General features: G+C 41.3%; 1 protein-coding gene and 1 long non-coding RNA gene across 2 annotated transcripts; one reads left to right on the forward strand and one right to left on the reverse strand.

Annotated features, from left to right (window-relative positions):
* Positions 1-14,612: 14,612 nt before the first annotated feature.
* LOC134211400 (uncharacterized) lies at positions 14,613-47,459 on the reverse strand. Its single transcript, XR_009979013.1, has 3 exons — positions 47,196-47,459; positions 31,900-31,984; positions 14,613-14,756 (listed from the first exon to the last, which is right to left on the reverse strand). It is a non-coding gene; the product is annotated as an uncharacterized LOC134211400 (long non-coding RNA).
* Positions 36,636-39,187, forward strand: LOC134215642 (GTP-binding protein 1-like). Its single transcript, XM_062694786.1, has 2 exons — positions 36,636-38,351; positions 38,630-39,187. The coding sequence occupies exons 1-2, from the start codon at positions 36,894-36,896 to the stop codon at positions 39,140-39,142; spliced, it is 1,971 nt and encodes a 656-aa protein (XP_062550770.1). The 5' UTR covers positions 36,636-36,893; the 3' UTR covers positions 39,143-39,187.
* Positions 47,460-72,089: the final 24,630 nt, after the last annotated feature.

The following is a 72,089-nucleotide window of genomic DNA, read 5'->3' on the forward strand; positions in this document are numbered from 1 at the left end:
CAGGAAAAAGTGTATTATCGCATACCCTAGAAGGAAGAAAGAAGAAAAAAGAAGGGAAAAAAAGAAGGAAGAAGAATGAAGGAAGAAATAAGAAGGAAGAAAGAAGAGGGAAGAAAAAAGAAAGGAGAAAAAGAAGGAAGAAGGAAGAAGGAAAAAGAAAGAAAAAATATTATCCCTTCTTTTTTCTTTCTTTTTCCTTTTTCCTTCTTCCTTAGAAATAAAAGAAGGAAGAAGAAATAAAATAAGGAAAAATGAAGAAGGGAGAAGGACAAAGGAAGAAGGAACAAGGTAATAGGAAGAAAAAAGAAGGAAGAAGAAAGAAGGAAGAAAAAAGATGGAACAAGGAAGTTAAAAGAAGGAAGAAAAAAGTAGGAAGAAGGGAGAAAGAAAAAGGAAGAAAGAAAACTCGCGATCCCGCTTTGAAAAATATTTGGCGAGATTTGCAAAATGATATTTAAAAATCCTGATAAATCCACCTAGCGGTGTTGGTGCCTTTCTCGTGCACAAAATACTAATAAAAATGTGAGTGAGTCTTTTATAGCGTGTTTTGAGCATAAGAAATAGTATTTTGACTATAACGCCTGATCTCATAGTCCGATTTAGCCAATTTTCAATAGCAAACAATGAGACTTGTTGCGAGAAATTCTGTAAATACTAAGCTCCAAAAGTGTGTCTACAAAGCAGCAGGGATTATGTCCAAGAGCTTGACGATCCCTCCCCAGGCCATCTGCGAGTTGTGGGGCTTGCCTAGGATGTGGTGGGGTTTGACAGTGGGCCCTGTTAAATTCCTATAAAAAGCTGCATGTACCCGCAAGTAGGCCCCGCCAAAGCGACCGTGTGCCGCTCAAAGCGCACAATCCCAAGTCCTGGTGTCAGGTGGGAGGTTAAACAGCCCTGACACAACGGCCCTCCGACGAGACAGGAGGTTTACGCAGGCCCAATAAGCCGCCTGGAAAACCAATCATTACGAACAATATAAGAGATAATGCGACTCGATATAATCGGCAAAGACCTAGGCGACGAATAAAGGATCACGATTGGAAGCTTGGAACATGGAACTGCAAGTCGTTAGACTTCGCAGGTTGCGACAGGATGATCTACGATGAATTACATCCCCGCAACTTCGACGTCGTGGCGCTGCAGGAGATTTGCTAGACAGGACAGAAAGTGTGGAAAAGCACGCATCGAGCGGCTACCTTCTACCAAAGCTGTGGCACCACCAACGAGCTGGGAACCGGCTTCATAGTGCTGGGTAAGATGCGCCAACGTGTGATTGGGTGGCAGCCAATTAACGCAAGGATGTGCAAGCTGAGGATAAAAGGCCGTTTCTTCAACTACAGCATCATCAACGTGCACTGCCCACACGAAGGGAGACCCGACGACGAGAAAGAAGCGTTCTACGCACAGCTGGCTTTTTTTACTTTGTAAATAAAGTAAAAATAAATTTTTTTAAAAAAATACATAGCTGGAGCAAACATATGATGGATGCCTACTACGGGACGTCAAAATCGTCATCGGTGACATGACACAGGTAGGAAGGGAGGAAATGTATAGACCGGTCGGTCCGATGACCGACTGCACATCGTATCGAATAACAACGGCCAAAGATGCATAAACTTCGCAACCTCCCGCGGAATGGTAGTCCGAAGCAATGGCGATATGGCAGACGAAGATGGTGGTATGATGATGGACCTGGGAGAACGCGCGCAGAACATAATTTTACCGGCTCCGGATCTCCAGGAAATCCAGGAGGAGATTTGCCGGCTGAAGAACAACAAAGCTCCTGGTGTTAACCAACTACCAGGAGAGCTATTTAAACACGGTGGTGAGGCACTGGCTAGAGCGCTGCACTGGGTCATTACCAAGATTTGGGAGGAGGAAGTTTTGCCGCAGGAGTGGATGGAAGGTGTCGTGTGTCCCATCTACAAAAAGGGCGATTAGCTGGATTGTAGCAACTACCGCGCAATCACATTGCTGAACGCCGCCTACAAGGTACTCTCCCAAATTTTATGCCGTTGACTAGCACCAATTGCAAGGGAGTTCGTGGGGCAGTACCAGGCGGGTTTTATGGGCGAACGCTCCACCACGGACCAGGTGTTCGCCAATCGCCAAGTACTGCAGAAATGCCGCGAATACAACGTCCCCACACATCATCTATTCATCGACTTCAAAGTCGCATATGATACAATCGATCGGGACCAGCTATGGCAGCTAATGCACGAACACGGATTTCCGGATAAACTGACACGGCATTCTCGAGTCCCTTCGAAACGCGCAGAGGGTTACGGCAAGGTGATGGTCTTTCGTGTCTGCTATTCAATATCGCTTTGGAAGGAGTAATACGAAGAGCAGGGATTAACACGAGTGGTACAATTTTTAATAAGTCCGTCCAGCTATTTGGCTTCGCCGACGACATAGATATTATGGCACGTAACTTTGAGAAGATGGAGGAAGCCTGCATCAGACTGAAGAGGGAAGCTAAGCGGATTGGACTAGTCATCAACACGTCGAAGACGAAGTACATGATATGAAGGGGCTCAAGAGAAGACAATGTGAGCCACCCACCTCGAGTTTGCATCGGTGGTGAAGAAAACGAGGTGGTAGAAGAATTTGTGTACTTGGGCTCACTGGTGACCACCGAAAATGATACCAGCAGAGAACTTCGGAGACGCATAGTGGCTGGAAATCGTACGTACGGATAGATCGAATAGAGTTCGCCGCCGTACGAAACTGACAATCTACAAAACGCTCATTAGACCGGTAGTCCTCTACGGACACGAGACCAGGACGATGCTCGTGGAGGACCAACGTGCACTTGGAGTTTTCGAAAGAAAAGTGCTGTGTACCATCTATGGTGGGGTATAGATGGCGGACGGTACGTGGAGGAAGCGAATGAACCACGAGTTGCATGAACTGCTGGGAGAACCACACACCGCGAAAATCGGACGACTACGGTGGGCCGGGCACGTAGCCAGAATGTCGGACAGTAACCCGATGAAAATGGTTCTCGACAACGATCCGACGGGCAGAAGAAGGCAAGGTGCGCAGCGGGCAAGATGGATCGATCATGTGGAAGATGACTTGCAGACCCTCAGTAGACTGCGTGGTTGGCAACTTGTAACCATGGACTGACCAGTATATACTGGACAGACCGCTTGGGCCTTAGTCTGAATAAATAAATAATATACAAAATTGTGTACAAAACACACACACATTACAGACATCAACTCAATTCGTCGAGCTGAGTCGATTGGTATATGACACTATGGGTTTCCGAGCCTTTACGTTTACTTAGTATACGAAAAAGGCAAAAACGTTTCGATATTCTGAATAATGTCTCAAAGTTGGATCCCAGCTCGAAACTCTTTTGGAAATAAACGATTTTTTTTAATTAAGCCTTGCTTAAGAGGGAAATACAATCTTATCTATTATCTACTAACAAATGGCGAAAAGGCTTAAAAATTTGCTCAGCAGTTTGAGAGTCCCCCTTAATTTTAGTCTAGGTCTAACTAGTCCTATTGAGGATCTGATTCGCGCTCAGGTTCGAAGACATTCTCAATCAACAATCAAGAGAATGTTTTTGGCTCCTCGTTTGGAACTAGTTTGGATGAAGTTTATCACTAAAAAAAATATGAAGAAGGCCCCATGGAAACGATGGTATTTTCTACATACTTATCAAAAATCTTCCGGAGAGCATTTTATCCTTTTTGATTAATTTATTTAACAAATGTTTTCAATTGGCATACTTGCCAAATAAATGGAAAAACGCTAAAGTTGTTCCAATTTGGAAACCGGGAGAAATCCAGCTTCTAATTATCGCCCATTCAGTTTGCTTTCTTCTATAAGCAAACTGTTTGGAAAGACTATTTTAAATTGAATGTTGGTTCATATTAATGACAATTCTATTTTTGCTGATGACCAATTTGGTTTTCGCCTTGGGCATTCAACCACTCATCAGTTATTAAAAGTTACGAACTTAATTCGGCTCAACAAATCTGAAGGATATTCAACTGGAGTTGCTCTTCTTGATATAGAGAAAGCATTTGACAGTATTTGGCATGAAAGTTTGAATGTAAAATTGATGAATTTTAATTCTCCTCTTTACATTATTAAACTGATCCAAAATTTTTAATCAGATCGTTCAATGCAGGTAAATTATCAGAATTCCAAATCTAATAGATTACCTGTAAGAGCGGGTGTTCCCCAAAGCAGCATACTGGGGCCCATATTGTATAACATTTTTACTTCTGACTTACCTGATTTCTTCTTCTTCTTCTTATTGGCATTACATCCCCACACTGGGACAGAGCCGCCTCGCAGCTTAGTGTTCATTAAGCACTTCCACAGTTATTAACCGCGAGGTTTCTAAGCCAGGTTACCATTTTTGCATTCGTATATCATGAGGCTAACACGATGATACTTTTATGCCCAGGGAAGTCGAGACAATTTCCAAACCGAAAATTGTCTAGACCGGCACCGGGAATCGAACCCAGCCACCCTCAGCATGGTCTTGCTTTGTAGCCGCGCGTCTTACCGCACGGCTAAGGAGGGCCCACAATTAAATGTGTCAAAAATCTTTGTTTGCAGATGACACGGGCCTTTCAGCCAAAGGGCGAAGCCTTCGTGTCATTTGTAGTAGATTGCAAAAAAGTTTGGATATTTCCTCCACTTATTTGCGAAAATGGAAAATTTCCCCGAATGTTTCCAAAACTCAGCTTATAATTTTTCCACATAAGCCGAGAGCTTCTAATTTTAAACCTTCTAGCAGACATACTGTCACTACACAGATAGAAAAAGTTGATGAAATTTACACGAAAGTAATGTACATAAAGGGAATGCTGCAAAGAGCGTAATTTTTAACGATATTTTCGCTTGAATGTATGCAATTTGTATTGCATTATGTCACTATTTATTCGATTAAGTGGCATAATGCTTTACAAATTGCATACATTTAGAGCGAAATTGATGGAAAAGACTCATGTATGCTCAGAATAGTGTAATTTTCCGCGTCTGTATTTTTTACGCGCTGATTAGTTTTCATTATTTTTTTCTGTGTATGAATGGGGCTCCAATTAATTGGTCTAGCGAAGCCAAATATTTAGGACTTCTGCTAGACCAAAAATTAACTTTTAAAAATCACAATGAAGGCATTCAAGCCAAATGTAACAAATATATTAAATGTCTAGTAGCCTAAAAAATTGTACTTATCGACGGGAGGGTATGGAGGGAGTGGTATTTTTAAGAAAATGAACCATTCGTTAAACCTTTGGACCGAATTCAACTAAGTTTGGTACACCGATTTGAAAAGATAGATAGAGAAAGTGACAGGGTCATTGCGAAAAGGGAGAGTGTGGGAAAAGAGATCTTCTATCTACAGAAGACGATTATAGAAGCGATGGAAAGGTCATTTGGAAAAGGGGAAGATCGGGGAAGTGATATTAAAAAAAAACGAACTATTCTGTGTTGCTTATAAGCCCCTAGACCGGTTTCAATAAAATTTGGACCACATATAACAATGAAGTATAGATAAAGGAGTTTTTGAACAAAACACGTTGAGTTTTTTAGTTTAATATCATTGAGGTGTAAAAAAGTAGACTGATTGAAAGCTGGCTATAAATAACGCATGAAAAAAGTTATTAGCAAATTGAAAGAAATGTTTGATAAATAGCATAAATCCATTTTACACAATTCCGAGAAACCAACAAATTACTGTTTTTGAACAAATTGGTACCGAATCTGCCAATTCCTCCGATACAGATTAATAGTTTTAGGAAAAACTCAAGGCCTCAAGTACTTCCAGTTCAGAAACGGCAAGCAAGGCTCCATAATAGCTCTTCGGAATGCGTGTACTGCATATGTAGTTTCTTAAACAAATGAAAATAGAAACTTCATACATTTCCAAACCAAATTGTTTCGAGTTTTTTTTGTCGTTTTTTTTTGGACGAGGATTCAGAATATATAAAAATCTCAATTTGGCCACATACCATATTTCTAAAAAAAACGAACAGTGGGTAATGTCTGTGACATAACCGCTAAGTGGACGTAGGACTTGACTTGACCATGCCTTTAAGATACATAATATGTCCAAATTTCTCACATCAACTATTTTGGATAAATAATCGGCGTTGCATACCATTCCTTGGCAAAATCTTCTCATCAAACCGACACAGAAATCAAATCTACCTCGAACAAGAATCATAAAAAAAAAATTCAGGAAGTATCTGTCCGGTCACGAAATATTAGCCTCGACAGTGGCAACCTTCCCACTGAAGGACTGCCTGAAATAAACCACAAGTTGGCTCAGCAGGGGATGTAGACTGTCTCAGCCCTTCCACTTAAGAGCCTTCTAATCCGTGCGATAGCGACTGAAGGAGAACATTATTTTTAACTCTTAGAGCCTTGAAAAAGGCTGTTTGCTTCGGCTAAGTGCAAAAAGTAAGAAAACGATCTTTTCAAATAACCGCGAATTTCTAGTGATGGTATAAAAAAGACTGAATGCTCTGCGAGCGAATGCACTTTTCTTTTATAGAGTAGAGTGGGGCAAGAGTACGCACTTAGTTTTCAATCGATCATGTGGCCCTTATGAAGCAAGCTTCTGTATATCAAATCAGTGTCGATGATTAATATACTCTTCATTTATGTTACCCAGTGGATAACATATTGAAATTATTGAGATTCGTTTTAGTAGAACCCTTATTGCAAGACAAGTGAAAAACGCACTCTTACCCCACCGGTGGGATAAAAGTGCGCATCATGTGCTTTAAGTAAATATTAACACAAATAAGAGTTAATAACATTTAATTGATGTTTAATGAGCATATATTAGGGAATGTTTAAAGATTACGTAACTCTTAAAGGAGGGGTCCTAAAATGTGCACTTTCATACGAAAACCATTGCTCTTTATAAATACAAAAACCTACAACGGTAAAAATATATATCAGGTTTCGCGTGGCGTATACAAAAGCATTTTCCTTAAAGAAAGTCCACCAGTCACGTGACGTAAAATTTGGCTATTTCATCACCCTTCCCCCCTATCTTACACAATTTGTATATTGCGCTTTTTGCACTTTATAAGAGTTCTGCGAGATTTTTTTCTCACAGTCATCTTTTTCTCACACTCAATACACTCAAAAAAGTTTGATTTTCCGTGTATAATATTTGAGTGTGAGTGCCCAATCTGAAAACAAATAGACGTCAAATCATGGCGGGAATCGATTTAGTGTACACGCTTACATGTGACTAACGAGTAATGGGTTATAATTGGGTAAATTTCAGTAACAAAAAACGATCAACCCGAAATGAGAGTGGGTGTGAGAAAAAGAAGCGGGCAAATCACAATCTACTCATAACTCTTCAAATTGGTGAAATCGGCAATAAATCCTCTAAAAATTATATGGATCGTCACACATCTTGCAACCCCTCCCAGCTAAACGTTGCGTAATTTATGAATGTTTCTTTTGATTAAATGAAATAATCATTTAGATGAAATTGTGTTTTCGTACTATGTTTAGGTGTACAACAAGTCCTAATACAATTTCATTATTTTGCTTCAGTGCTTTGTTCGCTAAGTCCTTTCTAACACCGAATTACTTCAACTTATCCTAAAAACTTGTGATAGTTTCAAATTATATCCCTTTTTTCTTAGTTGTGGATCTTTACGCTTTGGAAGAAGTCTAATATCGGCCGGAGATACGGGTTTGACATCAGAACTTGAAGATTCATATGCGTACTCTTGCCCCACCGGTTACTGCGTACTTTTACCCCACAGTCCCAAAAATCATTCAAGTAATGGTTTTGACTTCTTGGAAAACCAACCAGATTGGTGTTCTGTACCATAAAGTACTCTATACAATAGGTTATCGAAATGCTATAATGTTCACCTGATTGAACGTATATATGGTAATGAAATACTAGTTGCGGAAATCCAATTATTTTAAAAAAATGACCAAAAAGTAATCTAACTCCATATCTCCCTTGTTGTTTATTCAAATCGTTTACAATTACACATGATAATAGTTGGCCCGAATACCTGTCAAACTGATGCAGTGCTGCTAGTTTATCTTTTTTTATTACTTCAAAAAATCGAAAACGTACTCTTACCCCACGCGCACTCTTGCCCCACTCTACTCTACCTTATTTTGAATCTTCTCCAGTACTGAGATTTTCATTTTCATTGAGGGAGATCACGCGATTTTTACATTATATTCTCTCTTGCTTTCAAAGAAAACAAAAACAATTAAAGGAATGTCGCTAAATTTTCACGGATTTTTATGTCATGAAAGCGCATCAAACTATTGTAAATAAGCTGTTTCTTCTTCAAGAATGTTACTTCTAACTTGAAAACAAGGAACAATATAATCATTTTATCGACTAGTCATCGTTATTTGCACAGATCTATCAAAACTATTTAGAAATTTAGATTTCAAAACGAAGCCACATTCCCATCATGACTGCTTGTAATGTGACAGGTGACCGAGAACCCGCTACATTTTCATTTGGTCTCTTGAAAATGAAAATGCAACTGTTTTCGCTTTCACATGACGGTCACGAAAACTAGCAGTACTGATCTTCTCTGCTTCCCAATTGGTGGGCCAATCAGCTAGTGTCTTGTATCCCGCTTCTTTGTCAGCCAAAGCGTCATCATCATCAACGCGTTCAAGAAGGGCTTCTTCTTTTTTACGCTTGTTGCTCGCTGCTGGCGTCTATTTCCTAACGGGACTTTTCGCTAGATACAGGCCAATAAGCCGGGCAAGCGAGCTTAGAATTGCAGTTCAGGTGGGAAGTACGTGTTCTTTTCTGAGACAACATTGTTAGTAGTAGAAGGAAGGAAACACCCGGACATGGGATTTCGGGTGATAAGATTTAGAATCAGTCAGTATCAAACAATGTTTTTATACATATTTTTTTATCAATGCCAAAAATCCAACATTTGATGAAAAATCGATTGATAGTTTATTAATGTTTGAGCTGTTATCGGTGTTTTTTTATCCAAATAAGATTATGTGAGAGATTTGGACATCTTATGAATCTTTCAAGGCATGATTAAACGAAGTCCTTCGTCCACTTCGCGGTTAAATCAGAAAAATTATCCACTGTTAGTTTTGACGCAATTTATGGAAATCACGCATAAAATTTTATTTCTAGAATATTGGATTTGGCACCCAAGTACAATTACTATCCCGAAGGGTATTGCATTGATATTGATCTCTATTATTGGCTCTCTGAAAAACCGTTTGTTTTTTGGACATACATGCTGCATCATGTGGCTTTTCTTCAGCCTGTCTCGGCTAATCACCGATGCCGGCCGGTTCTCGGCTCGACTCTGCTGCTGCTGCCGGTATCTGCTCAGCATTGCTGCTTTGTCGGGTATGTAGGGTGGACTGCTGATGTACTGGCTAGGTTTCGGCTGATGATGGTCGCTTCGATGGTGTCGAGCCGAAACAGCGGTCGGTACAGACTTCATTCCCTGCTAAAAAGTGTGAGTGCTGTTCAATCGATGATGCGGTTGCTTCACTTGTCCCGGTCAGAATGAAAGGAAAAAATCGCGTTGCGCTATTTCATGGCTTCTCGGCAGACCCAGCGGCTGCTCATTCGCTGGTGTCTGCACCAATGAGAACGTGGTAATGGAATGATGCAAGAATTATGCGGTACCCATATTTATAGGTTCCCTTGATCTCAATGTTTTTCATTGAAAACAGTTTCATGCCTATTGAAACAAGTTTTTCGGGTCTTATCAAGCATGGACATGGAAGGCATACTTGAAATCTGTCGATTGAGGTTCGTCCACTGAGACGAACGCTATTAACGTTTAAAATCTTTCAACACAGCGTAACGCGGTCGATTTGAATATTTTGAAATGACACCCGGTATAGTAAAGAGAGACGTACGTCCTACGTCAAAAACGGTTCAAGTAGTATCATGACACCGAAATTACTTTTACACACGCAAAAAAAAGCCTTCCTAAACTCTTGAATTAACCCGTTTCGGCCCGGGCTACGATTTCAAATTATAAAATCCACCGTTCTCTTGTTTTTCGACCGATTTGCATGAAATTTGGAGGAAAGATGCATTAAACCCTATATTTTTGTGTAGATGTATTGATTTGGAGATTGGGTCCTTGGGGACGGTTTTACCGAGGGGGTCCCCTGGGTCAAATGGGGTCAAAAATAGGTCAACTTCCTTTTAATCGTAGATAATTAGTAGTAAATGCTCTCAATAATGATGCAATCGTTTTTATTCATCATTATGCAATAGTGGGAATGGAAACTGCACGTTTGGACCTCCAAAATCCGGTTACAGATGTTCCGGGAACCTGGTTCCCCCAGGGAAGTGGTCACCTTTTGATTGATTCTGAAACCCAGCTTGCGACACATCAAACTTCATGATTTTGCAACGCAAATACAATAGAAGACATTTGCAGAACATATGAGCGCATTGGCCACTTCAAGAGGTTCCCTGGGAACCTGGTGCCCTCAGGGAAGTGGACACTTTTTAAGTGGTTCTGAAACCCAGCTTGCGACACATCAAACTTCATGATTTTTCAACACAAATACAATAGAAGGCATTTGCAGAAAACCTGAGCGCATTGGCCACTTCCGTAGGTTCCCTGGGAACCTGATGCCCTCAGGGAAGTGGTCGCTTTTCGAGTGATTCTGAAACCCAGCTTGCGACACATCAATCTTCATGATTTTTCAACACAAATAAAATAGAAGACATTTACAGTGCATCTGAGCGCATTGGTCACTTTCGGAGGTTCCCTGGGAACCTGGTGCCCTAAGGGAAGTGGTCACTTTTTGAATAGTTCTGAAACCCAGCTTGCAACACACATTTCATAGAAGGCATTTGCAGAGCATCTGGGAACATTGGCCAATTGTGGAGGTTCCCTGGAAACTGCATTTCACAATGTTGGGTGGTTATGAAACCCAGCTTGCGACACATCGAACTTGATGATTTTGTAACATAAATCAGTAGAAGCACAGAGAACAGACATTGAGGCTCGAACAAAATTTCGAGCAAAACATGTGTAAAAAATCAAACCGAACCTCAACGCCATCGACGTCGACATTGCAACTCACAAACTCTGTTTCACATCATGATGGCGCTGGTGTACTCTTGTATGCAAAACGACACTAGCGCACAGCGGTATTTCTTGCTGATGCTAGCGCTGATTTTGCACGGGATAACGGCGACATTCCAAAGTTATTTCAAAATGAACAGTAAAAAATTATCACAACATAGCGAGTGCAGCTTCAACGTCTGTTCTCTGTGGTAGAAGGCATTTTCATATTTGCAGAGCATATTGCGACATTGGGCTCGTTCGCTAGAAACCTCCCCCCTATTTTTTTTTATTGGGGGGTAGAACCACTGCGTCCATTGAGTTGAACTTTTGTGGTATACCCCTATGTATTCGCATCTTGTAGGTTGATCACCATTTGTCAAGTAAACAACCTAAGACGCGTCTTTCCCAGTCCGGTATAATTGAGTTAATAAAACCCACTACCTTTCCAGGATTTGCAGTCCAAATATCTCCTGGTTGCATAAAGCCACTATTTAGAAATTTAGATCTACTCTTGTACAATGCATCAGAACTGCAAAGCAGATGTTCCGAGGTTTCTCGTTCCATGTTACTGAAACGACAGATATCATTCTGAATCTGGCCAATATTTTTCAAGTGATATCTGCTCGGGTAGTGTCCGGTTATTAGGCCAGTGAAGGTGCAAAGAGCTCTCTTGCTGAGCTCCAAGAGCTTTTCGGTTACTTTAACATTGGGAATTACAAATCTCTTTGATTGAGCACACTTTTCGGCAACCAACCAGTTGGTCATCAACCTTTGTGCTTTCCAGAATTTCAATTCCATTTTTATAGTACAGTATGATATAGCGCAGAAAGGTTCTGGGCCAATAAATTGTGTATTTGAACCTCGTTTCGCAAGCTCGTCTGCCTCTTCATTACCTCCAATGCCACAATGTCCTGGAACCCAGTACAGATTTACGGAGTTCTCTTGGCACACTTTTCGCAATGAAAGATCAATGCTTTGAGTGCCGCTTGACTATCTGTGAAGATACAAATATTTGCATATCTATATTTTATGGAACCGTCCTGAGCAGTGGGACCTCCGACTTCCCAGTCCATACGTGATGGCTCACGTGTGTGGAATGTCATCCACAGGTTTCATCCAGTCTCCACTCATATTCATCACTGGCCCATATTGAAAATTTTGTGAAATGCTCAAGTGGCCCACTAAATCGCCTGACTTGAATACCTTCAATCGTTTAAGTTTTTGCATATTCTTTTCCGCGTCTTACTGCACGAATTCATACAATGGTAGCAGATTTAGAATAGCATCCAACGATTTTGAAGGAGTGCTACGCATCGCTCCCGTTATAGCAATGGACACTAACCGTTGCAGTTTTGTCAGCTTCTTCTGTGCAGTAGCCTCTTTTGTTTTTGGCCACCATATCCCCTAGGGAAGCAGTCACCGTTTGAATAGTCCTGAAATCCAACTTGTCATGGCATCACTACATGAATAAAATAGACAACATTAGCAGAACAGAAAAACAAATTGAATACTTATTGAGCTTCGCGGAATGCCTGTGCAGCCAGAAAAGTGATCACTTTTTTATGGTACTCCGACTTGCGACATATCAAGTTCCTCCTGAAGCCACATTGTTTTGAAGGTGGTTTTGAAAGCTATATAGCAGTACATCAAATCACATGGTTTTGTAACACAGATTCAATGGAAGATACTTACGCAGCATCTCGATACATTGGCCACTAATTTTTATCGGTAAATATGCTATATGATATTTTGGGTCCTTCCTTAGCCGTGCGATAAGATGCGCGACTACAAAGCACGATCATGCTGAACAAAGCTGGGTTAGATTCCAGTCCGATGCAGGAAAGGATGTTTCGAAACACACACTACATTATTTGGAGGAAACAAAATCATTTAGGTTGAGGTATCGTAAACTGCATTTCAGAACCATTGGGTATCAGGTACCCAAGGAACCCCCGGAAATGGCCGATGTGAACAGATGCCGTGCAAATGCCTTCTATTGTATCTGTGTTGCATAATCATGAAGTTTGATGTGTCGCAAGCTGGATTTCAGAATCACTCAAAAAGCGACCACTTCCCTGAGGGCATCAGGTTCCCAGGGAACTTCCGGAAGTGGCAAATGCACTCAGATGTTCTGCAAATTCCTTCTATTGTATTTGCGTTGAAAAATCATGAAGTTCGATGTGTCACAAGCTGGGTTTCAGAACCACTCAAAAAGTGACCACTTCCCTGGGGGCATCAGGTTCCCAGGGAGCTTCCGGAAGTGGCAATTGCGCTCAGATGTTCTGCAAATGTCTTCTATTATATTTGTGTTGAAAAATCATGAAGTTTGATGTGTCGCAAGCTGGGTTTCAGAACAACTCAAAAAGTGACCACTTCCCGGAATGCTTCTGGGTCTCATGGAGCATCCGAAGGTGCCCAATGTGCCCCAATGCTCTGCAAATGCCTTCTATTGTAAAAAAATTGCAAAATTATGAAGTTTGTTGTGCCGCAAGCTGGGTTTCAGAACCACTTAAAAGTGTCCACTTCCCTGAGGGCACCAGGTTCCCAGGGAACCTGTTGAAGTGGCCAATGCGCTCATATGTTCTGCAAATGTCTTCTATTGTATTTGCGTTCCAAAATCATGAAGTTTGATGTGTCGCAAGCACGGTTTCAGAATCAATCAAAAGGGGACCACTTCCCTGGGGGAACCAGGTTCCCGGAACATCTGTAACCGGATTTTGGAGGTCCAAACGTGCAGTTTCCATTCCCACTATTGCATAATGATGAATAAAAACGATTGCATCATTATTGAGAGCATTTACTACTATTTATCTACGATTAAAAGGAAGTTGACCTATTTTTAACCCCATTTGACCCAGGGGACCCCCTTGGTAAAACCGTCCCCAAGGATCCAATCTCCAAATCAATACATCTACACAAAAATATAGGGTTTAATGCATCTTTCCTCCAAATTTCATGCAAATCGGTCGAAAAACAAGGGAATGGTGGATTTTATAATTTGAAATCGTAGCCCGGGCCGAAACGGGTTAAGAAAATCGCGGTGTATTTTTAATTATTGTCGGCGTAGCACCAACTTAGAATTCGGAAGTCGGGACTTCCGAACCGAACTTTCTTCCGAAGTTTTATCTGTCAAACTAATTGATGCGTTGTTTAGCGCATCTTTTGGCGAATCCAGCGCACTACTTCCGAAGTTGGGAAAAATGCCTGTATCTGGAGAAAAATCCAACTTCGGTATAAAAAGCGGCATAAATTTGTTCCGGATAGACAATACGATTTCGCGACAACAGTTCTGGAAAATGTGACTATTTTTGCTGGGAATTCGGAAAGATGCACGAAAATTCGCACGACATAACTATTGATAAGCCCAAATACCTTTCTCGTAACTCTAACAATCTTATTTCGGACAGTGAAAAATCTTGAAAGCTTACTTACTCAGTAGTACAACAATTATTTATTTAAGCATTTTAGATATGATTAAACCGTCCTTACTCCAATGACTGTTTGCGATAAACTGCTTTCTTATCGCTGTCATTCCACGCTCAAACTTTTTTCGGCAGCTTTGAATTAAGATTTCTGAAAGTAACCGGCCAGTGAGCCATCCTCAGCGAACGCAGCCAACTCCTGTGGAATTACGTTGGCATCCTCGATTCCGGTGCAGGGACGGCACATGCACTCAAGGGGGGCCTTCGTCGAAACCTAGCCAACCGCGCGGGTGTCATCGACCGGTTGGATAAGATAAACATTAAATGAAAAATAAAAATAGATAGGGAAAAAAGTTCTATCAACAGCCGTACAGCATTACATTTTTCATCATATATTTTTATAGCGAAGCATTCAACAGACAAATGGTTGCAAGCAATCATGCGTTTGCGTGACGGACGAGTACATTCAATTTACGGCACATATGCTAACCGGAGATTATATTAAATTAAGTTTCAATTTAATAGGAAACAAATTAAGAGTTTTCCGGTGCGTGATTTTCCCTACCTGTTAGAAGCTCTGTTGCAAAAAAAAACCTGAAAAATTATTTATTTAATTATCTGAGTGGGTGTGTGATACTTTCAGAAGCAGTAAAAACCATTTTCTGTTCGCTCAGCCACACTGCACTGTGGGGGAAATGTTGAAAAACGCTGGCAAACTTGACTAAAAAACTCGAAATCCACTCCACATAATTCTTACAGTGAATGCTTTCCTGTTACGTGAGCGGCGTAAATTTATGTGGAAATCGATTTAAAATCATTCATCTTTATTGGTTTTTGCTATTAGTTTAGAATGAGAAGAAAAATACTAATTTTTAAACAAATTCTGTAAGGTTTGAGAAAAAATAAGTTATGGTTACTAAATAGAATGAAGGTTCATCCAGTCACTATGAGAATGTAATCATCAACGTTAACTCATCCTTCCGAACAACCTGAATAGTCATGTAGTGTCGGTAGTGGTTGCTTTAACTGACTAACAATTACACTACAGACCTAGAAGGCCGCCAAAGCCCAACGGACCCGACCCGTGCTTATGGATGATGGAGTTCATACGATACTCAATCACGTATGGAACCTATGAAGTACCAGGAAATACTCCTTAGTACAAACTCGGAGAATCAGGATCACGCAGCATCTTTCGAAACCAATTATCTTGGATTGAATGCAGTAAAAAAACCTCTTGCGAGCACAGAGGAAGAAAATCAAAGCATTGCGGCAATAAAACGCAAATTGTGCAAATAGAGGATTCATTTAATACTCTTGGAGATAAACCGACAATACCAGCTTCTTCGAGACTTTTGAAACGCGCCAGATCGGGTCCACGACTTTAGGCATAAGTACGTTAGGCATGAATACGTTTAACTAAGCAATGGACGTTTGGAATAATTCCGCATTCTATGTCATGGACAGACCTAAAGAAATCCGCAACTACCAAAGAGAATCTAGTGCGGAAACGGGTTAAACGCCTTTTAGATTCCAGACAGTGCACCGGGCGAACCAAATAACCAGCAATAATAGCTTATTGGCTTATTTAAATGGAAGTCACAAATCGAGGACCAAAAAGAAAGAGACCGGTTTAGTTAAAAAAAAAGACTTTACCACATTCCATGTTTTTTTCTTCCTGATGCTCTGCTGTTTATATTGGAGCAATGATGGAAGCTAAATTCTGCAATTTTATATATCTACAGATTTGGGTATGTGGTTCTTATCTGTAAGCATACCAAGACTACAAGATGGGTGAAAGAAGTAACTCCAAATCTAAATACCATTAAAAAAACGCTTATCTGGCAGACAACAAATAAGATTCCATGTCTAGAACGAATTCGAACATTTCATCCATTGAGTGCAAAACGCTCAAGACGGTCTAAAAACAGAAACTTGCGTGCCATACAACATTTCCCTCTTAATATCCCATCCCTAGAGACAGCTATGCTTGTGCCCAACTTCCAAACCGACAACATTCCCTCGGTCATCGGATCTGACGCAAATGCATATCATACAGTATGACGAAGAACAAACACCCATATTGTTGACACAGTCACCAACTCTATGTAGCGATATACCGTGTTTGCGATTAATCGCTTAAAGCTGGAACTAATTTTATTAGTTATTGAATTTCATCTTTATCCTCAATTATGGCGATCTGAAGGTTATACACTAGTGTCACTTTTTACATAGATGGATTTCTTTTGGCCTCCTTATTTTCACAACCTTTTGAATACCATTTGATTTTTCTTCGATTTTTTTTTGTGTGACCCCTAAAGTTAACTCGATGTCTCATTAAATTCGAAGTCCAGAAACAAGTACACTCAACCCTCTTTTTACGGCAGTTTTTTTTACGTCACTTCATTTTACGGCACCCTTTTTACGGCACGTGACGTAAAAAGAATTTGAAACATTATTGACATCCAAAAGTAAGCCTATAAGAAGGCACTCTTAGAAACCCAAAGAACAAAGTAGATGCTTTGTATACACATCATTTGCCTTCAACAATTGTTCCGTTCCAGGTCATCCAAGAATTTCCTGGAGTCTACACGCGTAACCGAGGACCTAAGGTCTACAAGCGTAGCGAAAGAGCTGTTATCTCTTGTAAAAAATGGTTTATGCCCAATTTGATATATTGAACCAAATTCCGTTCCAGGTCATACAAGAATTCCCTGGAATATAGGTCTTGAGGTGTACCCGCGTAACCGAAGGGCTGTTATCTCTTTTATTAAATGGTTCATGCTCTATATGATCTATTAAACCAAACTCAATATGCCTTAAGCAGCCGTTCCTTTACTGGTCATCCAAGAATTCCCTAGACTTCTCAGCCGCGGATTCATCCCAAATATGTCCTCCGAGTATTTGTCTTTAACTTGCATCTCAAATGTAGGCATATGAGTTATTCTAAGATCTGCAAATTTCCCTTGAGTTTAAATCAAATGGTCTGCCAAATCAACCGAGGCTTTCATGATGTCCCAAGCCGCGGTATCAACCCAATTATGTCCTCCGAGTAATTTTCTTTCATTTGCGTCTCAAATCCAGACATATGAGATATAGTAAGATCTCCAAATCCTCCTGGAGTTTGAATCAAATGGTCTGAAGCATCAACCAAGGCTTCCATGATGTCCATAGCTGCGGCAATAACCCAATTATGTCCTCTGAGTATTTACTTTCACTTGTGTCTCAAATCCTACATATGAGATGTAGTAAGATCTCCAGATCGTCCTGGAGTTTGGATCAAATGGTCTGCCGAATCAACCGAGGCTTCCATGATGTCCTCAGCCGCGGTATCAACCCAATTATGTCCTCCGAGTATTTGTCTTTCACTTGGGTCTCAAATCCAGACATATGAGATGTAGTAAGCTCTCCAAATCGTCCTGGAGTTTGAATCAAATGGTCTGCCGAATCAACCAAGGCTTCCATGATGTCCATAGCTGCGGTATCAACCTAATTATGTCCTCCGAGTAATTTTCTTTCACTTACTTCTCAAATCCAGACATATGAGATGTTGTAAGATCTCCAAATCGTCCTGGAGTTTGAATCAAATGGTCTGCCGAACCCACCAAGGCTTTCATGATGTCCCAAGCAGCGGTATCAACCCAATTATGTCCTCCGAGTATATTTATTTCATTTGCGTCTCAAATCCAGACATATGAGATGTAGTAAGATTTCCAAATCGTCCTGGAGTTTGAATCAAATGGTCTGCCGAATCAACCGAGGCTTCCATGATGTCCTCAGCCGCGGTATCACCCCGATTATGTCCTCCGAATATTTGTCTTTAACTTGCATCTAATATGTAGGCATATGAGTTATTCTAGGATCTCCAAATTGCCAAATCAACCAAGGCTTTCATGATGTCCCAAGCCGCGGTATCAACCCAATTATGTCCTCCGAGTATTTGTCTTTCACTTGGGTCTCAAATCCAGACATATGAGATGTAGTAAGATCTCCAAATCCTCCTGGAGTTTGATTCAAATGGTCTGAAGAATCAACCAGGGCTTCCATGATGTCCATAGCTGCGGTAATGACCCAATTATGTCCTCCGAGTATTTTACTTTCACTTGCGTCTCAAATCCTACATATGAGATGTAGTAAGATCTCCAAATCGTCCTGGAGTTTGGATCAAATGGTCTGCCGAATCAACCGAGGCTTCCATGATGTCCTCAGCCGCGGTATCAACCCAATAATGTCCTCCGAGTATTTGTCTTTCACTTGGGTCTCAAATCCAGACATATGAGATGTAGTAAGATCTCCAAATCCTCCTGGAGGTTGAATCAAATGGTCTGAAGAACCAACCAAGGCTTCCATGATGTCCATAGCTGCGGTAATGACCCAATTATGTCCTCCGAGTATTTACTTTTACTTGGGTCTCAAATCCTACATATGAGATGTAGTAGGATCTCCAAATCGTCCTGGAGTTTGAATCAAATTGTCTGCCGAATAAACCAAGGCTTCCATGATGTCCATAGCTGCGGTATCAACCCAATTATGTCCTCCGAGTAATTTTCTTTCACTTACTTCTAAAATCCAGACATATGAGATGTTGTAAGATCTCCAAATCGTCCTGGAGTTTGAATCAAATGGTCTGCCGAATCAACCGAGGCTTCCATGATGTCTCAAGCTGCGGTATCAACCCAATTATGTCCTCCAAGTAATTTTCTTTCACTTGCATCTCAAATCCAGACATATGAGATGTAGTAAGATCTCCAGATCGTCCTGGAGTTTGAATCAAATGTTCTGCCGAATCAACCGAGGCTTCCATGATGTCCCAAGCTGCGGTATCAACCCAATTATGTCCTCCGAGTAATTTTCTTTCACTTGCGTCTCAAATCCAGACATATGAGATGTAGTAAGATCTCCAAATCGTCCTGGAGTTTGAATCAAATGGTCTGCCGAATCAACCGAGGCTTCCATGATGTCCATAGCTGCGGTATTAACCCAATTATGTCCTCCAAATAATTTTCTTTCACTAGCGTCTCAAATCCAGACATATGAGATGTAGTAAGATCTCCAAATCGTCCTGAGGTTTGAATCAAATGGTCTGCCGAATCAACCAAGGCTTCCATGATGTCCATAGCTGCGGTATCAACCCAATTATGTCCTCCGAGTATTTTACTTTCACTTGCGTCTCAAATCCAGGCATATAAGATGTTGTAAGATCTCCAAATCGTCCAGGAGTTTGAATTAAATGGTCTGCCGGATCAACCAAGGCTTCCATGATGTCCCATGCCGTGGTATCAGCACAATTATGTTTCCAGGGTATTTGTCTTTCACTTGCGTTTCAATTCCAGGCATATGAGTTGTTTTAAGATCTCCAAATTGTCCTGGAGCTTGAATCAACCAAGGCCTTCATGATGTCCCCAGCAACCCCAGTAACAACCTGAGCAGCACAAGTCAGACAATCATCCCAAGGAACATTTTTAGTTCTATAATGGTCATGAAAACCATTATTTGCTCTACATGACTTCGGTAAAATCAGCATAAAACTAAAATGTTTGTAGGCATGGGTCTAGCAATTTGATTGTCACTAAATTCGGCAATTCATATGGGCCATGCCCTTTCTGATTCATAGAACTAAAGTGAATACGGCTTCAACTATTTTTCCATTGCAGATCATCCATGAATATCACCCATCCCTGAAATATAAGCTTTACGGTCAACACGCGTAACCAAAAGACTGTTATCTCTTTAAAAAAACCTTGCTCGTACCTGTTTTGATCCATAGGACTAAATTGGATACCTTTTCAACTATTGTTCCATTCCATGTAATTTAAGAAACGCATGGAGTACTGGTCTTTAGGTCTACAGGATTATTAATTTTAATTGGTTCATCCCATTTTGATCCATAGATCCATATTAGATACGCATTCAACAATTATTCCACTCCAGGTCATCGATAAAATATCTGAAGTCTAGCCTTCGTGGCCGGGGGCATAATGGAAGCCTTGATTGATTCGGTAGACCATTTGATTCAATCTCTAGAACAATTGGGAGATATTACAACATGTCAGAATTTGAGACTCAATTCGCTAACTATCCAAATTCCAGGAAAACTTTGAGATATTACAACACCTCATATGCCTTGATTTGAGACGAGTGAAAGACAAACACTCGAGGAATATAATTGAGTTGATACCGCGAGTGAAGAAATCATGAAAGCCTTGGTTGATTTAGTAGACCATTGATTCAAACTTCAGGACAATTTGAAGATCTTACAACATCTAACATGGTAAAATTTGTGACTCAAGTGAAAGGCTAATACTCAGAAGACAAAATTGGGTTCACACCGTGGTTGGGGGAACCATGGTAGCCTTGGTTGATTCATTAGACCATTTGATTCAAACTCCAGGACAATTTGGAGATCTTACAACACCTCATATGCCTTGTTTTGAGATGCAAGTGAAAGAAAATTATTTAGAGAACATTTTAGAGTTCATATCACGGCTTAGGACATCATGAAATCTTTGGTTGATTCGATAGATCATTTGATTTAAGCTCCAGGACAATTTGGAGATCTTAGAATATCTCATTCCTGTATTTGAGACGTAAGTAAAAGACCAATGCTCAGAAGACAAAATTGGGTTTACACCGCGGCTGGGGCCATCGTAAAAGCCTTGTTTGATTCGGCAGACCATTCGATTCAAACTCCAGAGCAATTTGGACATCTTAAAACGTATCATATGCCTGTATTTGAGACGAAAGTGAAAGACAAATAACCGGAGGACATAATTGACATCGCGGCTCTGGACAACGTGGAAGCCTTGGTTGTTTTGAGACGCAAGTAAAAAACAAATACTCAGAGAACATAATTGAGTTGATACCACGGCTTAGAACATCAAGAAGGCTTTAGTTGATTCGATAGACCATTTGATTCAAACTCCAGGACAATTTGGAGATCTTACAATATCGAATATGCCTGTATTTGAGACGTTAGTAAGAGACCAATACTCAGTAGACAAAGTTGGGTTGGCATCGAGGCTGGAGACATCGTGGAAGCCTTGGTTGATTCTGTAGACCTTTTGATTCAAACTCCAGGACAATTTGCAAATCTTAAAACATCTCATTTACATGGACTTGAGACGTAAGTGAAAGACAAATACTCGGAGGGCATGAGTGGGATGATACCGCAGCTGATGACATCGTGCAAGCCTCAGTAGATTCGGTGGACCATTTGATTCTTTCTCCAGAACGATTTGGAGATCTTAAAACATTTCATATGCCTGGATTTGAGACGTAAGTGAAGGACAAATAATCGGAGGACATAATTGGGTTGATTCCGCGGCTGGGAGCACCATGGAAGCCTTGATTGATTCATTAGATTATTTGATTCAAACTCCAGGACATTTTGGAGATCTTAAAACACCTCATATACCTGGACTTGAGACGTTAGTAAAAGACTTATACTCAGAAAATAAAATTGGGTTCACATCGCGGCTCTGGACATCGTGGAAGCCTTGGTTGATTCTGTAGACCATTTGATACAAAATTTGATTCAAACTCAAGGACAATTAGGAGATCTTACAACACCTCATATGTCTTGTTTTGAGACGCAAGTGAAAGACAAATACTCAGAGAACATTATTGAGTTGATACCACGGCGTAGGACATAATAAAGGCTTTGGTTGATTCGATAGCTCATTTAATTCAAACTCCAGGACAATTTGGAGATTTTCCAATTTCGAATATGCCTGTATTTGAGACATTAGTAAAAGACCAATACTCAGAAGACAAAATTGGGTTGACACCGAGGCTGGGGACATCGTGGAAGCCTTGGTTGATTCTGTAGACCATTTGATTCAAACTCCAGGACAATTTGCAGATCTTAAAACATCTCATATACCTGGACTTGAGACGCAAGTGAAAGACTCGGAAGGCATGATTGGGATGATACCGCGGCTGAGGACATCATGCAAGTCTCAGTAAATTCGGTAGACCATTTGATTCAAACTCCAGGACGATTTGGAGATCATACAACTTCATACATGCAAGAATTGAAGACGGAAGTGAAAGACAAATAATCGGAGGACACAATTGGGTTGACACCGAAACTGGGGACATCATGGAAGCCTTGGTTGATTCGGTGGACCATTTGATTCAAACTTCAGGACAATTTGCAGATCTTACAACACCTCATATGTCTTGTTTCAAGACGCAATTGAAAGACAAATCCACGAAGGACATAATTGAGTTGATACCACGGCTTGGTACATCATGAAGGTTTTGGTTGTTTCGGTAGACCATTTGATTCAAACTCCAGGACAATTTGGAGATCTTATAACATCTCCTGGATTTGGAGAGATCTTACAATACCTCATGTAAGTCGCAAGTGAATGTATTTGAAAGTATCCTCACTATCAATAAATTAAGTGAAGTACTAAGTACTAGAAATTTTAGCAAAAATTCTTTTTACGTCACATTCCGTTTACGTCCCCCCGATAAGTGACGTAAAAAGAGGGTTGAGTGTAAAAATAAATCGCGTAAAAAGCGACCCCTAGTTGCGCCATAGCGTGCGGTTGGCCGGGTTGGCCCCCGCCAAGGGCGCCAGCCCTCAGGGGGCGCCAGAATCAAGAATTACGGTATGTGAAACAGAACAATTTTATTCGTTACATGGCTATATAATGACAAACCGAAAAAGTCCGAAGGTCTTTGGCGGAGATATTTCAAGAAACCAATCCCCGAGCAGCACACATGTTGCATAGAAGTTTCTGTGATCCATATGTAACCGAATTTAGTCACTTGAGTCATTTGAGTTGCTGCAACCAAATCGGTCTGGATTGTGCTGCTAGGGTCTTTCGTCTATCTCAAATGAACAAGTCGAATGATTTGGTTTCAGCTTTGACTGGAATTTCGGTTTCTCTGAGCCTTTCGGAACCGTTTACAAGGGACTTAGAAAAAGTCTAGAAAACTCATATTCAAAAGTAATTTTGAAATTTTGGATCGGATTGTTTCCCTTTTTATATCGGGTAGGTGTAAGGGTAAGGATGGTGTAGCTTTAAGACAAATTTGCTCATTTTATTCAGAACAACTTCATTTAGTCCGATAAACTATCATCATAGTCAAATGATGGCATTACGATAAGCAGTGATAATGTGCCCTTAAATGACTACTTTAGTTGTCATTTCTCAAAGCTGTCGTATATTAGCAAAATTTATCCGCAATACATACAGCATGTGCCAAGGGATATGCAATCAAAGCACGTCAAAGTTGGATTTTATTGACTCAACAAAGTATCTCCAAACCACTGACTGACCTATTCTTATGTTGGATCTTTCTTGATCCGAAATCCGATAGCGATTTCGATCATTAACTGATCCACTTTAGAGTTGAATTTTCTTGTTCCAACCTTTTGACACGATTTTCAAATCCCTTTTCCTTGCGATGTACTTGCAAGTACGTCATAGTTACTTCTATTAAGAGCAAGAAATAGTCGTTAGGACACTATGAGCCGCAAGTAAATAACTTTCAGCAATTTTATTGATCTTCCAGGCTGGATGTTCCAACAGATTCCATACGAGGATCCAGAGATGACCACGACTATGCAAAGTTCCTAACATATCTTACCATATTTTGCAAATAGTTAAAAATATCAGCACTAGCAAATTCGTAGGTGGTACAAGCCAAGATTATTGTATGAGAGTAGAATCACTTTCATCCATTACCACAGATATTGATTTGGAACTAATCATTATATCTTAGATGAAAGCAATGCACTCTCCAATAGTAGGGATCTGCCCTGGCCACGTCCTTGCAAATACTGAGGAAGGGTGTTAGTTAGTTGCACACCTAAATAGTTAAAAATATCCTTCCTAGAACATTTAAAAACGTTCCAGGGACATACTGCCTAATATACGGCTTGTTATATGAAGCATCTTCAATCCACTAAACTCTTTAATCTTACTTTTTTGATGAGCCAACATAGGGAAGAAAATCTCGTTAATAAAAATTAATAAAACTTTAAGGTGGGATTAAAAATGTTATTTAAATGTGAAATATTGCACATTTTTCCTTAGTAAGAGAGGGGCGCCCAGCAAAGATTTCGCCAAGGGCGCCGGCAATCCATGCTACGGCTCTGCAAATAGTCCATCTTCTCAATAAATGGCGCAATGTTCTATAAGAATTCTAAAAACTCTGAAAAAATCCAAATCAATCTGTAATCCCATGCGTATGAGTCAAGAAAAAAATTGATTTAGATTCTCCCGCTGAGCGGCGCTAGTGTACATGAAAATACCAGTTTGGTTCAATATCTCGGGATCTATGGGATTTAGGAAATTTCCGTCTTCTACAAAGTTGTTCGAGGATTGGTATCCAACATGTTGAGAAGCTAATTAATTTAAAATTCATCCGCAAGGTGGCAAGAAGAGATCAGTTTGGTTTGATATCTCATTATCTATTGGTTTTGTAAGCTTGCCATTTTCTATAAAGTTGTTCGAGCATTGGAAACCCATATGTTTAGAAACTGTTTAGTTCAGAATTTAGCCGTAAGGCGGCGCTAGTGTGTATGCGAGATCAGTTTAGCTCGATATCTCGGGATCTGTGGGATTTAGTAAAATGCCGTTTTCTACAACGTTGTTCGAGTACTGAAAACCAATATGTTGAGAAACTGAATAATTTAGATTTCATCCGCAAGGAGGCGCTACTGTATATGAGAGATAAGTTCTTCGATATCTTTATTAGGGAGGCTTTCAGCCCTTGCTCTAAAATTCATCCGTAGAGTAGTGATAGTACATGTGAGACCACCAGTTTGATTGAAGAACCCCGGATCTGTGATATTAGAGAGTGGCCGTCTTCTTTACACCTGTTCGAGGATGAAAACCATTATTCTTAAAAACTGGGTGGTGATATATGGATCAACCAGTTTTGTTAGATATCGCAGGATATGTGGGATTTAAAAGTGCCGTCATTTACAGTTATTTGGGATTTGAAAACCAATGTGTTCAGAAAAGTGTGCTTGATAGTCATATAACTACTGTTTCTACACAGGAGGCCTTGGGTTCGATATGAGGCCCATTTCATTCGCCTACTTTGTATCTTTTTGTATATTTCTCATGTTACAGCAATCGCTAGAACAGGAAAAGGATTTCAATCGCTAGAACAGGAAAAGGATTATTATCAAAAAACTGATCATATTAGCCAGGATTCACATAGACTTACAGTTCATCGAGTAAGGCAAAGTGCACTGTATGTACCTCAAGTAGGTATGGTACCTCATTGAGCTATTTTCAGTAATTCAGATGGTCATTACATACACATCATACTTGTCGAATAACTTAACATAGACAAGGTATTGATTTGGTATTCAATATCTCTCGAATACCTGATGTGGTTGTTACCATCAATGACTACTATTTAAGTATTATTATGATAGAATTCATCATTCATTCGTTTGCAAAGTACATATATTTTTGGGCTATTATTATACCTTTGGTGAAGGTGGAAAACTCTATACAATATTTTATGGTAAAGAGCATTGATTAACTTCCTATTCATTATCAGAAATGGTTTAGAAGAAAATCGTTGGTCTAGGACGAACTGTACAAAGCGAACATTCACGGACGTTCCAGATTTGCGGAAAGGCCGTCTGGTAGCCACCTGCGGCCGTTGCAGAATAAGAACTGCGAATTAACACTTAGACCACCATCAAACATGTCTTAGAAAAAATTGCGTTAATCTAGGACGAACCATCCAAATTGACCATTTTACGGATGTTCGGAGGATGAGGTTCTGCTGCAGGAATGGATGGAAGGTGTCGTGTGTCCCATCTACAAAAAGGGCGATAAGCTGGATTGTAGCAACTACCGCGCAATCACATTGCTGAACGCCGCCTACAAGGCACTCTCCCAAATTTTATGCCGCCGACTAACACCAATTCCAAGACAGTTCGTATGGCAGTACCAGGCGGGATTTATGGGTGAACGCTCTACCACAGACCAGGTGTTCGCCGTACGCCAAGTATTGCAGAAATGCCGCGAATACAACGTGCCCACACATCATCTTTTATCCACCCCAAAGCCGCATATGATACAATCGATCGGGACCAGCTATGGCAGCTAATGCACGAAAATGGATTTCCGGATAAACTGATAAGGTTGATCAAAACGACGATGAATCGGGTGATGTGCGTAGTTCGAGTTTCAGGAGCATTCTCGAGTCCCTTCGAAACGCGCAGAAAGTTACAGCAAGGTGATGGTCTTTCGTGTCTGCTATTCAACATCGCTCTGAAAGGAGTAATACGAAGGGCAGGGATTGACACGTGTGGTACGATTTTCACAAAGTCCGTCCAGTTATTTGGTCGACGATATTGATATCATGGCACGTAACTTTGAGAGGATGGAGGAAGCCTACATCAGACTGAAAAGCGGAGCTAACCGGATTGGACTAGTCATCAACACGTCGAAAACGAAGTACATGATAGGAAGAGGCTCAAGAGAGGTCAATCTAAGCCACCCACCACGAGTTTCTATCGGTGGTGACGAAATCGAGGTGGTTGAAGAATTCGTGTACTTGGGCTCACTGGTGACCGCCGATAACGATACCAGCAGACAAATTCGGAGACGGAACATGGCTGGAAATCGTACGTACTTTGGACTCCGCAATACGCTTCGATCCAATAGAGTTCGCCGCCGTACCAAACTGACTATCTACAAAACGCTTATTAGACCGGTAGTTCTCTATGGACACGAGACCTGCACGATGCTCGTGGAGGACCAACGCGCACTGGGAGTTTTCGAAAGGAAAGTGGTCTATGGTGGTGTGCAGATGGCGGACGGTACGTGGAGGAGGCGAATGAGCCACGAGTTGCATCAGCTGTTGGGAGAACCATCCATCGTCCACAACGCGAAAATCGGAAGACTACGGTGGGCCGGGCACGTATCCAGAATGTCGGACAGTAACCCGGTGAAAATGGTTTTTGACAACGATTCGACGGGTACAAGAAGGCGAGGTGCATAGCGGGCAAGGAGGATCGACCAGGTGGAGGACGATTTGCAGACCCTCCGCAGACTGCGTGGTTGGCGAAGTGCAGCCATGGACCGAGCTGAATGGAGAAGACTTTTATGTATTGCACAGGCCACTCCGACCTTAGTCTGGTAATAAATAAAACGGATGTTCCAAATTATTCGGAAGGCCGTCTGGCGGCCACCTGCAGTCATAGCTGATTAAGACTATGAAATATCTCCAAAATCACCGTCAGAAATGGTTTAGCAAAATTGCGCTGCTCTAGGACGAACTTCACAAAATGACAATTTTAGTAGGAGATGTGTATTAACTCGAATATCACCGTCAAAAATGGTTTACAAAAAATTGCGCTGCTCTAGGATAAACTTTTCAAAATTACTATTTTTACGGACGTTCCGGATTATCCGGAAGGCTGTCTGGTGACCACCTACGGCCATAGGTGAGTAATAACTGCGAATTAACTCCAAGGTTATTGTCAGAAATGGTTTTGAAAACAAATGCGCTGCTCTGGGACAAACTTTTCAAAATGACCATTTTTACGGACGTTCCGGATTATAAGGAAAGCCGTCTGGTGGCCACCTTTGGTTATAGCAGAGTAAGAACTATGGAAAATCTCCAAAATCACCATCAGAAATGGTTTTAAAAAAAATTGCGCTGCTCGAACGAACTTCACAAAATGACCATTTTTACGGACGTTCCGGATTATCCGGAAGGCTCTCTGGTGGCCACCTACGGCCATAGGTGAGTGAGAACTGCGAATTAACTCCAAGGTTATTGTCAGAAATGGTTTTGAAAAAAATGCGCTGCTCTAGGATAAACTTTTCAAAATGACCATTTTTACGGACGTTCCGGATTATAAGGAAAGCCGTCTGGTGGCCACCTTCGGTTATAGCAGAGTAAGATCTATGGAAAATCTCCAAAATCACCATCAGAAATGGTTTAAAAAAAATTGTGCTGCTCGAACGAACTTCACAAAATGACCATTATTAAGGACGTTCCGAATTTTCCGGAAGGTCGCCTGGTGGCCACCTGCGGTCATAGCAGTGTGAGGAATGTGTTTCAGCTCAAACATCCCCATCAGAAATGGTTTAGAAAAAATTGCGCTGCTCTCGGACGAACTTTCCAGAATGACCATTTTTACGGACGTTCCGGATTATCCGGAAGGCCGTCTGGTGGCCACCTGCGGTCATAGCATAGTAAGAACTGTGTATTAACTCTAAGATCACCATCGGAAATTGCTTAGAAAAAATTGCGCTGCTGTAGGACGAACTTTCCAAAACGACCAATTTTACGAACGTTCCCGGTTTTCCAGAAGGCCGCCTAGTGGCCAGCTACGGTCATAGGTGAGTGAGAACTGCGAATTAACTCCAAGGTTATAATCACAAATTATATAGAAAAAATCGCGTTACTTTAGGATGAATTGTTAATGAAATAAATAAATAGCTCATTACTGGTCACTTTTTCCAGTGCACCTAAGCCTTTTATTTAGCTATATTTACCCGAGCCTTCTATCGAATCACTTTTATTATCTTTCCAATTGATGAAGAACTAATTTTTTGAGGAATACATGGTGATTTGGTGCAAATTGGTCAACTGACTAAAAAGTTATTTCATTTTTACTCAATGTGTTGTACTTTTTACAACGATGCGAGTCCCGGAAGGTTGAGGAGTACATTCAAAGTTAATTGCCTATATGCCGGGTATTAAGCCACCCGGAGTGGAAATTAATTACTATGTCTGAAACTTGATTATGCATATGTACAACATGTGATAGATTTAGTTCGGAAAAGGTATTGGAGGGTAACCGCCCCTTCGGTGGGGTTTGATCCCACGACCCCAGTTTGAGGAGACTTTCAGCCCTAGGCTGGCTCGTCTGCGAAATGCAAACTCATTTTTATATATATAGAAGACTAGCAGAACGTACCCTGCGTTGCGTTCTAAATGTGTATTTTTGATATTTTTTGCGTTCTAAATGTCAATTTTTGATATTTTTAAGTAGGAAAAAATATAAGCTAGAGTTTTTGCGCACATACACACAGACATCACCTCAATTCGTCGAACTGAGTCAATTGGTATATAACACTATGGGTCTCCGAGCCTTCTATCAAAAGTTTGTTTTTGGAGCGAACATATAGCCTTTACGTATACTTTGTATACGAGATAGGCAAAAGCGTGGTTAAAGGCGGGCGGAGTTAAAGTTGTACATCATTTTGAAGCGTGCATGGGGCCCCTAAGGTTGGTTTTGGTACATGAGTTTTGTTGGGGCACGTTTATATACTACAGAGCTCACTTGATTTAGAAACTGATCGATGACGAGAAGCCGAATTTCCTTGGATATTAGGGTGGCTCAAATTAGTATGCGAAAAACTTTTTTAAATTTTTTTGATGGGCCGCCCTCTTATTCGGTTCTATTTGATGCCCTGATGCGCTGGACAAAATTTCAGCCAAATCGGTCAACGTTTGGCGGTGCTAAACTCGTTGGAAGTTTATATGCAAAAATGTATGCAGAAACATCCAAAAACAGTGAATTGCAGTTGGACGGCACAACTTACGATGAAGAACTATGATACTCATTCAGATCTTGAAGAATTTAATACAGAATGTTATGCTGAAAACCGCGAGAAGATTAGAGTTTGCCTGGCTAAGTTATTAGCATTTCTTTGAAGTGGGGTTTGAGCAAATTTCGTTTCTTTTACCTTTGAAAAGAAATAAATTCACCCCTACAACACTCCAGTAAAATGCTAATAACTTTGCGTAATAAACTCTAATCTTCTCGCGGTTTTCAGCATAACATTCTGTATTTAATTCTACAAGAACTGAATGAGTATCATGGTTCTTGATCGTAAATTGTGTTGTTGAACTGCAAATCACTGTTTTTGGATGTTTCTGCATACATTTTCCATAGAAACTTCCAACGAGTTTAGCACCGCCCAAACATTGACCGATTTGGCTGAAATTTTGTCCAGAGCATCAGGGCATCAAATAGAACCGAATAAAAGGGCGGCCCATCAAAAAATTTGAAAAAGTGTTTTTTGAGCCACCCTATTGGCTATGTTCCAATAGTTTCCGCTGCTGGCTGCACTTTGAACTTGCTTTCACAGCTCCATTTCTGCTCGTCTGAGCTCCTCGTATTTCAGGATGCCAGTTTGGGTAGCTCGTCCTTCTCTGCGACGGATTACGTTGCCAATGAACCTGAGGACATAAAGTTGTGTTCTCAGCAGTCGCTCCAAATAAAGAATACTTTAAAAGACTTGGTGGAAGCGACAAGAGTACTTACAAGCTCTTGTACGTTCTTGGACGTTTGGTTCAGGATGCAAAAGAAATGAAGGCACATCGAACCAACGACCGCTGTAAACAAAGTTCGCCACTGTATCACTTCATCTATAGGGTTCAATAATGCAGAAGGTATTAGACAAAACCACGGCGTCCGCTATGCGAGCACTTATTACCGCTCGGATAGAACCTTAAGATGTGCCATTTTGCTTTTAACGCTTCAACTCAAACTAGATCTTCACGAATAGTCAGGGTGTAAATAAACACATCTTTAAGGCTCCCCCAAACCTAAGCGATTTCATCGCCGCGACGGCGACAACTAGTCGCCACGATTCTATCGTTGGGTCGCTGCAGGCAATGTTCTATTTACGCTTCCATACCAACGGCGACAGAATCGCTGTCGCCAAGCAATAGAATCGTGTCGCAACTGTCGCGTCGCGTCTGTTTGGGGGAACCTTTAATTGAAAGCCTCTTTATTCCCGCCAATTGCCTGAATGTGTCTCTTGTATGGCAATAACAATGGATTCACTATGCCCAGACCAAGAATACTTCCCACGCGGAAACATCCTTGGTCGAACCGAGAAACGAACTCACCATCTCTGCACTGACAATCATACGCCTTTTGCTCGCAATGTTAACTGGATACTCCTAGCAATTTTTAGGTTATTCAATTTTGCCAGCGTTAGTCAACTCGACTCCCCAGTGTGTGTGATGTAAAAATACTCTGTGACCGAGCTGAAAATGGATCACACCGCGCAAGGGATGGAACAGGGAGGACCAGATAGTAATATTAATTTACCAACAAGTTGTGCAAAAATAAAGGCATGGGGGTAAAAATCTGCCGGAGGTTTTCCGTTCAACCCAACAATTCCTACCAACAACTGACCGACCGACCGACCAACCAACCAACCAACCTATAAAACCTGTGGAATATTTTAGTTTTTATGGCTTGGTAATAAATTAGCATATATAATACATTGTGCTGCACTTTACGGTTATCCTTCGTGTGTTTGAGGTCTGGCGCTTAGTTTAGAATCCGGGAAAAACTTGCCGCATCAACAAATAGCAGCCTCCCGCTACAGTAACATATCTCCTCCGCACGGCAGCCGCAAAAGGAGTCGACGACGTTGCAATGGCAACCAACTTACCGTTGCTATCTTTCTGGGCGCTCAATCCACCCGGAAGTAGAATGCAGGCCAGCACCTTCAGCAAAACACTCACGAATGACTTCATCTGGAAAGATACGTGGTAAGAAAAGGTGGTTTCGCTGTCAGGCAGGATAAATGAATTTTTTTTTTGGTTACTGCTACTTAAAGTTCTTATCTACATTCGAATTGCATGAGTGTTAAGAAACACTGAGAAATTGTCGTGAAACTATACTTCTTAGAATAAATAATGAAGATTTCATGTTCAATATTATGAAGAAATAATTGCCCACAAGTTAAGCTTGCGTTGACCTGAGTCTTACTCCTATAAATATTGACTTCGGTGCAAATTTTACTTACAAACAATTAAACCAACAATTACCAACAAAAACCCTAATTGATTCACCTAGCAGTGTTGGTGCCTTTCTTGTGCAAAAAATACTAAAAAATATTAGTGAGTGTTTTTAGTGCATTTTGAGCGTAAGAAATAGTATAATTGCATGAAGATCGAAGTAATCCGTGAACGCGCTTTCATGTATTTTTCGCTAGTGAGATTTTCCTCGCGTCCGATGATTCGAATAGTACTACGCCACTAAGAAATATTTTACGTTTGATATTCAATCACAGTAAAGGCTCCCCCAGACCTAAGCGATTTCATCGCCGCGATTCTATCGTTTGGTCGCTGCAGGCAATGTTCTATTTACGCTTCCATACTAACTGCAGCAGAATCGTTGTCGTCAAGCGATAGAATCGCGTCGCGACTGTCGCGTCGCGTGTGTTTGGGGGAACCTTAACATACCAGTGAACAACTAAGTGTTATCTGATCGTTTTTTGACTAGCAGATGGTTATATTACTGATGCACTTTATTTTGGTATTCACAATCAAATTGTATGACCTGAAATTCGTTAAAAGGGGTGTGCGCGTGGTCGCAGGCGAGATCACTTCAAGCATGGTTTTTACACTATTTGAACGATACTCGAGATTTTACTAAAGGGCTTGACAGTCTTATGGCTACCGTTTCTGCTTCATACGCAGGACGTCGTGGGTTCAATCCCAGGCTCGTTCCATTAGCAGAAGCATTGCTTGTTGTCTGTCAAGCTCAGACCTTTTTTTTCCCGATAAATTTGAAACGGTTATTTGATGGCTTATGTGTCCGGCACTAGTACTGGGGGATATTCCCCTTATTTCGAGTGCTCACAGAAACAGTTATGTGTGCGGTATATAAAAGTCTTCCCTATTCGGCTCGGTCCATAGCTACACGTCGCCAACCACGCAGTCTACGGCCGGTCCGCAAGTCATCTTCCACCTGATCGATCCACCTTGCCCGCTGCGCACCTCGCCTTCTTGTGCCCGTCGGATCGTTGTCGAGAACCATTTTTACCGGATTACTGTCCGACATTCTGGATTTTGTCTGCAACTACACCTGCTAGTCGCCAACTAGTCGATGAAATTGCTTTTCTTGGACTCAGCCAACTCAACAGGATTTTCAACTTTTAATCAAACACCAAGTCGAGCATGGTTTTTTTTTTTTTTTTTTTTTTTTTTTTTAACTATTTTTATTTGCTAATTATCTAATACATGTATTTATCTCTTAGACTAGGTGTTCCGTGTTTTCTTAACACTATCATCCTTATTTGCTATGTTACGCTTTTAGTTATTATTAATACATTTCAATTGCCTCTGGCAGTTAGGATATTTCCTCTGGTTGAATTAAACCATGTAGGAATTACAATGTTTTCTACTTAAACTAAACTTAACCTAATTAATACTAAAAGTACAAGGAGCTAATCGTTGCAATAGAAGATTGCAACGATTTTTGCCTAAAATTGGAAATTATTTTGTTGGACATTTGTTGCAATGTCTCAATATTAGAAATTCTATGAAGTTCATTGGTACTATACCACGGAGGCAACTTCAGAATCATTTTCAAAATTTTATTTTGAATCCTCTGAAGTGCCTTCTTTCTGGTATTGCAGCAACTAGTCCATATTGGCACAGCATACAACATGGCTGAAAATTTGTTTGTAAATCAAAAGTTTGTTCTTAAGACAAAGTTTCGAATTTCTGTTTATAAGTGGATATAGACACTTAATAAATTTGTTACATTTGGCTTGAATGCCTTCAATGTGATTTTTAAAAGTTAATTTTTGATCTAGCAGAAGTCCTAAATATTAAGCTTCCCTAGACCAATTAATCTGAACCCCATTCATAGTGACAATATGTCTGCTAGAAGGTTTCAAATAAGAAGCTCTCGGCCTATGTGGGAAAATTATAAGATGAGTTTTGGAAGCATTCGGGGAAATTTTCCATTTTTGCAAGTGAGTGGAGAAAATATCCAAACTTTTTTGCAATCTACTACAAATGACACGAAGGCTTCGCCCTTTGGCTGAGAGACCTGTGTCATCTGCAAACAAGGATTTTTGACACCCTGGTGGTAAATCAGGTAAGTCAGAAGTAAAAATGTTATACAATATGGGCCCCAGTATGCTGCCTTGGGGAACACCAGCTCTTACAGGTAATCTATCAGATTTAGAATTCTGATAGTTTACCTGCAGTGAGCGATCTGGTAAATAATTTAGGATCAGTTTGATAATATACAGAGGAAAATTAAAATTCATCAATTTTACAATCAAACCTTTATGCCAAACACTGTCAAATGCTTTCTCTATATCAAGAAGAGCAACTCCAGTCGAATATCCTTCAGATTTGTTGAGCCGAATTAAGTTCGTAACTCTTAATAACTGATGAGTGGTTGAATGCCCATGGCGAAGTCGAGCATGGTGATTATTCACTGCATGAATGCACTGTCCTTGAGGCTCCGGGTGCCGTTGTGCCACTTGACTACTATCATCCTGCGTTGGATACATCAATTGACAACGGATTTAATCTACGTTTCGATGGACCTATGAGTGACGACCGGCTCAATTTTTGAAAAACCGATTTTCAACAGCTCCGACAATGCTTGTCCCGTATTGACTGGAATGTTTTAGACCGCCTGGACATCGAATCAGCTGTAGACCACTTCAACTGTCTGCTACGTGACTGCGTTTCGGCCGCTGTACCGAAGCGAAAGCCTCCGAGGAAACCACCGTGGACTAATGGGCCAAACACAATGGATACGTTTGCGTGCGGTTTGACAGTTTTCCCATGGGAGTGTATTCTCGAGCTATTCGCCTTCTCAGGATGTGGATGTCTTTGATATAGACGTTCAAATGGTTCTGTCAGCGATACGTCAGACCAAATCATCCTTTTCTCCTGGACCTAACGTTCTTCCATCGTCCGTGCTGAAGAAATGCTCTGATATTCTAGCTGTTCCACTTTGTCTACTATTCAGCCTATCACTCCAGCAGAGTAAATTTCCTGTGCAGAGCATTTCTCTACTATGTTCCCAGTTTTCAAGAAAGGCAACAAACGTAATGTGAGAAACTACCGTGGCATTACATCACTCGGAGTGGAGTCGAAAGTGTTCGAGTCGCGGATGAACGATAGAATGTTCGCTTCCTGCAAAAAATACATCAGCCCCTATCAGCATGGTTTCTTTCCCGGCCGCTCTGTGGAAACGAATCTTACCAGTTGTTCGGATGGTAGAAGGACCTTCAGAGCTTTTTGTCGGGCGAAGCTTAAAGCTGAAATCATAGGATTTATTAGAATGTTTTCGTGAATTATAAGGTATCCCAAAAGGGGGTTATAATGACTTACGATAGTCTTCTCTTAATTGTTTAAACTTAAAAGTAAGCAAGAACAATCTCATCCAAGGATTCACGACCTTTCTAAGGAGAATATATAGTTCACATGAGGTAATTTTAATTATATTTCAGGTTAAGTTTACCACCAAGTAATTCAGCTTTTGCCAGAGGGGCTTTTTAGTTCATCAACAATTCTACAATCCTAGATTAGATAAGATTAATTAATAAATCCTTGCATATTGAAGCTTAACAAACTTACTGCAGATAAATATTCGAGAGAAGTAGATTAAATTCAATAATCAGTATAAATTTCTAGAGGAGGCACGTTTGCAAAATAACAGCTCTATTGTTAGTAGCTAGCTACACACATTGCAGTCCGTCGTCACAACGACAAGTCATTCGTTTTCGGCGAGTTCACTACCTCTCATTGGTCCAGTGCTGCCGGAACATCTCCCTCCCCGTGAACTCCGATGTTGCCTTCACGGGAAATCTCCGGATTCACCAGCTCCAACTTCCATCACCGCGAGTTTGACTACCGGTCGTTTTAGTTTACCGTTTCCGTTGACTGTTTTCACGATAGCCTGCCGGATTCTACCATCACGTCCCTGGATGACTTCTTCTATTCTTCCTCGTATCCATGTCCTACGATCACCGTCTGCAACGTAGACCAAGTCGCCCACTCTCACGGGGCGTACATCGTCGAACCATTTCGATCTACGATTAACAGTTGGAAAGTATTCTTTTATCCATCGCTTCCATAATGCGTCGGATAAATATTGGCTCCTTTGATAACTGCTGCGCAAAGCTGCTCCAAGGTCGGTAAAGCTCCGTAGCGGTTCATGCGAACCGGATGAAGTTCCGAGTATGAAATGGTTTGGAGTAAGTGCTTCATCGTTCTCACACTCCTGAGGCATGTATGTAAGCGGCCGAGAATTGATGAACCACTCCGTTTCTGTCAAAACCGTCAAGAGGATTTCATCATTCAATTTACGTCCATCATCAAGGGCTCTCATGGATTCCTTTACGCTGCGAACCATGCGTTCCCACACATAAGTGTTTTGTTGTCATATTTCTTGCATATTATTTCCAATGTTATCGAAATTAAAAAATAATTTGTGAATGTTGTGAAATTTAGGCACTTTTTAGATGGAAAAACCGTTGCTGGATAAGTGAGAGTTCTTCTAAATTGAGAAACACCAGACAACAAAATACACACGGAATAGAAGTCTTCAGCGATATTAATAAACGTGTGCCGATTTTAAGGTGATGCATAACAAATTATTTGATCGAATAGCTACACATAAATCAACATGCAGTCTACAACGTCCGTTTTATCGGAAGAACATTCTACTGAAACAACGCAGCCATCCGCTATGAATGTAAGAGATAAGCCTAAAAATGATTACTCGGATATCCGGAGAAAGACTGTTCTAGTCAGCCCAACGGAAGAGCAGTATGAAGCATTGAGGAAACGTTTGGAGGAGAGGATTGCAGATAGCCGAGGCGAAACAGTTTACGAAATAGGAGTCGGAGAAGATGACAGTGAAAGCGGTTTGGACCCTGAAGAATATGCAGCATCTCTGGCGACCCTACAATCTTTGGCCGCATTGCTCAATGCCGAATGTGTTGAATTACGCACTAGAAAGGGAGAAGAGGGTTTAACGGGACAGTATCTGGTCCGCACCAAAGTAGACGATAATGATTTCACAGAAATACGTGTAGCAGTGGTCGGCAATGTTGACGCCGGCAAGTCGACACTTCTTGGTGTGCTGACACATGGTGAGCTGGACAATGGACGTGGTTTCGCTAGACAACGCCTATTTCGCCACAAGCACGAAATTGAAAGTGGCAGAACCAGCTCCGTTGGTAACGACATTCTCGGTTTCGACAGCGTAGGAAATGTGGTGAATAAACCTGATCACGGTACTTTGGACTGGGTCAAAATTTGTGAGAAATCTGCGAAAGTAATTACTTTCATCGATCTTGCCGGCCATGAACGATACCTGAAGACAACAGTATTCGGAATGACTGGTCACGCTCCTGACTTCGGAATGTTGATGATTGGTGCAAATTCAGGAATAGTCGGAATGACGAAAGAGCATTTGGGACTGGCGTTGGCTCTCTCAGTACCGGTATTCGTAGTTGTGACTAAAATCGATATGTGTCCACCGAATGTTCTACAGGAAAATTTGAAATTATTGTACAAAATTCTCAAATCTCACGGGTGCCGTAAAGTACCGGTCATGGTTAAAACTTCTGACGATGTCGTGCTTAATGCGACAAACTTTGTATCCGAACGATTATGCCCAATTTTTCAAGTATCTAACGTAACAGGTGAAAATTTGGATTTACTGAAGATGTTTCTTAATCTTTTAACGGTTCGCACAACCGGAAACGATGACCTGCCGACCGAATTTCAAATTGACGATACGTATGCAGTGCCAGGAGTCGGCACTGTTGTCTCTGGTATTACACTGCAGGGCGTTGTGCACCTGAATGACATTCTTCTATTGGGGCCAAATCCACTAGGAGATTTTCAGCCCATCGCAATTAAAAGTATCCACCGTAAGCGAATGGTGGTTCGAGCAGTGCGAAGCGGTCAAACAGCCAGTTTTGCATTGAAGAAAATCAAACGATCCCAGATAAGGAAGGGCATGGTGTTGGTCAGTCCAGATATTCACCCACAGGCTTGCTGGGAATTCGATTGCGAAATACTAGTTCTGCATCATCCTACGACTATTTCCAGTAAATATGGACGGTGGTCAGCTATTTATTTTATTTATTTATTTATTTTATTTTATTTTATTTCATCTGACAAAAAATGTCTTAATGAAATAGGGATGGGGAAAAGCCTATTTGAGATAGCGATGTGCTGTACTGAAAGAGGCATAAAAACCCCATATCTTTTAACAAACATTACAAAAGCTGGTTCGACATATACATAACAGATTAAAACTACAAATACAATATAAAAATAAGAATGGTCTTAGTGTTAAAATAAATGCATCTTTAGATTCATCGTCCAGTACTGATTCCGTTGCGTAACATGGTACACTGCGGTAGTATTCGACAAACTGCACAAATTCTTCAGATGTCTAAGGAATGCCTACGGACGGGTGATAAAGCTGTTGTTCGCTTCAGATTCATCAAAAATCCTGAATACATGAAACCGGGTCAAAGAATGGTTTTTCGAGAGGGTCGTACGAAGGCCGTGGGTAATGTAATTACCCCACTCTATACGCCTGGTTCCGTTCAGCAGCGTACGAAGCTGAACAAAATGCAGGGTCGTGGAGCGCCAGCTTCGCAATCAAATGTCCCCAAACCGTTATCGAAAGGCACTAGTGATGCTGCTTCAGCAGCACAGTCCAGCTTGTCTGGAAACACAATGGTTTTGGACATTGGCACCGACAAGCGGAACAATCGGTCAAGTAATACACACAAAAAGTTTCGCGGAGGACCTTCCACCAATATGGACACAGGTGGGCGTGATACATCCCCCGCGTCTTCTCAGCAAAGCACTTCATTTTGTAAAGATTCGATCTCAGTAACTTCTAACTGAATGTCAACCTCTGAACCTTGACAAAACTAAACTAGAAGGTCTTTTTCAGAAAAAAAAAAAAAGCTTGCGGGTGGGTTGAACGACCACTTTGTCTTGGCATCCGTAAATGTGTTCGCACAATCGCCGTTGATTTGCGTCATCAAGTCTCGGTGGGCGCCTACAAAATTGGTGCCGTTATCGGTGAATATTTGAATAGGAGGTCCCCTCCTACGAACGAAACGGCGAATTGACATAACACAAGACGCAGTGGATAAATCGTAGGCTATTTCTAAATGGACAGCGCGGACCACCAGGCATGTGAAGACCACTACGTATCGTTTTTCTCTGCGCCTTCCAACCGTTACATCCAATGGACCTAGATAATCAATCCCAACATTGCTGAATGGTCGCATGTAGGGTGTTAAACGTTCTTCGGGTAATGGCGCCATTCGCGGTGACTGCGGTTTGCACTTTTTTACTTTGCATTGCTGACACGACCGTGCGACTTTGTCAACGATTGATCGTAGATTAAGAACGAAGAATCGTTGACGGACTTCATTAACGACTGTTTCTTTATTGGTATGCCCATATTGACGATGATAATGATCGATGAGTCGGAACGTAATTGGGTGCTTTTTCGGGAGGATTATGGGAAATCTAGAGTCGAATGGAGCGTACCCTGCATGGGCAGTCCTGCCTTCTACTCGTATTACTCCAAATTCGTCAGCAAATGGGGATAATTTATACAACACACTTGAACGTTCAATGCTGTTCAGTGATTCGGGACTCATTTCACGATTCTTTAATAGCACTCTTACCTCATCCGGAAAACTGTCTGCCTGCGCCAGTCGGTACAAGTCGAATTCCGCCTGCTTTAGTTCTGTTTGACGAAGTGGTACGATAGTTGCTGGAACGGAACGTTTTAAGCATTCTCCTTGACGTTTAGTTGCCGTGATAGTCATTATCGGAAGATCCGTTGCTCGTTGTCGACAGTTTTTGATAAACCGACGCACCATGGCCATTGTTCGTAGCAAGACGTTCCATTTTGAAATGTTTTCAACCTTCATTAGATCTTGGGGTATCGTGATATGATGCAGCAGGTAGCATGAACGAAGTTCCTCCTGGGTGTTCGCTGCAACCTGTCGTTGTTGTGGCCATGTTTCTTCCGTACAATACAAAAATGGTGGTCCATTGAACCAAGCATCTGATGAATCCGGTTCTGTGTGCCTTCCCCATTTTGTCAGACAATCTGCGATGTTTTCTTTCGTGGGTACCCACCTCCAGTCTTTCAGCCGCGTATGTGTGAGGATTTCTCCAACTCGATGAGCAACATACTGTTTGTATTTACGATTATCGGAGCGAATCCACGACAGCACAGTACTTGAATCCGTCCAGAGGAAGCATTGATGAACTGTAAGTGTGTGATTTTCTAAAACGCATTTCAACATTCTTGCCCCCATTACCGCCGCCTGTAGTTCTAGTTTTGGTATTGACTGATACAGCAGTGGAGCCACCTTACTTTTTGCCAGAACTTGAGCCAAATATATGCCTTTATAGTCCACCGCTCTAAAATATGCTACACATCCCATGGCGAACTCACTGGCATCGGTGAAAATATGCAATTGCAGCGAGTGGTTTAGCGCCACCAAAGTAATATCGAGGAATTCGCAAACGTTCGATACCAGGAAGCAGTTGAATCCAGCGTCTCCATTTGCTGAACTCTTCGTCGGGAACATCCTGATCCCACATAGTCCCACACCTCCAAAGGTCTTGTATCAGTATTTTTCCATGTATCAGGAACGGCGATAGCATACCGGTTGGATCGAGAAGGCTCATTATGCAGCGAGCAACAACTCGTTTTGTAGGACGACGGTTCGCGAAAACATATGAATCTAGGTCGCCATGCAAGCGGGTTGAATAAGAGAAGAGGTCCTTCTGCGGGTCCCAAATCAAGCCCAGAACGCGTTCCCAACTCTCTTGTGTAACACTTCCGATCATTACTGGTTTCTGTTGTTTGACGTCTCCAAGCTCCAATAGGACGTCTTTATTGTTGCTCACCCAGTTCCTCATCTCGAACCCGGCACGGGAATGTATTTCTCGTACTTGTTTTGCTCTTTTGGCAGCTTCCTCGACAGTATCAGCACTGTCGACACCAGTTTTACTTCGTTTTGAATGGAGAACATGTTCCACAAGGTAGCACCCTTGGACCATTGCTATTCTCTCTTTTCATAAACGATGCAACCCTTATATTGCAACGAGGAGGACGGAGGTATGCTGCTGTTGTTTGTCGATGACCTTAAAATGTATGTAGTTGTCCGAGACCTCACTGACTGCTATGAGCTACAGAACCTTCTCGAAATCTTCCATGACTGGTGTACTCGGAATATGATGGTTCTAAGCATTCCGAAATGTTATGTCATAAGTTTCCGATGAACGACTAATTTCATCAAGTTTGATTACAGTATTGCTGGTTCTCAACTTCAACGGGTTGATTATGAAAGACCTAGGAGTTGTTTTGGATGAAAAGCTTACCTATAGCCGCCACTTCTCAAATGCATACCATCGATAGAGTCAATCGCCAGCTTGTGTTCATGTTGAAAAAAATCTCCAATGAGTTCCAAGATCCGTTGTGTTTCAAAGCACTGTACCGCTCTCTGGTACGCTCAATACTAGAGTTTGCATCTGTTGTTTGGAATCCCTACCAGGCTGTATGAAGTGACCGGTTCGAAACTGTCCAAAGAAGATTCGTCAGATATGCTTTGCGTAACCTTCCATAGAATGACCCGTTGAACTTGCCTGCTTACGCTGATCGCTGTCGTCTACTCGGGTTGGATACTCTAGCCAAGCGGAGGAATGTGGCTCAGTGCAGTCTTCTGATTTTCGCGGTGTGAACGATGGGTGGAACGATGTTCATTTGCCTCCTCCACGTACCGTCCGCCATTTGCACCCCACCATAGATGGTACACAGCACTCTCCTTTCGAAATCTCCCAGTGCGCGTTGTTCCTCCACGAGCATCGTCAAGGTCTCGAGTCTGCAGAGGACTACCGTTCTAATGACCACGTTGGCACGTTGTATTCGCGGCATTTCTGCAGTATCGCCCATAAAGCCCGCCTGGTACTGCCCCACGAACTCTCTTGCAATTGGTGCTAATCGACAGCAATTTGGGAGAGTACCTTATAGGCGGCATTCAGCAATGTGATTGCGCGGTAGTTGCTACAATCCAGCTTATCGCCCTTTTTGTAGATGGGACACAAGACACCTTCTATCCACTCCTGCGGCAAAACTTCCTCCTTCCAAATCTTGGTAATGACCCAGTGCAGCGCTCTAGCCAGTGCCGCACCACCGTTTTTAAATAGCTCTCCTGGTAGTTGGTCAACCCCAGGGGCTTTGTTGTTCTTCAACCGGCCAATCTCCTCCTGGATTTCCTGGAGATCCGGAGCCGGTAAAATTATGTCCTGCGCGCGTTCTCTCAGGTTCATCACCATACCGCCATCTTCGTCTGCCACATCGCCATTCGTGTGTTCTTCGTAGTGCTGCCGCCACCTATGGATCACCTCACGCTTGTTCGTAAGAAGGTTCCCGTTTATGTCCTTACACATATCGGGCTATGACACGTGGCCCTTACGTGAACGGTTCAACTTCTCATAGAACTTTCGTGTGTTTTTAGCGCGGTACAGTTGCTCCGTCTCTTCACGGTCTCGATCTTCCTGCTGGCGCTTTTTTCTCCGGAAAATCGAGTTTTGTCTGTTCCGCACCCGTTTATATCGTGCCTCGTTGGCCCTCGTGCGGTGTTGCAGCAATCTCTTATCCGGGGGCACCGTGCCAAGTGCAGCGGTTGCGTTGCTACCAATAGTGGATCGAATATCTCTCCAGCCATCTTCAAGAGACGCTGGGCCTAGATGCTCTTCAGTTGAAAGTGCCACTTCCAGCTGTGGCGCGTATCCTTGGGCTAGTTTACCGTCTTGTAGCCGCCTAATGTTAAGCCGCGACGTTCGACTTCTATGCGTGTTGTACACCGTCGAGAGTTTTAAGCGCATGCATGCTGCAACGAGATAATGGTCGGATTCAATATTCGCACTGCGGTAAGTGGGGACCGTCGATTATAGAACGTGGTTTTCCGTCCTTGGTTAGGTGATCTCCATGTGGCCTTGTGGAAATTTTTGCGGGGAAATAAGATGCTTCGGACTACCATTCCGTTTATGCATCGATTCGATACGGTGTGCAGACTATCCGGCCCGAAGACCGGTCTTAACATTTCCTCCCTTCCTACCTGTGCGTTCATGTCGCCGATGACGATTTTGTCGTCCCGCAGTGGGCATCCATCGTATGTCTGCTCCAGCTGTGCGCAGAACGCTTCTATCTCGTCGTCGGGTCTCCCTTCGTTTATCATCAGCTTGCACATAAACAGTTGTAGCAGAAATAATAATCTGATTCTGGATGGAGTTGCCCGCCTTAGTTTTGGTGATGTTTTTTGCTTAGTTTCAAATTTCAAAAACAGTTTCATTGTTACATTGTCGCCGTTGAAGTAATAACGATGGCGTTGACGTTTTAGTCCAAATTCAAATTAACAATCGCTCACTTTAAGTGATTGATTGTTTATCCTCACGATGGATGAACAATTCAATACGTATTCTAAAACATCTGATAAGAAAATGCTAATACTGTTGTTTATAAAAATATTCGTTGCATAGATCACATCGCTTTCCATGGTGAATCCCGATCAATATTCCTAATTACCCCACCCTACTAACACAAATCCCTTCCAGTGGATATTGTGGAGATGCAGAGGTATTCTCGGTCTCTAGTAGCAACAATAATTATTAATGATTATAATCACACACTAACTTTCCCTTTCTTTCCCAACTGACTGTAAGGACTTGGCCGGCGCCGTTATTGAACAACATTCGAGAGCTGCTGGAACGTGCACTTCGAGAATAGATGGTAAATCCCAACCACTATTCACTTGGATTTAACAATACATACAGACATAACAGACATCTAAATCCTATCCAAATCCAATGTCAAAATTTTTTGATTATTCTCAGAATGAATCTTTTTTCAATAATATAGAAATACAAAGAAATCCATTAGGGGAGATCCATTAATAAAGTAACGCAATAATCAAACCTTTTCAACCCCCGCTCCCACCACCACTAACGTCACTCTGTATAAAGGATATATAAAAATTGTATGGATTGTCACGCTTCACTCAACCCGCCTACCCCTCTAAGCGTAGCGTAATTTATGGATGTCCCCTTAGCCACAAGTTGTTAATGAGTTCATACACTTGGGCTCACTGGTTACCACCGGAAACGATTGCAGCAGAGAAATTCGAAGAGACATCTTGGCCGCAAATCGCTTCTCCTTCTTATTGGCATTACATTCCCACACTGGGCCAGAGCCGCCTCGCAGCTTAGTGTTCATCAAGCACTTCCACAGTTATTTACTGCGAGGTTTCTAACCCAGGTAACCATTTTTGCATTCGTATATCATGAGGCTAGCACGATGATACTTTTATGCCCAGGGAAGTCGAGACAATTTCCAATCCGAAAATTGCCTAGACCGGCAACGGGAATCGAACCCAGCCACCCTCAGCATGGTCTTGCTTTGTAGCCGCGTGTCTTACCGTCTGGCCGCAAATCGCACTTACTTTGAATTTCGCAAGATACAAATAGATCTTACCGAAATATCAAATTGACCATCCACTAAACGACGATTAAACCGGTAGTCCTCTATGAAAAAGAGACCCGGACAATTCTCGAGGAATACCAACGCTGCGCATAAAATCATATAAGGGGTCGTTCAAAAATGATGTCACATGTTTTAGGGGGAGGGGTGTAAGATTGTGTGACAGTACATATACTAGGTATACAAAAAAGCGTGACAGAGGGGGGAGGGGTGGGTCTAGAAATCCCAAAAAGTAGTGGACGTCATATTTGAATAACCCCTAACCTTTTCTGTTTGCTTGAAACTAATGCTGCAGCAAGTAGGGTAAGACGGAATAATGCGCCCCACCTGGCCAAAACGCCCCCCTTTAATTTATAGAAAACTATAACTAATTAAGGGTCAAAATCAGTTGGTACCTATAAGTATTTGTAAACCCATCATACTATGTGAACGTGGACGTATTTTTGTATTATACAACGAAAATAATAGCAAAATACAAAAAGTTACAGTTTTGATGTAACTTTCCATGTTTGTTTGCTCAACATTCTGGAGCGACGCTAGCATTTTTTTTTACTTATGGATCCTGTACACCTCCGGTGGTGCAAAGGGCCGACTTGAAAGATCTCCATCCTGAGCGATGCCCGGCTATCGCTTTAACCTGTTGCCAGGTTAGATTTCGGTCGACTTCTTTTATTTCTTTATTGAGGCTTCGCCGCCATGAGCCTCTGGGTCTGCCTCTGCTGCGATGTCCCGCTGGGTTCCAGTCTAATGCTTGTTTACAGATTTCGTTTCCGCCCCTACATAGAGTGTGGCCGACACAGCTTCACTTCCGATCCCGAATTTCTGTTGCTATCGGCCTCTGGTGACAACGACGATGGAGCTCGTTGTTTGAGATCCAGTTGTGAGGCCACCAGGCCCGAATTATATACCGCAGGCATCTGTTAATGAACACCTGCAGCCGTTGAGTGTTCTCCACTGATACACACCATGTTTCGCTAGCGTATAACAGCACAGATTTCACGTTAGAGTTGAAAATTCGTATTTTGGTGCTAGCATACTGTCCGCAAAACTTGCACTGGAACACTCAGTTGGGCAACAAAATGACTTTTCTCAGTGGTAAGTATGATATAAAATTGCTTCCATCTTCAAAAATGTAACGATTTTCGAAAACATGTTTCACTGGCCAAAACGCCCCAGTGTAGGCAGGACGATATGCCCTTACCAACTGGACACAAGCGCAGCAAGCTTGCAGCAGTTGCTTCCAAATGGTATGGAAAATATTGAAATGTAATTCACACCTGGGAGCTGCGGACTCGATCGAATCCAATTTTCAAGATATTTTGCTTGAAACTCGAAAATTTCCTCTCGGTGTTCAATGTACACGTTACGATTTTCTCACATCGAATTACCATTGTGTTTTTCTTTATAAAATTCATTAAAAAGATTTCGTAAATTTACTGCCTTGTATTAATTAACATGTCGAATGTTAAATTAATTCATACCCTCCACTTACATTGAATCCGTCGATATATTCAAAATGACGCCAGAAAATTGAAATTTGTTCAAAATGAGCTATATTTAGTATGAGTCGATTTATACGTATACTCTCTCGGCTGTGCTCAAAATGCACAAAACCTCTCCCGATGCGATGGATACTTTTTGACAGCTTGCTTTGGAGATTCGTTGACACTCGTTTTGACTCTATCCGCAGCTCCCAGATTCACACCTGCTTAAATGGACCTATGTTGGTTTTTTGATGTCAAGCACATAAGGGTTTGTAACCTTTTTATTATGGGATTGATAAAATACTAATGAAGGGCTATGAAACGTCTTTGGTTAAGGTGGGGCGTATTGTCCAGGCACTTTTTGAAATTCATTTTTTCACGACTTTTCAAAAAAGCTTTATTACGTTATTACTTTATTACTTTTAAAAAGCTTAATCTGTAATATTTTTATATGACTACTCACGGGCAATGCATTTGCGACTTCCTGGACTACCAAATAACACAAAGTTTGCATAAATTGCGTTGAAAAGTAAAAAGTTATCAAGGAGTTGCCTTAGGGGGGGCATATTATACCGTCTTACCCTAAATGCGTCGCGACTTCTCATGAAGTGGCTTCAAAACGGTACAATAGACGAATTAATTTTCTTGGGGGATCTCAAGTATTCAAAGCAACATCAACGCTCGAGAGAATTTGAGGCAAACATAAATTGTAATTCCTGGCTTTACGTTCATAATCCGAAGTCGTTATAAAAGTTTTAAAGTAGATAGATCCGTTTTTTTGGACCACCCAGAAAAAAATAATAGTGATTCCTATTACTACCTTCTACCTGATTGTACTGGCAATACGCATTGAAAGTACAATCGTTCGAGAAAATTATACTCTAATCGAAAATGCACTTACCTTTAGATTCTTGACGAATATAAAACCACTCAAACCAAATGAATCCTTGTCTATGTAGCGGCGACGGCCAATCCTATATACGATGGAGATGTTGACGCACCGTTCTATCCGTAGTATCCTGGCCGCAAGATCGGGGGCTCAACTCAACGGTAGCAATCACTGGAAGACACACTAACGGGGGCGACCGGCAAGCGAGCGGCTGCAGCGCTAATGGAAGCTAATACCCCGCACTGACTTATGGCCGGGGCACACTTGTTGATGGGAAAGCCGATGGAACACTGATACCGAGCTGGTGCATGCATAACAGTATTTATAATTCGGACGGAAACTCGATTTTCCTTTCGCTAAGCGGGGCACTCTGGGCTGGCCTCGGAATGGTTAGTTGTCCATGGTGTATAGTGCTTGGCAAGTGGATGGGATTTTTTTTCCCGCAGTTTCATCCCGGGTGCTGTTGTTTTCCCTTCATCGAGTATTATTTTGTGTTTTTTTCTTCTTCGAACATTGACCACTGCTGGGCAGAGTTGAACGAGAATTGCAATTTACAAGCACTAAACACGTGATGTATTTTAACTCCCATCCCGCTTGTTGATTGCCTTGCACACTGAAATATTCGGAACTGTTCGACGGGCAAAATGTGAAACCTTTTATTTCTCAAGAAAAGTTAATTAAATGAACACCGTTTTTCGCTACACATGTAGATACGATGTTGTTATACCATAACTGTGAAGACTAAACTATCATTAGCATTCCAAAAAAATGGTAACAGCAAAAGAGGAAGTCTTACTTCAAATCACCGGATCAAAGGTCTCACAATTTTCCTGATCTTGTTACAATACCAGGGCAGAAGCCATGAACAGAATAACAAAGCATGATATGGACTTGTTTGATATAAGAGATAAAAGAACAGGCAACGATATCGAAAATTTGCACCGAAATATCATTTAAATATCAAGATTACGCTATGGATAAGAACAATCTATTGGCACATGATATTGATCACTTATGACAAATAGCATAACTTGATCTTCTCATGATATTTTAGTGCAAAATATTGATATGATCGTCTGATGTTTTATCCCTTATATCAATCATGTCCATATCTCATTTTGGTATATTATCAACATTTGATATTATTGAGCTATTTTCGTCTACTCGAATAGTGACCATTGTGCACGTCCCAGAAAATGAAAAACATAAATTGGTAATATAATTGAAGCGCAGATAACAAGAAGGAATAGAATGTGTATACTCGTAAGAATAAAATCAGCAATAATTCAGTTCCATTGCAAATTTTCGAACACTTCGCTAGTTTGAAACTGGAACAAAATAGAACAAACTTGCTGGTTACCCCATGTTACTCTATTAATGTTAGATTTTTTTTTTCAATTGAATAAAATAACTGCTGCTGAAAAAACGTTCGTAATTGCAAAGTCGATTCGTTAATAAAATGACGCATTCACACACCAAAATAATTTTAAGATCTCATGCTGCATTCGTGGTTCAATTCTGCAGGAGATAGAAATGACCGGCATAATAGTTTTAATCTTTTTGAATCACGACTGTTAAAAAAAAACCTAGAACAGCTGCTATGAAAATGCATGCAGATTTATATTCAAATTGAATGCCTCGAACAATATGAATCAATGCTGAGTTCAATTTATAAAATCGTTGAAACAAATTTAACCAATGTTTCCCCAAAAAATACCCTTGTGTATGTCTGCACGAACTTCGTGTAAAGTGGTCTTGAACTAGTTGTTGATGAATCTTCTAATAACACTGGACTAGGGAACTAAAGTGATAAATATTTGAACCCCAATGAAATAAGGTTTTAAGTACGAAGTACTTTACAATAAACTGCGCAACCTATATTCCGATATAATCCCTTATTGAACGCTTAGCCTAGTCACTAGCCATGGTGACTAGTATAATGAATGTTTAGAATATTCAACACTATTTCTGTCAAATATTTCCAAGATTGATACCCGTAATACGGAAGTACTATTTACATTTAAAAGATAACTAGTGGCATATGTTATTGATATAAATCTCTAATGACAATGTTCATTAGGGTAGGGTATCATGTTAGTTTTTGACGTAGGACTACGTCTGTGTTTGCTATATCGGGGTACACTTTGCGATTGAGAAAATCGGAGACCGTCACGAAAATATGATAGACTTTGAACGTTAATAGCTCAGCCGTATCTCCCGTATCTCTTATAATCCTATAATAAACGTTTGCACCGGATGTAATAGTTATGGTGTTTCGGGAGCCTTCTGACGATGCTGCAAGTTCCAAGAACCACTGATTTTTGGATGTTATGGAAGCTATGAGATAGTTCCAGTTCTCCTAAGGATCTCAGAAGAGATTTCGGGACGATTCCGGTTGTGTAGTTCGGACTTTCATGGTTTAGGGGAACTGTCATCGAAAGAACTGATCCCCAACACGTTTAGCCTAGAACTGAGAACTTTATTGAATTTTACTTACAGAGTTTGAATGTTTGAATTTAATTTGCTGGTGCCGTGTGCACCGTTTCTGCCCAGTCGTTCTTGATGCCTGGTGCACCAGAATCGCTGACTAGGCAGGCGTCGGGTGACATCGCTCAACGTCTCGGCTGCTAAGCTGTGCTTTGGCGGGCTCGCCTCGTTGTGTCCTCCAGCTCCTGGATTCGTCTCGCGTTCCGCCGCCATCTCCGTGATGATGATCGCCAGCAACAACAGGCCGTCTATGGTGTAGCCTGCTGCCTCGTGAGTGGAGATTCCGTTCTCCACGGTGATATCGGAGCTCGCTACAATGTGGCCATTTGAGCATTGTAGTTGGTTGCCGTTGCTGTGAGAATGGTACTGCATTGTTGCGGCACGGTCGAAGTAAATTCTGGATCGAGTTCATATTGTTCAGTGTGCATTTTCTGCTAACAATGCGCTCGACTTGTTGCTGGGTGGTGCCCGTCCGCTGACAATTCTCGGAGGACACATTTTCTGCTGCGTTAGGGACTTCTTAGCAGGAATTCTGTCGCCATATGCATCTATGTTGTTTTCCTCGATCGACAGTGCAACAAAGTTGCAATCGACCGCGCTTTCCTGGGGTAGCCATCATTTTGACTTATAGGGCAGCTACCTATTCTGACTTTGAGTACCTCCAGGTTGCTAAGATAACAACCGGCAGGGACGGGAACGGTTGACATTTCTTTTTATCATTAAATCTGCCCCGAAGTAAAAGAAAAACAAAAACACGGCAGCCGCAGCAGCAGCCACGACCAAGCAGACGACAGGCACCATATGATTTTTATTTTCTCCCCACAATTAATGTTTCTGTACACTCATTTCACGACGTATGACCGTTTTTGGTGGTAAATGATTATTTCTCTACTCCTTGCTCATTTTAGAGACTAGAACTAATGAATTAATACCAACGGCTAGCATTCTTTCTAGGCTTTGCGCCACAGGCAATTAAACTCGAATCTGTTCTGTTTGCGCTGCGCACGAACCGAAACAAGAAATCTGCTGACTGCACCGACGGCTCGACTCTCACGCAGCAGCAGGCAGGAACATACAAACAGTTTGCCTCATCGGTAAAAAAAAATGTCACAATGAGGCGTACATTTTTTTTGAAAAACTGTTTCGGTTTGTGCGGTGCGTGAAATTTGATCGGATAAAATGTAAACATTCGCATAATCACAGTGTTTTACTGTACATTTCCCAACACTGAACCGGAATTATACGCACGTCCTCCAGGTGCCACATCTGCTTAAACTCCTCCGCCAAGTCGTGGTACTTCGTTATCTTGTTGGAAAATGTTGTTCGGACATTATGGTCTAGAGCAGCGGTTCTCAACCTTTTGCTTGAGAGGTACCCCTTCGAGTTATTGTATTATTTGAGGTACCCCGTATTTTATTTAGCGTAGTTCATAAGATTATCTTGAATGAAGGCTTTCGAACCAATTGCAAAGAAATTTTTGATAATCTTGAATTACGTTTCTGAACCTTTTGAAAGTAGACTTCCAAGCTTCTTGAAAAAAGAATTCCGAGCCATTCGAAAAGAAGTTTCCGAGCCTTCTGAAACTGGGCTTCCGACCCTTTTGATAAGAGACTTCCGAGCCATTCGTGGGGGTTGGCTATAAGAATTCTGAGCTCCTCGAATGGAGGTTTCTGAGCCTCTTAAAAGTGGGCTTCCAAGCCTCATGAAAGGGGTCTTTCAAGCCTCTTGAAATGAGGCTTTGGGCATCTTGAAATGACGTTTCTGAGCCTTTTGAAAGTATGCTTCTAAGCTTCTCGAAGGAAGAATTTCGAGCCCCTCTAATTAAAGTTTCCGAGCCTCTTACAAGGGCCACTTGAAAGGGTGCTGTCTGAAAAAAAGAATTTCGAGCCTCTTGGAAGGAGTCTTTGACTAACTGAGCCCTTTGAAAGTAGACTTCCAAGCTTCTTGAAAAAAGAATTCCGAGCCCCTCGATAGGGTTTCTGAGTCACTTGAAAGTGAGCGTCCGAGCCTCTTGAAAGAGGGCTTCCGGGTCTTTTTAAAGAGGGCTTCCAAGCCTCTTGAAAAGGGGCTTGTGGCCCTCTTAAAAAGGGGGCATCTGAGCCTCTTGAATAAGAGCTTCCTATCTTTTTGAAAGGGGGCTTCCAAATCTATTGAAAGGGGGCTGGCTGGAAGAAGAATTTCGAGCCCACGAAAGAAGTTTCCGAGCTTATTAAAAGGGTGCTTCCGAGCAGCATGAAAGAGGTATTTCGAACCTCTTGAAAAGAGGCATTGATCAATGATCATCTACAAATGACATTGCTGAGCCGTTTGAAAGTAGGCTTCCAACCTTCTTGAAAGAATTCCGATCCACTCAAAAGAAAATTTCCGAGCCTCTTGAAAATGAGCTTCCGAGTCTCTTGGAAGGGGGCTTTCAACTTTCTTGGACAGGGAGCTTCAGAGCCTACTGAAACTCTTTTGAAAATAGGCTTCCCTGCCTTGCTTTGTCTGTGGGGGTTGGCTTAAAGAATTTCGAGCCCTTCGAAAGGAGGTTTCCGACTCTTTTTAAAGAAGGCTTTCGAGCCTCATGAAAGGGTCTTTCGAGCCTCTTGAAATAACGTTGCCGAACCTTCTGAAAGTAGGCTTCCAAGTTTATAGAAAGAAGAGTTCCGAGCCCTCAAAAGAATGTTTCCGAGCCACTTGAAAAGAGGCTTCCAACTCTCCTTAAAGGGGGCTTCCGACCCTTTTGAAAAGAGGCTTCCGAACCACTTGAAAGGGGTCTGGTTGAAAGAAGAATTCCGAGTCCCTCGAAAGGAGGTCTCCAAGCCTCTTAAAAGGGGATTTGAATGGAAGCTTTCGAGCCACTTTGGAAAAAAGCTTTTATGCCTCAAGGCTTCTGAACCTTCAAATTCAATATTTTTGTTAAGAAGTATATTCTCAACATATTTTATAATTTTGTTTCGATCAAGTAGATTGCTTTTGAAGGTCCTTCGTAGCTTAGTTGGTTAAAGCACCAGTCTAGCGTACTGTAGGGTCATGGGTTCGAGTCCCATCGAAGGGAAAGTGGTTACCTCCAATACATTTTCCAAATCAATATCTTCCACATAACGTACATATTCACATATGAGTTTTCATAACATTGTAAATTAACGTCCAAGTCGGGTGGTTTAATCCCTGGAAAAAGGTAATTAACTTTGATTGAACTGCTTTTGAAGATTTTTTTGATCTTTTGTCTCATACACTGTATTGGCTGTGGCGTACATTTCAATATGTTTCGATTTACTGATTGCAATGCATATTATGCGCAATACAAAGTTTTGCTGTATAAATTTATGTTTCGGTTGCTAATCGATTGATTTTCGGCGAGAAATAAAACAAATGTTTGCCAGATTGTCCGGACGTTTCGGTCGATTCACTGGCCTTCGACCATCTTCTGCGGACTCTAAAATACACATATATATTGTCAAGAAAACATAAATAACACAAAATAATCACTCACAATCTTCCTGCCGCTTCCTTACTCTAAGACGGCCATTACTACTACTAGTTGTTTACATCTATTCTTATTGTTACGTACTGCTATTGGGGGTTTTAAGCTTTGTTATAATTGAGTTATAGGCGGTTTTAAAATTCATTGCATCTTTCTGTTTGTTCACAACTTTATCGTCCCCTCTAATTTTAATGTAAAACGTTTCTGCTGTCAATCTTTTGTAACTATTACTAATTTGGTCAAGTATTTTTGTTTTGTCGAAGTCAAAAATATGTCCCTCTTCTACAGTGTGTTGCGATAAACCAGTTCCAGAAATGTTTTTTGGTTTTACATTGTACTTGTGTTGTTCTAGACGTTTGGTTAAGAACTGACTAGTTTCCCCAATGTACGATTTGTTGCATGCACCGCACAGGACTTCATACACTACATTAGTATTTTGTTTTTTGGTATTGGGTCTTTAGTTTTTGTAAACAAAATATCTTTAATTATATTTACTGGTTTATAAGCTACTTTGAACTCGTGATTTCTTAAATACTTGGACAGCTTTTCTCCTAATCCATGAATATATGGTATTGTTACAAAATTGTTAATTCTATGTGTGTTGTGTTGTAGTGAATTGTACATAAGGTGTAGCCTTTCCTAATAACTTTTCCACAAGAAAACACGGATAATTGTTATTGGCTAGAATTTGCTTTACAATATTAAGTGTGTTTTTTCGGTATTTAGCGTGCGTTAATTTCAGCGCTCTGTCTACTAATGCAATAATTGTATTTTTCTTATGTATAAAAGGGCTAACAGATGTATAATCTAAATACCTTCCGTCGATATCCTTTGGGAACCACTCAGTTGTAATTGTGTTGTCTTCACGGCGCAGAACAACATCCAGAAATTTTATTTTCCCTTCTACTTCCATTTCTAACGTAAACTGCAGTCGTTCATGGAACCCGTTGAACTCATTCAAGACGGTTTCAACCTCTTCTTCTCTCGCACACAGTAAACAGTCATCCACGTACCGCTTGAAAAACACTGCCTAAAACTCACAAGGAAGGTAGACCGCTGAGGATTATCAATTCTACGATCGGAACTGCAACGTATAGAATGGCTAAGTATTTGGCAGAAATACTCAACCATGTGACTGGCAGAACTGAACATCACATCGTGAACAGCTTTCAATTTGCCGAAGAAATGCGCACACAACAATTTGAAGAAAATAGTGTGTTGTTCTCTTTGGATGTGGTTTCGTTGTTCACCAATGTTCCTGTCGATTTCGCTTTAGAGTCGATACGCTTGAGATGGGATGAAATAAAGGAACACACAACTATCGACGATGAAAGTTTTTTCGAAATGCTACAAATTGTATTAGAATCAACTTTTTTCCAACACAACGGAAAATTTTATAAGCAAAATTTCGGAATTCCAATGGGCTCTCCTCTATCCCCTGTTGTGGCAAATTTGGTATTGGAAAGGATAGAAAAAGCAACACTTGTACGATTACGTGAACGGGGCGTGATTCCAGTGTTTTTCAAGCGGTACGTGGATGACTGTTTACTGTGTGCGAGAGAAGAAGAGGTTGAAACCGTCTTGAATGAGTTCAACGGGTTCCATGAACGACTGCAGTTTACGTTAGAAATGGAAGTAGAAGGGAAAATAAAATTTCTGGATGTTGTTCTGCGCCGTGAAGACAACACAATTACAACTGAGTGGTTCCCAAAGGATATCGACGGAAGGTATTTAGATTATACATCTGTTAGCCCTTTTATACATAAGAAAAATACAATTATTGCATTAGTAGACAGAGCGCTGAAATTAACGCACGCTAAATACCAAAAACACACATCATATTGTAAAGCAAATTCTATTCAATAACAATTATCCGTGTTTTCTTGTGGAAAAAGTTATTAGGAAAGGCTACACCTTATGTACAATTCACTACAACACAACACACATAGAATTAACAATTTTGTAACAATACCATATATTCATGGATTAGGAGAAAAGCTGTCCAAGTATTTAAGAAATCACGAGTTCAAAGTAGCTTATAAACCAGTAAATATAATTAAAGATATTTTGTTTACAAAAACTAAAGACCCAATACCAAAAAACAAAAATACTAATGTAGTGTATGAAGTCCCGTGCGGTGCATGCAACAAATCGTACATTGGGGAAACTAGTCAGTTCTTAACCAAACGTCTAGAACAACACAAGTACAATGTAAAAACAAAAAACATTTCTGGAACTGGTTTATCGCAACACACTGTAGAAGAGGGACATATTTTTGACTTCGACAAAACAAAAATACTTGACCAAATTAGTAATAGTTACAAAAGATTGACAGCAGAAACGTTTTACATTAAAATTAGAGGGGACGATAAAGTTGTGAACAAACAGAAAGATGCAATGAATTTTAAAACCGCCTATAACTCAATTATAACAAAGCTTAAAACCCCCAATAGCAGTACGTAACAATAAGAATAGATGTAAACAACTAGTAGTAGTAATGGCCGTCTTAGAGTAAGGAAGCGGCAGGAAGATTGTGAGTGATTATTTTGTGTTATTTATGTTTTCTTGACAATATATATGTGTATTTTAGAGTCCGCAGAAGATGGTCGAAGGCCAGTGAATCGACCGAAACGTCCGGACAATCTGGCAAACATTTGTTTTATTTCTCGCCGAAAATCAATCGATTAGCAACCGAAACATAAAATCGCGGCGATCGATCCATTGTCATCATCATGTATAAATTTATACAATTATTGAAACTTTACCAATAATTTTTATAGGAATTGTAATACGTCCGCCATTACGCGTTTTCGTCCGAGGTACCCCCTGGGATCAGCGAAGGTACCCCCGGGGGTACATGTACCCCAGATTGAGAACCGCTGGTCTAGCGGTACAGCAATGTCGATGAGGATTACCCGCTTCATTCTTTTATCGTAGACCACAATATCGGGCCGATTGGCACGAATGAGGATGTCCGTTATGATCTCGCGATCCCAGTACAGTTTCACTGAACTATTTTCCAGAACCGGGACCGGACTGGTTAACCAAGTTGTGCTTTAAAGCAAGCTGTTGGTGCACAACCTTGGCTACTTCATTATGGCGACCAAGATAGGCTAAATCAGCTAAGGCTGAACACCCGGACACGATATGCTCGATGGTCTCTCCTACTGAATTGCACTTCCTGCAGCGGTCCTCCACGTTTTCGTGCAATATATAGTGCCGATAGTTCTTCGTCGCAATTACCCGGTCCTGGATGGCTACCATGAATCCTTCTGTTTCTGAGAAGAGTTCACCCGTACCAGCCACGTATTCGATGCCGCTTTGTCGATATATTCCAGCTCCAGTTGATGGGGGTGCGTCCCATGCAACTCCTTCTGCTTCCACGATGCGATCATCTCGACGACAGATTTGATGTCGCAATTCAGCTGATAGTCCTCCTGCGCCAGATGCAGGGCACTGAATCCGTGGTCAGCTTCACACACAGCGCGATAAATTTCGTGGTGGTTCTGGCTTTCCGCGAAGTATCTTCGCAACTGCTAGATCTGGGAAACACATAGTGTTTGTATATCGGTGACGCCTCTTCCTCCTACTGTTCGTGGCAGGGTGACTCTCTCAATGGACGATTTTGGATGGCGCATGCGATGCTTAGTGAACGCCACTCGTACTGCTCGTTCAAACGCCTCCAAGTCAGTCTTGGACTGACTTCACCACCCCGAAACTGTATGTCAACAAGGGCACTGCAAACGTGTTTATCGCCTTCACCATGTTGCCGGCCGACAAGACCCTCTTCGAAGTACTGTTGATACGATGCAAGAACTTTTCCTGCAGCTCTTTCTTGATCATCGTATGGCGAATTCCTTGCAGTTTCAGGCAATCTAGGAACTTGTACGTTTCGCCTTCAAGCATGTTTCGAGTCTCCTCCTGGTCGTTGACGCGGAAACTGTCGGCATCTACCAGGTGACCCCGGTGTAGATGTATGGATCGACATTTATCGATACCAAGCTCCATCCGGATGACGTTGCTGAATACCGTTACAAGCCGCAGAAATTGGTGCAGCTTCTCCACAGATTCCGCAAACAGCTTCAAGTCGTCCATAAAGAAGGTGTGGGTAATGTTTGTACTCCTTTCCCCACTCTTCAAATGATAGCCATAGTTGTGTTGGTTAAGTGCTCTGCTAAGAGGGTTCATGGCTAGGCAAAACCATAGAGGACTAAAGGTATCGCCTGATGCTGAGAGTCCTGGACCGTAACACCTTTTCTCCATCGATAATGTGTAGGGATGTGCTCCACATCCCCATAGCGTGCTGCATTAGCCTGATGACGTTACCGTCTATCCTATCCAATTGCAGTACCTTAAGGAGGTACGAGTGAGGTACTGAGTCGTATGCCTTTTTATAGTCGATATACGCCATGCTCAGGTTTCTTTGATTGTGGGTGGCCTGCCCAACAACGACTGCATCAATGATGACTTGATCCTTGCAGCCTCGTGTGTTGCGTCGACAACCTTTCTGTTTCTCGGTCATCAGGTTGTCAGGTGACGTTGCAATGGTTCTGCACCCTCCTCGCTATTACCGATGACAGCATTTTGTACAGACTGGAAAGGCACGTTATTGGTCTGTACTTTGCTAGGTTCAAAGTGTTCCGATCCTTCGGCAGAAGATAAGTGACACCCCTAGTGATAAATTCTGGTAGCTGCCCGGGGTTATCTAGTACCGTGTTGAAACATACCGCCATCCGCCCATGGATCGTTGTGAGTTTTTTATACCAGAAATTATGCACAAAATCGGGTCCTGGTGCAGCCCAATTCCTGGTATACCGGGTAGCCTCACGTATGTCTTGGGCGGTCACGTTGATAGCGGTCATGTCTCCAATTCCACCACAATATTGCTCTTCTTCTGCCATCCACACCCCATCGCCATTGTGTATGACGGGGTTCTCCCATAGATTGAACCAAAACTGCGTGACTTCTCCAATCTCCGGAAGGCCCTCGCCAAAGTCGGCTTTGTCGTTTCGGATGTGGTTGTAGAACTCCCTTTCGTTGATGTTGAACATTCGATTTTGCTCCTTCCTCTTCGAACATTCTCCATAACGTCGCAGTTTAGCAAGAGCACTCAACCGCTGTACATGGGTGTCGAGGATCTCAGTTATGTTCGCCTCGGAGTTCTGTGGGTTTCACAATTTCAGCAACAATCCGAACTAGCCTGGTTGATTGATTCCCCTGCTTGTGCTGTGTTAATCGGCCAACCTTTGACCTCAGTGTGGCTGGCGATGCGGGTCTCCAGACGTCGCATCCACGCGGGTTTTTGTACTCTGGGGCGTGCGCGTCCATCACTCTCACCTTGTGGGCGCGTTCGTAATCCCAGCGTCCTTGCAACAGCTACTGCAGCCGAATACACGATAAATTGCAGCTCCTCAAGGTTCTCCATGGTTTCCAAGTACTTCCAAGTGGCAAAATATCCTGGTTAAGGATGCTTACTGCACTCTTCAACCGCAACTTTGGTATCCGGTGTCGGGACATGGGGTCTGTCCCATGGATCTGTGCAACTGCTGTGCCTATATGATTGGCTAGTTCGTCTTTCAGTTGCTGTCGTTGTAATTCCACTGTTGGTCTTGGAGCGGCAGGTGAAATCGAATTACAACGGTTACTTGCGATTGATGCATCCAACCCAACAGAACTCCTTCTCGACGTATAGCTCGATATTGCCTACTCCTCCTCTCCTAGTTCCCCCTGCACTTCCCGCTTGATGTACTCTAAGTCTTCTGGAGTCAGCATATTATGTGACAAAATTGCTCTCTTGCGTGTATACGACTTGTTCTGGTCAAGCTGGGGTGCAAACCTAGGGAACCTCTCATTGAAGATCTCCAGCAACGCCGGTGAGCCGGATACATCCGTCTCCATCCTGGTGCAAACGTTGTAGCAACAGATCTCGTATTGATTCATCTCCCTTGTCCACATGATCTGCTGCCATCGGCTGCCTGTCACCGACAGCAGCACTCATCTGTTGCAACGTTGACGCCGGAAGAAACGGTTCCGGCAGAAAGTAAATCATCGAGTGGCCGGCAGCAGCAACACAAAGTGAAATCAACGCAGAATTCGAACAAACGTTTGCTGTTAGTGTTGTGGAACAAAACCCAGCATTTTATGTGAAGAATGGGTACATAACAAAAATGGTGTCTGTAGCGGTTCAGCGCCACCAGCGGTGATGCTGAAAATTCATTCTAAATGTTGGAGTCTTTGTGAAAAATCAGCTAGTGGTCGTCGAACAGTAGAAGCACAAAGTGAAATTTTAATGCAAGGTTTAGACAAGTGTTTAATTGCTATTATTTATTAGAGAGGCGCGGTTAAACAAAATTACACATTGGAGAAAATTCCTCTTGAATCAACACACACTTTCCAATCCGGACCATGGGAGAAAGTTTCACATGGCGATAACGGTCTGTTTTTCTCAGAACAAGCATTTTGTGACAAGAAAAACGAACAGTGGGTAATGTCTGTGACATAGCCGCGAAGTGGACGTAGGACTTAAGATAAAAAAAATCGACGATAACAACCCAAACATTATTATTACAATTTTCGTGACCAATTTAGAAAAAAAAATATCTCAAATAAAAAGCGTCTCGAATTCGATTTTTCATCATATATTGGATTTTTTGTCTTTTATAAAATTATATAGAAAAAATTTTTTTTTGAGAGATTTTTAATTTTGATACAGAGTCAACTGCGGGTGTTTCAGTCCCTACTACTAACAATGTTGTCTCAGTAAAGAACACGCACTTCCTACCTGAACTGCAATTCTTGCTGGCTTGTTGGCCTGCACCGAAAATTCCCGTCAGCAGCGAGCGACAAGAGTAAAACCCAATTTATTTCACCGAGTAGTGATACTGCCTTTCACGTATTTAGTCAAGACACCAAGCTTATATGACACTTATATGGCTCGGTTCGATGTACCATTTTCTTTATAACTTATAAACGCAACGTTCGATCTTCATTAAATGCAATATTGATCAACTAGGCTTTTCCTTCTGTCGAATAAAACTTGTTGCGAGAAAATCGTTTAAGGATTACTATATGAAAAGTTTTTAATGTTTTCTTAGCTTTTGTGCACACACATACACACACATTCCCACGGACAGACAGACATGTGCCTAATTCGTCGATTAGTATATAACACTATGGGTCTCCGGGCCTTCTATAAAAAGTTCGTTCTTGGAGTGTAATGATAGCCTTTCGGTACAACTTTGTACCCACTTTGCCCATTACGAACGCATCGATGATTATGACGCTTTGGCTGACAAAGGAATATCTTTAAATACATGTTCAAGTCAAGTCCCTTTGTGGTTTCCACTTCGGATGTTGTCAGGATTAACGATGCGTCGCCACCGCTACCTTTACTGTTGCTGCAGTCATCATCGTCATCGTCTTTTTCTCCCTGCCTTGCCACCGCCAACTTTGATGCCATGCTTCCGGTTTGGCTCGCTTCGTTTCGTTTCGGTTCGGTGCGATGCATTCGGTTCGACGCGCGTGTATTGAATGACTCGCGCACGGCAGGCACTGCTTCTTTTATATACACAAAGAAAATTTCACGGTAAACCAGAAAGCCCGTAACTTACATCATTCTGATGCCCGTGTTAGGAATGCATAAACGGAATTGTGTACATCAGCAACTCTGTAAGCAGAGACTGGCGGAGTGAAAACTGTCGAAATGGCAACGTATGAAAATGCATGAAATCGTGAAAATAATACTAGAACTTTTACTTGCTTCTTATTATTATTTATTTATTCAGACTAAGGCCGAAGTGGCCTGTGCGGTATATAAGAGTCTTCTCCATTCGGTTCGGTCCAAGACTACACGTCGCCAACCACGCAGTCTACGGAGGGTCCGCAAGTCATTTTCCACCTGATCGATTCACCTTGCCCGCTGCGCACCTCGCCTTCTTTTGCCCGTCGGATCGTTGTCGAAAACCATTTTTACCGGGTTATTGTCCGACATTCTGGCTACGTGCCCGGCCCACCGCAGTTGTCCGATTTTCGCGGTGTGAACGATGGATGGTTCTCCCAGCAGCTCATGCAACTCGTGGTTCATTCGCCACCTCCACGTACCGTCCGCCATCTGTACTCCACCATAGATGGTACGCAGCACTTTCCTTTCGAAAACTCCAAGTGCGCTGTGGTCCTCCACGAGCATCCTTCAGGTCTCGTGTCCGTAGAGGACTACCGCTCTAATGAGCGTTTTGTAGATTGTGAGTTTGGTACGGCGGCGAACTCTATTCGATCGGAGCGTCTTGCGGAGTCCAAAGTACGTACGATTTCCAGCCGCTATGCGTCTCCGAATTTCTCTACTGGTATCATTTTCGGCAGTCACCAATGAGCCCAAAACACACATTTTGCTTGCTTCTTATGAAAGCAAAATGTAAACAAGTCGAAATGGAACCGCTTTTGATGGTTCGATTGGAAACAAGATGGCGTCTTCCCCGGTCTCTTATTGTAGTACCTGTGGGGTTTGAGTAAAATGCCTTCAGCGTGTGTTAATAGATTCACACATCAGCGTGTCAATCGGCGAGCAGCAAGCCATGACTTTTCCTCTTCCAGTCAGACCTTCGCGGCGTGCACACGCATCCACGGAGAGTCGCTGTCATAACTTTGTTCCGTCCATTTAGGGCCACACATTTTGGCGATCCTGCCAGTCTATTTTTTGGATCCTGTCGCTGATTTCATGTGGTGAGTTAAATTCAAGTGGTTAAATTGTGACGAGTGATATATTTAAGTTTGCAAAATCACAAGACGCGTCTCGAAGACCGTCGGAAAATGGTTTGTGGTTTGCTAAATCACAAGACGCGTCTCGAAGACCGTCGGAAAATGGATTGTGGTTTGCTAAATCACAAGACGCGTCTCGAAGACCGTCGGAAAATGGATTGTGGTTTGCTAAATCACAAGACGCGTCTCGAAGACCGTCGGAAAATGGTTTGTGGTTTGCTAAATCACAAGACGCGTCTCGAAGACCGTCGGAAAATGGATTGTGGTTTGCTAAATCACAAGACGCGTCTCGAAGACCGTCGGAAAATGGTTTGTGGTTTGCTAAATCACAAGACGCGTCTCGAAGACCGTCGGAAAATGGTTTGTGGTTTGCTAAATCACAAGACGCGTCTCGAAGACTGTCGGAAAATGGTTTGTGGTTTGCTAAATCACAAGACGCGTCTCGAAGACCGTCGGAAAATGGTTTGTGGTTTGCTAAATCACAAGACGCGTCTCGAAGGCCGTCGGAAAATGGTCTGACTTAGTAGCCATAGTGGGATTACCTGTAGGATCAGATATTTTGGACTTTGAAAAATTAATAAGGTTGCCGGATTTTACAAAGCTATTCGGAAGTTCGAATTTCTTATGCGAAAGATTAGTTTGGAGTTATTGGCTAGCAGTACTAGTTGATGCCAAATGGTTAATGGTGTACTATACGCGAAACTAAAAGTTGGATTAAATGCACGAATTTGGATTGGATTTGAATTGGATTTGGATTGGCTTTGTATTGGATTTGGTTTGGATTTGGATTAGAATTGGATCGGATTTAGATTTGGATTGGATTTGGATTGGATTTGAATTGGATTTGGATTGGATTTAGATTGGATTTGGATTGGATTTGGATTGGATTTGGATTGGATTTGGATTGGATTTGGATTGGATTTGGATTGAATTTGAATTGTATTTGGATTGGATTTGTATTGGATTTGGATTGGATTTGGATTGGATTGGATTTGGATTGGATTTGGATTGGATTTGGATTGAATTTGGATTGGATTTGGATTCGATTTGGATTGGATTTGGATTCGATTTGGATTGGATTTGGATTGGATTTGGATTGGATTTGGATTGGATTTGGATTGAATTTGGATTGGATTTGATTTGGATTGAATAAGCATGGATTTTCTCATCTTTATAAGATTGTTCCTAAACCTTATAAGTAATGAAGTTCAACACCGCTTAGCTTGGGATTGCATTTGGGTGAGATTTTGAATGTTTTTTTTTGGAAGAAGTTGTCATTGTATTTGACAAACAAAATAAGGCCATTGACATCGTAAATTTTGATAAGAAAATTATTTTGAGCTTTTTAGTGGAATGTTTTCACCTGTCATAAGACGAGTTTATACAATCCCATTGAATTCCACCACTTAATTGTATCTTGACAGATACGTATTTCGACCTCAAAAGTAAGGCCGTCTTCAGTGTCTCGTACTTGACTCGACTTCGAGTCGAGTCAAGTACGAGACACTGAAGACGGCCTTACTTTTGAGGTCGAAATACGTATCTGTCAAGATACAATTAAGTGGTGGAATTCAATGGGATTGTATAAACTCGTCTTATGACAGGTCATTGGCTACGTAAATTTGTTGTTCTCTAATCATCCAACGAAAGTATGAATCACGTTTTATCTTTCGCGACCCACGGTTTGGGAACCCACACTCTGAATCATTGTTCTGGTATTAAAACCATGATGTTGAGTCAAGTTTATTTTGGTGTGTAGTTTTCAATGGAGTTAACCGGTTGCTCAATTGCAACCGATGTTCACCTTCGTCTCATTTAAATAATCCAGGAGAAAAACAAGCATTGCATCCTATGCTAGAAGATTTTTTTTGCGTTTTTAATGAGAGAAGAAGGGAAATGTGGGGTTTGAGTAAAATGCCTTCAGCGTGTGTTAATAGATTCACACATCAGCGTGTCAATCGGCAAGCCATGACTTTTCCTCTTCCAGTCAGACCTTCGCGGCGTGCTCACGCATCCACGGAGATTCGATGTCATAACTTTGTTCCGTCCATTTAGGGCCACACAGTACCGTGAAGGTACCATATTCTGCGCCTTTAAGAAAATTTTGAAATATAATCGTTGTTATCGAAAAACCATAATGATTTATGAATACGTTTATGTAGTAGATGTGTTACTATAATCCACGGAAGAATATGAATCATGAAAATTTTGATTAGATTGACTAAGAACATATATTATTATTCGATTTGTACATGGTGCCTAATTCTGCGCACATAGTTTGAAATGCGTACAATGTTCCTAATTCTGCGCAAAATAATAAAAGCTCAGTTTGGGTTATTTTTTGTCTTATGAAATGGTTTTGAACATTTATACAAATATTTCATTACTTTTGCACGTTTTTAGTACCTTGTATGTAAGTCAATCTGGTTACAACGTTTTACCGTTCTTGTACGCTAAGTATACGAAAAAAACGTCTGCTCCAAGACGAACTTTAATAAAGACCTGGCGAATTAGACCCAAACCCAATCGACTCAGCTACGATGAATGGAGATGATGCCTGTGTGTGCGTGTCTGTGTGTATGATGTATGTGCACAAAGCCATTATTCATTTTTCAAAGCCATTATCCGATTGCTCGCCATCGCCACAAGATGCTTTCGACGATTCATTTTTTCCGTTAAGACAACTTTTCAGATCGGTTGTTCATGCCAATGGTCAAATCACTGTTTTGCCTTGTTTACTAAACCCAGCCAACACAAAGTCGCATATGCTAGCGAATAAGTATACATGGTAAAGGCGATTGCTTTCTATAAGATAGAGATTAGAGTAGAGTGGGGCAAGAGTACGCACTTAGTTTTCAATCGATCATGTGGCACTTATGAAGCAAGCTTCTGCATATCAAATCAGTGTCGATGATTCATATACTCTCCCTTCATGTTACCCAGTGGAAAAAATATTGAAATTATTGAGATTCGTTTTAGTAGAACCCTTATTGCAAGACAAGTGAAAAACGCACTCTTACCCCACCGGTGGGGTAAAAGTGCGCATCGGGTGGGGTAAGAGTACGCATTTATCCAATCATGTGCTTTAAGTATATATTGACACAAATAAGAGTTAATAACATTTAATTGATGTTTAATGATCATATATTAGGGAATGTTTAAAGATTACGTAACTCTTAAAGGGGGAGGGGTCCTAAAAAATGAACTTTCATACGAAAAACTATTGTTTTTTTTATATATACAAAAAACTACAGAGGTAAAAATATATATCAGGTTTCGCGTGGCGTATACAAAGGCATTTCCCTAAAGAAAGTCTACCAAACACGTAGCGTAAAATTTAGCTATTTCATCACCCATCATATGGATCGTCACACATCTCACAACCCCTCCCAGCTAAACGTTGAGTAATTTATGAATGTTTCTTTTGATTAAATGAAATTAGCATTTAGATGAAATTGTGTTTTCGTACTATGTTTAGGTGTACAACAAGTCCTAATACAATTTCATTATTTCGCTTCAGTGCTTTGTTCGCTAAGTCCTTTCTAACACCGAATTACTTCAACTTATCCTGAAAACTTGTGATAATTTCGAATTCTGTCTCTTTTTTCTTAGTTGTGGATCTTTACGCTTTGGAAGAAGTCTTATTTCGGAAGGAGATACGGGTTTGACATCATAACTTGAAGATTCATATGCGTACTCTTGCCCCACCGGTTCCTGCGTACTTTTACCCCACAGTCCCAAAAATTATTCAAGTAATGGTTTTGACTTCTTGGAAAACCAACCGGATTGGTGTTCTGTACCATAAAGTACTCTATACAATAGGTTATCGAAATGGTATAATGTTCACCTGATTGAACGTATATATGTTAATGAAATACTAGTTGCGGAAATCCAATTATTTTTAGCAAAATGACCAAAAAGTTATCTAACTCCATATCTCCCTTGTTGTTTATTCAAATCGTTTACAATTACACATGATAATAGTTGGCCAGAATACCTGTCAAACTGATGCAGTGCTGCTAGTTTATCTTTTTTTATTACTTCAAAAAATCGAAAACGTACTCTTACCCCACGCGCACTCTTGCCCCACTCTACTCTACACTTTGAAAGCCGATTTTCATCATATTGAAGCAACAAATAATCTGCTTTTGCACTTCGCTTTTAAAAAAAAATTAGCCCGAATTTTTTTTTTGCTCGAATTCGAGAAAAAACTGTTCACGTGCGTTTTAGCGCTGCTGCTAATGTAGGCCATTTTTTGACATTTTTCGGTTTTACCGATTTTGTTTTTCTTTCCGTTATCAACGCTAATTTATTGCTAATATTATCTGCCCATGACAACAATAAATTCTTAACATTTTGATGACTTGTAAGTAAATAGAAAATTTAAAAAAATGTTTTAGTGGCAAAGTGCGCAGAATTAGGAGCCGCGCAGAATAAGGCACGCTCACGGTATATCTGAAATTTGTCGATTTCCAAAAAAATAAATGACACCCAGTATAGTAATGAAAGACGTAAGTGCTACGTCAAAACACGCTATGAAGAACTGTGGGATGTGCTAAATGAACACTAAGGGTCTGTCTCAATTGGATAATTAAACTGAAATTAAACTTAAAAGTGACATTTCAATAATTATCAAATAACCCTGCTCGCAGAGCAAGATTACTTTTGACAGATATCGAATCATTTTCCATCGATGTCCTGTTGGAGTTGCTGGGTAGCACCAGCCATTCTTATAACGGGGTGATTTCTTAATTTTCGAACCGTCACTTTTAAGTTTAATTCTCCAAATGAGACAGACCCTAAACTGCGAGACAGCAATGTCGTAGCGGTGAATGAAATGCGAAGACGAAGAAGTGGCTAATACGATGGTATGGTACTCTATTCTTTTGTTGCAAGTCGGAAGTTGAGAAAATTTCATAGACCGTACCGGAAATCGAACTTAACCAACTTCAGCATCGTTAATTCACAATGTTATGAAAACTTATATGTGAATATGTACGTTATGTGGAAGATATTGATTTGGAAAATGTATTGGAGGTAACCAGTTTCCCTTCGTACTACATATTCACATATGAGTTTTCATATCATTGTAAATTAACGTCCAAGTCGGGTGGTTTAATCCTTTGGAACTTTGATTGAACTGAACCTGAGTTGCGTGCTCTTGCCTACGCAATGCTGTCGGGTCTGAGCTTGACGACCAACTGGCAAATAGCTTATTGTCAGATTTTCTGGATATGATACCCTGCGCGGCGTTTGTAAATGTTCCCAAATGGATACTTGCACAAAACTTCACGCGGCGAATGACTGTCGAAAGGTACGACCGCGCCCAATGCTATTCACCCATAGGAATCAAGTAAACGGGGTGCAGAAAGCGCGCCGGAACCTTTCATGAAGGGTTCGCCGCGTGCAATTTTGAGAAAATCAGGCAATACACAACCTCACTTGATCAGTACAGTTGCTGATGAAGAATGTGTATAGCCGCCAGACATTCTAAATACTCACGCTCCTCTAATGTGGACGTGTACTATACACATGTGGAAGGGTTGGCTTGAGAAATGGATTGCGAGTGATTTGACTATGCGTCCAATTTGGGAATCTCGAGGTCGTTCAGTAGCCGCTAGGTTGCGAAGGCGGACGGAGGTCCTTCGTAGCTTAGTTGGTTAAAGCACCAGTCTGTCAAGATACAATTAAGTGGTGGAATTCGATGGGATTGTACAATCTCGTCTTATGACAAGATTCAGTATCGTGTTGCTCTGCAGCCACGAATTTTACCACTAAGGTAAGGAAGGTCTCAGAATCCTCACTAGGCCACCTGGGAACCCGTCCCAAGCAGCACAACATGTTTCACTAAAGAACATTGCACTGTGTTGCAACTATTCGGAAAGAAACATTTTTTGCGTATGTGCCATCAAATATAACTCTATTGCAATCATAAAAGCGCAAGAGGTGGAGCCTACGGAAATATCTTTGGATTGCACTAAAATTGCTATAATGTTGTAAAATACTACAATGAAAAAATAAATTAAATATCTATCTATATCTATACATATAAAACTCAATGTTTGTATGTTTGTATGTATGTTTGTATGTATGTTCCAGCATAACTTCTGAACCCATTTACCGATTTTAACCAAATTTGGAACACACATTCTTTATCTTATGGAGACGACGATAGGGGGGTTAGGCATGCTCTTTGGGAAAGGGGGAGGGTGTGCGGGGAGGGGTATTGCTTAGATATCGATCAACGCAGTGTAAATTCTGAACCCCTTGGCCGATTTCAACCAAATTTGGAACACAAATTCTTTGTCTTACAGAGGGGACGATAGGGTGGTTGGGCATGCTTTTTGGAACAGGGGGAGGCGTATTGCTTAGTTATCGATCAACTTAGTGTAAATTCTGAACCTCTTGGCCGATTTCAACCAAATTTGGAACACAAATTCTTTATCTTACAGAGGGGACGATAGGGGGGTTAAGCATGCTCTTTGGAAAAGGGAGAGGGCTTAGAGGGAGGTGTATTGCTTAGTTATTGATCAACGCAGTGTAAACTCTGAACCCCTTGGCCGATTTCGACCAAATTCGGAACACAAATTCTTTATCTTAAGAAGGGAACGATAGGGTGGTTGAGCATGCTCTTTGGAAAAGGGGGAGGGTGTGGAGGGAGGTGTATTGCTTAGTTATCGATCAACTCAATGTAAATTCTGAACCTCTTGGCCGATATCAACCAAATTTGGAATACAAATTCTTTATCTTACAGAGGGGACGATAGGGAGTTAAGCATGCTCTTTGGAAAAAGGGGGAGGGTGTGGAGGGAGATGTATTGCTTAGTTATCGATCAACGCAGTGTAAACTCTGAACCTCTTGGCCGATTTCGACCAAATTCAGAACACAAATTCTTTAACTTAAGAAGGGGACGATCGGGTGGTTGAGCATGCTCTTTGGAAAAGGGGGAGGGTGTGGGGGGAGGGGTATTGCTTGCTTAGTTATCGATAAACTCAGTGTAAATTCTAAACCCCTTGGCCGATTTCAACCAAATTTGGAACACAAATTCTTTATGTTAATGAGACGACGATAGGGGTTTAAGCATGCTCTTTGGAAAAGGGGGAGGGTGTGGGGGTAGGGGTATTGCTTAGTTATCGATCAACTCAGTGTAAATTCTGAATCCCTTGGCCGATTTCAAACAAATTCGGAACACACATTCTTTATCATAAGGAGACTTAGGGTTAGGGATGCTCTTTACAAAAGAGTGAGGGTATGGGGGGAGGGGTGTTGTTTAGCAATCGATCAACTCAATTTAAATCCTGGACCTCATGACCGATTTTAACCAAATTTGTCTTAAATATTGTCTGTCCTAAGGAAGCGATTTTAGTGGATGTGGTTAAGTCATTTTAAAAAGGGGAAGGTGTGGGAGAGGGGTATTGTTTGATTATCGATCAATTCAGCACGACTTCTGAACCCATTTGTCGATGTCCACCAAATTTGGAACCCATATTATCTGTCTAAGGAAGACTATATCAGACTGGGTAGGAGTGCCATAGCTAAATAAGAGAGAGAGGGTATATTTATTAAACGAACAGTTTAGTATACCTTTTTATCGCATCGGTCAATTCAAACCAAACACGTAAACACGTAATCTCTACCCAAAGTTAACTATTATAGAGAGACTGGAAAGGACTTTTGGAATGGGAGGGGCGGTATTGGGATTGGGTATTGTTTAGAAAACGACTTAATTTAAAATCCCTCTTATTTAGTACATCCGAGGTTCTTTGACATTGTACAATGCTCCGAAAACAAATTGCCTGAATTCATTAGAAATAGCACATCCTCAACAATAACATTTTCCCGGTGATAACATTTCCCCAAAAATGACTAACGAAAATGATATTTCCCAAAAATGATACTTCCCGATACATATATCCCAGATTTGGCTGAAAATGACATATCCCTGAATGAAGCAGGCCATTAGCATAACACTATTTGGCCTAAGGTCATTCGACATGAAGGACATTTGGGATAATTATGAACAGCATCAAAAAAATCTTGCATAGAAAGCAAGCATTTGCTGGGTATAAAACAATGATATTTTTCGTTCATCGGAATAATGGTATGCCCAGTGAAAAGCAATTATTAATGTGTTACCTTCTGAATGGTGGATGTGATTGCTTCTTTAAAAGTAGGCATTTGCCCGGAGTAAGCCAATGGTGGGTGTGATCCCTTCTTTTAAAATATGCGTTGCCTGGAATATGGCATCGATGGATGATTTTCCTTCTTTAGAAATAGACGTTTCCCCGGAATAAGACCTTTCAAACCCACGATCCCTTCTTCAAAATCAGTCAATGTTTCCAAAAGCCTTCTATTAATCAAATGATAAAGTATGAATAAGTATAACACAATTACCCTGCCGAACAATTGGTTTTATCATTTTCCGATTGTAGAAAAAATTGCAAACCAAACTGGCAATTCCGAGCAAGGCCGGGTACATAAAGCTAGTAAAAATATAAAACTGGATTCGGTTTATGGATCTTGTGATTGATGGTCCTTCACTCTACCACAGCACCATTCAACTTCGAAGGGACTGTCTGTTGACTCACCATAAAAACCATACGATTAAGATGTTTTGTACTCGGCCTGTTACTTGATTGCACCATCACCGAAATGAATTGTGAGTTGTCAAAACGTTGAACGATGCTAAATTAAACATGATGATACACTCAATTTATCTGTAACTTAATTTAAACAAACAATTCAATTTTGAAAGACGCAGTGATGTTACATGGTAAAAAATATGCAACTTAAGGACATAGTTGGAAGAGTACCACGATGGCAGTCAATATGGCACCAGACCTTCTACGGGTCAACCCCACACCTCCCGCACTCCTCTCCCACCAACATTCGAATTCATCGAACAGCTTCGAACAAAAGTGTAATATTCAAATTACTAACCTGTTCACAGCGTATTTATTCACTTCCCGTGATAATGAACATGTTTATCCAAAGAGTCCTACACTCAGAATAAAGTGCATATTATTATTATTATTTTCGCACATATATTCTGACCAGTTGCTTTGGCTGTTCTAAAATATGTGCGACACTAATAATTATTGATCGGATCAGTCATGATAAATTATATGTGTAGACCACTTATAATACGATAAGACCTGCACATAGATTTCATAATGAAGTGTTTCAAATCATTTATTAGTGCTGCACTTAATTTTAAACACAAATCTAATGGGAGCGGAAAGCAAGGATGTTTATATATTTAGAAATTCAATTCAAGCATAGGCTAACATTATTTATTCAAGTTTCGTTTATTTCCAATATATAGGCCCATTGCCCATGTATAAAGACGCTATAAGTGCACGCGGCGCAGGTGCTCGCGCAGGTATGCATCGGCCCGGCTTTACCGATTTTTCCCGGAGCACACCTGCGTCTTTAAATTTGATTCAATTCATTTTTCTTCTTTATATTTCCTGATTTCCTTCACTTTTGATGAGAAATTTGGACCGTCAGTTGCCTCGAGAAAATGGATTCCTTCCGCTGGTGGAGAACTGCCGCATGTCGAGCCGCATGCTGTTCAAAAAAAGTTCCCGAAGTATGTACCTGATCCAACCTGATCCGTTTAGAAAAAAATGTGAGGGTCGAAGAGATAGTAAATCTTGCAGTAAATGGAGAATTCATTTTGGTTACTTACCGTTTGTAGAGGATGATGGCGAAATTATAAATAAAAAGTAATAATAATAAACAATACAAAAAAAATAAAATAATCGATAAGTGAATTGAGCCAAAAAAATGTGTTGAAGGTAGATTAGAGAAAAAATATAGAATGGCATCACTGACAGTCATCAAGTAGTGTAGAGTTGAAAGATCGGAGAGATTCGGTCGATGAGTTGGATCGCAAGCAATAAGCTACGATCAGGCATTCCGTTAACGATTGTTGAGGCACACGGAGGTGTTTGGCAGAACCATAAATTGAAAAAATGGCTGACAAATCGGCCAAGCGATGCCACAATGGCGTGGTTGAAGACGCTCCCGATCGGTAAGTATGAACAATTTTGTGGACTCCATTCGTGATTTAGACGGAAAATAGCGATTTAATGCCAACGAGCGTTGAAAGGAGCATTGTGGAAAAATAAAAATGAACGGGTAAATAAGTTAGTTGAAGGATTAAAAATGGCCGCTGCATTGATTGGAGAAAATCG

The sequence above is a fragment of the Armigeres subalbatus genome, chromosome 2, assembly GCF_024139115.2.
Source record: "Armigeres subalbatus isolate Guangzhou_Male chromosome 2, GZ_Asu_2, whole genome shotgun sequence".
Lineage (NCBI taxonomy): Eukaryota > Metazoa > Arthropoda > Insecta > Diptera > Culicidae > Armigeres > Armigeres subalbatus.

Coding starts and splice junctions, on each gene's coding strand:
- LOC134215642 (XM_062694786.1), top strand. CDS start 36,894: ATGCAGTCTACAACGTCCGTTTTATCGGAAGAACATTCTACTGAAACA. Junction 38,352..38,629: donor AATATGGACGGTGGTCAGCT/ATTTATTTTATT, acceptor CCGTTGCGTAAC/ATGGTACACTGCGGTAGTAT.